Source organism: Solanum stenotomum, chromosome 10 (assembly GCF_019186545.1).
Source record: "Solanum stenotomum isolate F172 chromosome 10, ASM1918654v1, whole genome shotgun sequence".
Lineage (NCBI taxonomy): Eukaryota > Viridiplantae > Streptophyta > Magnoliopsida > Solanales > Solanaceae > Solanum > Solanum stenotomum.
Window position 1 is genome coordinate 27,925,541 of NC_064291.1, and position 72,089 is coordinate 27,997,629.

A 72,089-nucleotide genomic window follows, 5' to 3' on the forward strand; every position below is an offset into this window, starting at 1 on the left:
TGCGAATGTTGCATTATTCATCACACTATTTGTAAATAAGGATAGATGAATGATGAATGCTATGAATTATGACTTGATTGTATGATTGTGAGAATGTACATTGTGATTGTGACTTGTTGAATGGATCGGGTGTTGCGTTCTGACACACTAATTTGGATCGGTTGCCACATTCCGACATAAACCTTTCATTGGGTACCACATTCTGTTATGCTAACAATTTGGGTTTGGGTTCCATGAGAGGACTAATGACTTGTTGTAAATGTATATTGTTGACAATGTGATGATAATCGATATTGTACATGTTCAGTATTTGGATGTTTATAATGTTGTATTGACTTGATAATATTGCACTTATTGGGATAGCCGCGTGATCCTACCAGTACACTGTGGTTGTATACTGATAATGCACTTGCTCTTTCTTTTGTTGAGTACAGGGCATCTTCAGGCGGTTATTGACAGACTTCGCTCAGAAGATCAGTGATCGTTCGAATTCAAGGGTGAGCCAGTTCTTTCGGGCTACCATAAGTTCTCTTTTTTGTCTATGTCCACATTTCGACTTAGACTTTCTAGTTAGTTATTAGTGCATTAGTTGGGGTTGTAACCCTTCTTTTTTAGACTTTTGGTTCATTGTTAGAGTTTTGGTACATTGACTTTCAGGTTCTAGGTGTTACTTCCGCATTTGTTTAGTTGTTAGACTTTTGTTGGAGTTTATGGGAACTCCCTATTTTTCTTTTCTTAGCATTTAACTTGCTTCCGTAATTTAAATGTCTTAGTATTTTGATTAGAGTTAGTTAGTTAATTAGTATTAATGGTTCTCCCACCGGAGGGTTAGTGTTGGTGCCAATCACGATGGTCTAGGTCATGATAGATCACTAGCCACAGGGATGCAAAATAGGAGTGTCGAACCCTACATTAATGAAACAATGTAGGCAAGAGTATGTATTAGTACAAAGAGTATACCAACTATGATAGCAATGCATAAAAAGTATGAAATCATGCTAGAAAGGACTTTACATGGCATGCAATGACCAAGCTAAATCATAAGATAAAAGGGGTTAGAAAACATAAATCATAATCATGGTCAATGCAAGTTAAACATCTTTAAAACACTTGTGAGATACTTCTAGAAGTAACCTTAGTTCATTATTGAGAAGATTTACCTTTAACCGACATATAGACCATGTGAGCTATAACATGGAATTTGGTGTCTATCTCACACCGAAAAGAGATGTCCTTACTTCCACGATAAGAACCATGAACTTTTAGCTTAGGTGGATCCACTAGCTAATGTCTATCTAAGACAGCCTATGGTGGCATATAGTTATAGGATAGCGAGATTTCTACTAGTAACCTAGCATGTACTAGAGGGAGAGATTTCATCTCAATATTATCTTGGTGCTAAGTATAAATCCCACGGAATATTATTAATCTTAACTTATCTTATCATTAGAATAGCTCATTAATCTTGGTTCACATTAAGTGAGAAAACCCTTTCACATTCATGTTTGAGTAGCATGTGAGAAATCATTTCACAACACAACAACAACATTGATACTTCACTCTCAAATCATCCTTAAAACATTTTCATAAATCTCATAAAGAACATGCATATCTTCATAGTTCAAAAGCTTCATCCTATGATCAATTCTAGAAATCATGGATCATGCATGAGTTCATGTGAATTCAACTTAAAAACAAGAAATCATCTTAATTGATGCATAAAAAGACATAAAATAATCAATTAGATCATAATTGAAAAGAACCCATGAGATCGAGTAATAACCCCTAACTTCCATTAGAGATTGTATCTTGTAAAAATTGGAGGATTTAGGAACTCTATGAAAGAAAGGACTCCATAGGTGAATACTATCATACCTTGATACCAAAAACTTGTAATTAATGGTGAATATGGAAACTTGATCTTGAAACCCTAGCCTTCTTCGTCAAGCTTCTAGAGAGAGACATATTGGGGAAGAACTTGATCAACTTTTGGGATTTTAGGAGAATGAATTGAATTGAGGATTTAGGGGTTTAAAATCATTATATAGGGCATTGGTTAGAAGGCAAAACTATGTAGTATAGGGTTAAAACAATTAGGAAAAAGACCAAAAAGCCCTTAAATTAACTGTCGAGCCCTCACCGACGGATCATACCTATGATCTGTAGGTCGTACTACGGACCGTCCTGGTCGACCGTTGGTGGGGTTCAAAGACTACACTTTTGGACCCCCAACTACGGGACCCATGTACAGTCTATAAGTCCACTTACAGACCGTACATCCCAATCGTGGGTCCCAACCTTGACCTTCAAAATTTCATCAAGTCTGGGACTCACCAATGAGACCTACCTACAATTTGTACATAGAATGATGAACCGTCCTTGTGAACTGTAAAAGAGTACTGTGGCTTTGACATTTTAAAACATTTGGAATTTGCCACTGACGGTTCTCACCTACGGTCCGTGGTACGACCTACGAATTTTTGGTGGTTCTATCTGTACTGGCACAAGACTCTAGAAACTTGTAATTGACCTTCTTTTCAAATCTGAAGTGTTACAACAGGGTAAACAAATAAACAAAGTAATTAATAGAGAAAATAGATAAGACCAGACAAATTACTATAATTGCTCAAGCTCAAATGCTAAAGATTTATCTATTGTTAGAAGAGCAGGGTTCATGAGTCAGAGCTCACTTCATATCAACAGGATTGCAAGATTTCTTTTTCGCCTTAGCTTGAAAGCTCCTTTATTTATCTAGATTTTTTTAACTTTCAAAACTGAAAAATTCACCCAATATTCATTCGATCACCTCGAAAATCAAGTCACCTATCCCAACAAATCATAAATGATATGCATAATCTACGAGAAGAGGAGGAGTAAGGAAAACATGCGGAAAACTCAAAATGACTATACGCCGCAGATTTTTCTATAAGCTACAAGTTCAAGAATTTAAGCATACAAGTTCAAGAACAATTCAACATCAACACCACTAGATTCAAGAACAAGCTCGAAACCCTTGAATTCAAGTATAAGTCAAGATCAAGATCAAAGTTCATCAAAATTCAAGAACAAGCTCAAAAGCCCTTGAATCCAACAAGTTCATGATTCAAGATCAAGCTCAAGAGCCCTTGAATTTAAATCTGAAAAGACGAATTAGAAGAATCATAGAGATTGTAATGGTCATATTTGAAATCAATAAATACTATTGTTGCAATATTTTTCAGTCTTAATTATTATTTTTCTTGAGGTGAATTTTATTGTCTTCAGACATCATTAAAAAATAATTGAAATTAGTTATGAATTTCAGTTTCAATCAATTACTAAATGGCACATAGCTAGTATAATTTTTGATAACCTATTTGTTAAAAAAGATTAACTATGAATTTTATTGTTTCATTATAAAACTAGTCCTTCACCTCTTATATCCAATTCTTATTGTATAGACATTTACACCACATTAATTTAACTTACTATTCTTAAGATTGTGAAAAATATGCATTAACATATGTCTTTTAGTTTTTAACTAAAAATAGGGTGTGTGGATATTTTAATTAGAAGAAAAAAGAATATTATACTAGTAATATTAGGTCGGCGCCAAAGGGGGAGTTTGATGACTCCTCAATCATTTGTTCGGTAGGTGTCCTCCAAACCACCCGAAATAAGTATATCATCCCAACATTGACTTTCTGTTGCTTTTTTACACACAGAAATAATTGAAATATTCATAGATACAATTCATTCCTTTTTTTTTTATTTCAAATTCTGTTTTACATCCAATCAACGTATTATCCATTAACTTGTGAATTGGACAAGGAAATCTATAGAATAAGTCAATGTTGAGAGTCCCAATTCATTACAAAAACTCCAATAATTGCCTTGTTTGAACACGAATGTTCAAAGTTTTGTTTTTATTTTTCCTTTGATATAATCATATATGTTGGCAATGGATGGATGAAATTGTTTTGGTGTGGTGACATTTGCGAAGAGAAGATGAATTATTGAGAATTGTAGAGCTTTCTGGGATATTCAATTTAGAGGAAACCCAAAATGTCTATTCATCATCAGGGAAATGTTGATAGCAACAATGTTACAGGTATCCATCCCCTTTTCAAGGTGATCTGGTTTCATCATTACGCTATTTATAGTTAATATCCTTTTTGGGAAAGGGGCAAGCAATTTAGGAATAACCAAAATAATAATGATTATGACGATAAAAGTAATTGCAGAAAATGGGTGTAATGAATGATGCCTGAATCTTTTTGGCTAATCTGAAAGCTATATTATTGCATGATCCTCAGAGGTTTTTGTATATGGGCTTGTATCTAGCCTTGCAAGGGTTTTACTGAATTCATGCCTGTTTTCTATGTATTTTTTGTTGTAAATCTTAAGGAAAATACCTCTTGACAAACACTTGTACGAAATTTACCAAAGCTTGAGGTGTGTTAGACACTGTGCGTAAGGATATTATTTCATCTGGTATAGGTGTATTCCCACAAGCTCTTCTAGTATAAAATTAGGAGCCAGAAGATTCTTTAAAGATAAAACACAACACAGCAGAATGAATATGGGAGGAAATATTTCTCTTAGTGATTTATATCCTTTTTCTCCTCAAGTTGAAGAAGAAAACTAGATTTATAGAGAAAAAACACACAAAGCTAAAGCCTCCAACAGTAATAACAAAATCAGTGACATGAGGATTAATGGGTCATAAAGGATAGTAATTGGAATGTTTAAAGCCGAAAGTCAATGTCCTTAAAGGGCTTTCAATGGTAGAAAATGTAATAGAATTATGGATTATACATTCAACCACAATAAAAATACATTTAATACACATAAACAAGTTATGAAGGAAGGGACCTAGACAATATTATGAATACTTCTTTTTGAGATATTAGAACCATTTTTCCAACATTTATAAAGGTGCGGATAACATGTTTATGACAAGCATGCAGTTTTCTCTTATTTATGTTATTACAATAAATAAAGCTGAAACATCATCTACTTCTTCTATCTTCGCTATGGTTTTTCGATTTTTCCCTCATTTGTGATGCTTGATTCTCTGAACAAATTTCTTTAAAAAGAGTAATTTGTAACGAAGATTCACTTAGTATCTCAGATTTTTTTTGTTCCTGTGTTGAATTTGCTCAGTGATGATCAAGTGTCAATGAAAATGTTACTTTATACTATTTCTGCCGAATGCAGTAAAAAGTTTTAATAGTTTCTCTATTTTACATGTATATCTCATGTTTATTTGCTAGGTTCTTGCCTTTACGAACTTCTGCAAATGGAATCATCTGCAAATTGTAGCGGTCATCAACCAGAAAGACGAAACCGTTCTTCAAGTATGTAACATCTTATACTCAGCTTGAAATGAATGCCATGTAAATTAATCATATTCCTTTTTACTGGATAATTTTCTTTTTGTTTTTTGAGCACCATTTTTACTTGTTGAGCTGTCTAGGATTAGTCACTTTCACGTTTTCGACTATATCAATTTGACCACCATGGAGATATTGCTCCTTAATTTTCTTTTCAACGCTGTTGAGTTTTATCATATGTTGCATAGTTTAGTGCATACTTTCTCATTTTACATAATCAACCAAGCTTGATTTATAGCTTGCAAATGTTTCTAGTAATCTATTGTTATTTGTATTAGGTCCTCGACATAGACTACAGAGGCTGTTGAGTGAATCTGGCAATAGATTTTGTGCAGATTGTGGATCTCCAGATCCAAAATGGGTGTAAGTATCACAAGTACTAGGACATATAAGTTTTATATCACAAGTAAAAGAATATTATAAGGTTTATCAATCTCTTTAAAAACTTTTTTCGATCATATTGTATCGTAACCTTTATTGTCCCAAGGCATTAGAGTTATACACCATCCGTTGCTGAAGCCTTTTACTTATAGATATGAACTTTTCCTTTATGTTTGTACTTTCTGTATCTCAAATGTTTTTGGGAAAATTGTAAAAAATTTAATCTTTTGCATACCTAATGAGGTTTGACAAGATAGGAATATCAGTTGTTTTACATTATTAAGAAAATGCTTCCTTTGTTTCACCTCAGTATGTTGGATATCATAAAACCAAGTACCTAGCGGTTGGTATCACTTTCTTTCTTTTTGTTTCGAAAGAATCATACTTTGAAGATTTTCCTTTTATTTTGAATAATTGTAGCATAACCACCTGTTACATTCCTCTTTTCTATTCCTCGAGTCTTGAAAGTACTTGTTACATCTATCTCATTTCGCAATATGCAGATCAATAAATCTTGGAGTTTTTATATGTATCAAGTGCTCCGGAGTACATCGAAGCCTTGGAGTGCACATATCAAAGGTTGGTTAATCAAACTTTTCTGTTTGTCTTAAATTCCATACATACTTGTTATTGTAGTATGTACTAGAATAGTGTTTGATCTATTCTCTTTTTTCTCATTCCATTGGGAACAAAATAAAGTTTAAGTAGTAAACTCTATGGTCTGTCATGATTAACAGGTTCTGTCAGTGAAGCTCGATGAGTGGACAGATGACCAGGTTGATAGTATGATAGAGATGGGTGGAAATAGTGCAGCAAATATGAAGTATGAAGCTGCCATTCCTGATAGTTACAGGAAGCCCAGACCCGAGGCTTTGATAGAAGTGCGTACTGACTTTATCAGGTAACGTGTTTCAGTAACCATCAGATATAGGTATATGGCACAGCCTATTCTAAATCGAAAATCCACTCTCAGGAGAAAATATGAGCTGCAGCAATTTCTAAACTCTGATGAACAGATGATTTGCCCCTTCCCACCGTCATCGTCTTCACATTACAATTCTTTAAGCCTTACTTGTAGTTTGGCTCTGGATAAGAGGAATTATGAGAAACAATCGACTGGACATCGCATCCATGGCATAGGGCATGCATTTCGCAATAGCTGGAGACGGAAAGAATCTGAACATAGAAGCACCAAGAAAAGTAATTCAATGGTAATAATTTTTTATTCTGTAAAGAACAAAATCTTCTGCACTTATTTTAACAGAACCAGAGTGGATTATAATTTTACATTTAATGCAAATTGGTAAGGAACTTAATGCAAATTCTTGTATCATACTCAAGATATGCTTGATTTATCAGAAAATCAACTCTCAATTGAACCTTACTACTGCATATTTTACCTATAGGCAGGTATGGTTGAGTTCATAGGATTGATAAAAGTCAATGTGGTGAGAGGGACCAACCTAGCTGTCCGTGATGTTGTAACAAGTGATCCTTACGTAATTCTCTCCTTGGGAAGCCAGGTAAATGTTATTTCTTGTCTTAAGTTTTCTCATTAGTGCAGGCTAAATATTTGAAAGTATAATAGAAGCCTATTTGGATTGGCTTTTGGCTTATTTTTGTTATTTTAACAAGTAAATGTTAGAAGAATTTTTTAATTTAACCAAATACTACAAAACTGCTTAAACTATTCGAGGCTTATTTATGGTTCATTTGAAACTTCCCTCTCCTACCACATGTGGATAACAAATGGCATTAAAATCCTCATACTAAAACCAGCTCTGAACTTCTATTTGTTGCAGTCCGTCAAGACACGTGTTATAAAGAACAATCTTAACCCAGTCTGGAATGAAAAGCTAATGTTGTCAATTCCAGAAAATGTTCCTCCTTTGAAAATGGTATGCGTATTTTATTTTATTTTTTGTCTCTTTTTCTGTCATTTGATTAGCTATATAATGTGAAGATGGAAAATTATAAGGACATACAAGAAAATGTAACATAAAAGGAACTTTTTGTCCTAATAAATTTATCTTCATGTGTGAGAAAATTGTTCAGGCAAATCCTAATGAACTTAGGCATGGTTTCGCAGCTAGTCTACGACAAGGATACATTTACAACGGACGACTTCATGGGGGAAGCTGAGATTGATATCGAGCCCCTTGTTACTGCAGCAAAAGCATCTGAAAATTCAACACTTAGTGAATCAATGCCGCTTGGGAAATGGAAAGCTAGCAAAGACAACACTCTAGTTAAAGATGGCATGATTAGTCTAATAGATGGAAAAGTGAAACAAGAGATCAGTGTGAAGCTACAGAATGTTGAAAGGGGAGTACTTGAGATTGAGCTTGAATGTGTTCCTCTCACGCAATAGCAGGTGCAAGTAATGGAAACAAAGTATGAGGATCCTGTATCTTAGCCAAAGTTGGAGCTTCTGATTACATTTGAGTTGGTCAAGGGCTTCAAACATAGACCCCATAGGAGAAGAAAATGCAACATGCAGGGAAAGTATACTGAAATTAGTTACCATTGCCAGAATTTCTTGTCTGGATTAGTCGCAAAAAGTGAATTATGCTCGTTACACATGGCTGAAATGGTGAAGGGTCGACCAGTTGAATAGGCAAGTGTAGACTGCGGTAGAAATGCAAGGAAATCCAGAATCACACCATCATCCAACTTTTTCTGTTATATTAGACTTTTGATATTGCTAGGGCAAGAGAACATTCTAATGAACTGTATGTACCTGTTCTAAACAAAATAACCATTTGTCTGGCTTTGTTAATGCTCCTTAGATTACACCTAGTCATTTTCATTTTTTAATTGATGATAATACAACATTTCAATATCAGGACAATAACATTGATCACCTTAACACTTATCACTTAGTTGTGAACCTACAAAATAGACAGTTATTAAGAAAAAATATTACTTGAGGATAACTGATTCAACACTTTAAAGTTCAAAGGGCTTTTGCTTCCTTATGTCTTTGGTTGTAATGACCTGGCTGGTCATTTTTTTAAATTCAAAAAATTACTATTTTACCCCTTTCAATATTGGCCCAGAGTCATTTCTGAATGAGTTCTGAAATTGGTTTCGAATTTTGAGTTAAAGTTGTGAATTATGTAAGCTTTGGGTTTTGAAAGGCTAAAGTTGTTAAAAAGTGGTTTTTAGTGTCTTTTGAGGTTTCGAGTGTCGAAATGGAATTTCGTTGTTTCTATCAATTCTGGAATGTGGAAATTAGTCTAAGAGAGTTGTCAGTTTCAAATTCGGAGTCTTTTTGAGGATTTGAGGTCCTAAGTTGGAAATTGTTGAGACTTTAACATTTGGGTTGACTTTGAACAACATTCGGGGTTCGGACGCTCAGATTGGATTTTCGAGAGTTTCGTTGGATCCAGGGGATTATTTTAGGCCTAGAGGAGGTCTTGGTTGAATTTTTAGAGGTCCTAAACTTGATTTAGCATTAGGCATTATGATTAGTTTCTTGTGACTTACACGGGACTCGAGTCAAGGAGATCTCGAATTCATATTTTGATGGTTTCATTGTGTCTGAAACATCGAGTATAGTCAATTTTCATATATGGTTTGTGTGTACGGAGATTCCCAACGAATCCCTAGGGTCCATTTGGAGAATTTTTTGTTGGCTGATGTTTCTGGTTCTACAGGCATCACGTTCGTGAATCGCCTTCGCTTTAGCGAAGGATGGCTCGCAGAAGCGAGACTAGCGGTTTTAGCGGGGCTCACTTAAGAGAATCAGGGCTCCCTTTAGCGATGATCACTTAAGCGGAGCCTAATTCGCAAAAGCGAGACCCCCATTTTAAGCGGGGTTCGCTTAAGCGACATATGAGGGGATTTTTGGCCTGTCATTTTGAGTTTTGTAAAACCTTTGGAGGTGATTTTGAAGAAATTATTTGTGCTAAATCATTTGGGTAAGTCTTTGTAACCCTAGAACTTCAATTCCCTTTTATCATTTATGGATTGAATTAGATTGTGTGGCTTTGGACATTGTTCGGAAAGGGAAGGATCAAGTCTTGAATTGACTTTTGATTAAATTGAGACAAGTGATTTCTAAACCTTGTAAAACTAATAGAATCGTGTATTTCCCTTCATTGTGTGCATTGGTGAGTGATTAGAATGAAGTGATGGGTTCAGTTATACCACTTGATTGATCTTAATAAATAAAAAGGGGATTAATGAAAAAGGCAACATGTTGATATTTGTGCTCTGTGAAGTGCCTTGACGTGGATTCTAATTTGTTGATGGATGAAATGCTTTAATGACATCATTGTGAACTTGAATTGTTTGAGTTATTGTCTCTTTCTTATGGTGTGGAATTATTTAATTGCGTTGACTGTTTTGCATAGTGATGAGACATGTGATGATTATGTCGAAGGAAAATGGTTCTGACAAGTGATATGATATAAAGTCAAAGGAAAATGGTTCTGAATAGTGATATGATATAAAGCCGAAGGGAAATGATTCTAGCTAGTGATATCGTGCCGAAGGAAAAATTTTCCATAGGAAAATTTTCCGATTAGTGGTGTGATATAATAAAGCTGAAGGGAAATGATTTCGATTAGTGATATTGTGTCGAAGGAAAATGGTTCTAACAAGTGATACTATAAAAAGTTTATGGAAAATGGTTCTGGCTAGTGATATTGTGCCGATGGAAATGGTTTTGGTAAGCGTTTGACTATTGTGATTTGATGAACTTAATACTCGAAATTGATCAAATTAATACTTGTGATTGATCTACTTGATAATTGTGATTGATCTACTAGATACTTGTTGGTTGTTGAACTGGGATTGTTAAGCCTTGTGAGTTGTGTATTATTTAACTGTTAGGTTGGCCTAATTTCTATGCAAATTGTAGTTGAGGTGATTCGGTTGGGATGAAAGGAGTACTTGTATTCTACCTTAGTTTTGCCTTGTTTAATAGGTTGTTTGCTGAGTACCGTGTTGTTTGGCATTCACTCCTTGATTTTTTTCTTGTGTAGGTTCTGAGCCCAGATCCATGTGAACTTTCTCCTTTATCTATTTTCGAGGCTTTTCTAAGGATACGTTGAGAGGTAGATGCTTGTCATCCCGACGGACCCTCTTGTCTCTTCATTTTATGCTTTGATCTATTTGAGAAAGAAAGGCATTGAGACTTGTAGTTATCTTTCAACTAGTTCTCAAACACGTGCATTGCATGAGCATTCCACGCTTAATAGTATAAATATTTCAAAAGTTAAAGTATGTGAATTAAATTTTTTAGATGTCATATGAACATGTAAAGAAAACAACTACATTTTAATTTTTATAACTATTTTTTTTAACATTAATTTTATTTTATAAGGTAAATAATAGATGATGTTCTTGTTGTTGGTGTTGATATCCTTTGAGAGGGCGCAACGTCACGATAACTCACCAAAGAATAGTAATTCAGTTTTAAAATGAATGAAAGAATTTTAAAAGAGGATAAAGGGGTAAAAGGAAGTCGCCACCTAATTTTTAAGAAAACTAGGAACCAATCAATTAACTTAGTAAAAATGTCTACGAAACCAAAAGATTCTAGGTAAGGGGTTCAAATTATTCTGAAGGGAAGGTGTTAGACATCCTTCGAAATCCACAATTGTGGTTCCCGATTGAGTTCATTTTTTCAAATTGAGGAGGAGATAAGAACAATATACAAGTGATATACACAAGTAATAAAATGAAACAATAATATAAGAAACAGCTTAAGGTTTGCCTAACATCGATATATACAAAATAATGAATAAAGAGTATAATTCAAACTTAATTCGAATAGCTTCAATGTGAAGCAACTCTATGTACATGTAAAGACACTTAGTAAGAGTGTTAGTAATGAATAAAAATGAATAAATTAAATAATAACTTAAGAATACAAACTCATCTTATTAACATGAGAGGCCTTGAAAATAGACGGTAATTTCTTCATCGGCTATTTTAATAAACAAAATATATAAACTTGAACTAAATTTCCGTCTTCTAACATTGGGAGGCTCTAAAATCGACGAAAAGATTTTTTCATTGGCCAAACCTAACAAATAATCAATAATAACAGCCAAATCCTACAATATAATAACTTACATATAGAACAAAATCATATGAACAATAATCAAATACAAAACGATATAAAATTAATTGAAGCAAATTTCAAGCAATTATCAACAGAAAATATATGAACAGTAACCAATTATTGAACAAAACTATACCAAAACAAACACTAACTAAAATAATAACAATATTTAATGTGACTAGTGACAGAATAATTAAAGTAGTAGACAAGACAAAAAATACAACCAAAGAGAATCAAAAATAATAAAATTATAATAAAAAATAGCAAAATTATAAATAAAGCAACTAAGATAACAAGATCTAAAGAGAAATATACCAAACACCCAAATATCCACACAATAAAATAAAGAGTAACAACAATAAACAATAACAACTGTAACTATGGCAACACGAAATAAATAAAAAGAAACTAAGCAAATATCCAAATACAAATGTATGAATTAACAATAATATATGTATAAGTTAACACAAGATGCAACCCAACAGTAGCAAAATGTAAAGAAAAATCCGAGAAAATGATCAAAATGGTCCTTAATGTAAGGGTTTGATTCCATTTGTTCCTTAATATATGAACTTGATGGAAATGGTTTTTTATGTATCATAAATTGTGATCAATTTGGTTCTTAATCCTAAAATTAATATTATTATTTTTACCGTAAAAATACACGAAATATGTAAAAGATGCGCTCGTTCAAGACTTTCCTTCCCCTGTTTACAAAAATTCCAAAAGGGCACATGAATTTTTTTTAACCAAAAGGGCAAAATCGCTCCTGACGGAGCGATTTTCTTCTAAACAAAATTGACGCCATTACTCCTTTAAAAAACATAAAAATCACTACCGATCCAAAAAAAAAATTATTTTTTCTTTAAAATCGCTGCTGTGAAATTTTTTTTAACAACGCTGCCCCAGCAGCGTTTAAAAAATAGAAATAGTTGCTATAGTAGCCATTTTTTTAAAAAAAAATAATTTTTTTTATTAAAAATTTTCGAGGCGAGGACTGCTTAAAAAAATAATGAGAAATCGCTCCACGTGTAGTGATTTTAGTTTTTTTTTTTTTTTAAATAATCGCTATCAAAGTAGCGATTTCAGTAAGAATTTTTATTATTATTTTTCAATTGCTGCTAGCAATCAAAAATTATACAATAAAAAATTATAAAGTAACTCAATTGAGAAATTAGAGATTTTTCATTATTTTTTTAAGCAGTTCTCGCCTCGGGAATTTTTAATAAATTTTTTTTTAATCTTTTTTAAGAAAATGGCTAATATAGCAGCTATTTCTATTTTTTAAACGCTACTAAGGCAGCGTTGTTAAAAAAAATTCATAGCAGCAATTTTAAAGAAAAAAGAAAAAAAAATTGTATCGACAGCTATTTTTATGTTTTTTAAAGGACTAACAGCGTCAATTTTGTAAGAAGAAAATCGCTCCGTCAGGAACGATTTTGCCCTTTTGATTAAAAAAATATTTGATGTGCTCTTTTGGAATTTTTGAAAACAAGGGAAGGAAAAGTCTTGAACGAGCGCATCTTTTTATTTCGTGTATTTTGATAGCAAAAAAAAATATTAATTTTAAAATTAAGGACCAAATTGATCACAATTTATGATACATAAAGGATTATTTCATAAAGTTCATATATTAAGGATCAAATGGAATCAAAGCCCATACATTAAGGACCATTTTGATCATTTCCCCGGAAAAATCCTAAAGATCTGAATTATTTAATAATGAGAAAATAATAAGAAAAATGGGAAAAAGTGACTGACAGTCGGTTGTTTATGGTGTCACGGTGGTTTGGAGTTCGAAGCTCGCAGTGATGGCATCGTTGTTGTTAGCTGTTGCTCGCTGGAGAAAGGGGCTCGCTGGTGATGATTTCACTCATGTAGTTCGCGGGAGCTACTGGTTTGGATTGTACGAGCTCGGAGCTCGCTGTCCACCGGAGTTCGCGGTGGCTTCGTTCTTCGCCGGAATGGTTGTTTGTCTGAGCTGTTTGTGGCGTTTTGGTTGAGAAAAAGAAAACGGAGAAAGCTGATTTTAAATGGGGTTTAGGGTCTGGTGGAGGTCGGTTTTTGTTGGTGGTGTGATGGGTCACGAGCTGGTTGTTTTCCGGTGGGTTTTGGACTGTGGTTGGGTCTGGTTGTTGCTAGGAAAGGGGAGAACAAAGATGGGGTTTTGGTGGTGAACCGGTTGCTGTTTGCTGGTTGTCTGGTCGGAGAGGGAACGGAGGTTTTGGTTCTGTTCGTGAGCTGGTCAGACAAGAAAAGAAGGAAAAAAATGGGGGGTTTTTTGGTGGTGAACTCGCCGGAGTCCGGCAAAACTCCGGTGACTTGCCGGAAAGATAAGGAACAATAAAAGAATAAAAATGCTGTAAATTACAACCTTAAAAATCTAATTCACCACCTCTTAACTTAATGAACAAGCTATTCTTTAAATAGGAAATTGAAAATCATCAATGGTGCAATATCATTATCTTAAAATCGTGGGTCAAAATCATCTGTTAATAAAGTATCTGCGTATGAAATTTTATCCATATTAAAATAAATTTATGAATTGTACAAAATATCAAAATGAATATTAACAAATGTAACAGATAAAATGAATATGAAAAAATGTAACGAACGTAATCAATGACATGTAAAAAATACAAATTAATAGAAATAATGATATTTATAAAAAAAAAATGAACAAATATTTGAACGTATTCAACCGACTGTAACAAAATAATATAAACAGAATTAACCGATAAAAATCCTAATACTTTGAGAATAAGGATAATTACCAATAAATTTCATTAAAATGGCAAAACATGTATTTTGAACTATTTAAAAAATAAAATACTTAAAAAGTACTAACTTTAGAAATATCATACCAAAATTTGATGTCAACAGTTGGTTCTCATAAGTGAATTCTTAATTAAATGTGTACATAAATCAGTTCTCATATGTGAATTCTTAATTAAATGTGTACATAAATCAAAGATACTTATTTGAATTTCCATTTCCTTTTTTTCCATTGATAAATAAAAAATTAAACATAAAAAAATATATTCAATCTGTAAAATTATATCTATAATCACATGTTTATCTTACACTATTGTTCATATCTTTGTAAACGATTTTCAATTGATTCAACCATACCTGATTCATTCAAGCGTCAATAAAAACGATATGTTATCAGGTATATAGAGGTGGTATAAGAATGTGAATAATTATTTGGCAAAAAATTTAATGTCATAACTAAAGAATCAAATTGCAGTAACTGAATTTCTTATTAGTTTTGCATTTACTTAAATAAAATGACTTTTAATTAATTTTACTATTTATTTAGATAGTTAATTATATTGTAATTTTATGTTGGGGAAAAATGATAATCCAACATTGCACTTTAAAGATCCTCGTGTGTGGCACGTTCTTTCTATATTAACTTGATGGTACTTTCGTGACATATATATATATATACTAGTTTTTACGCACGTGCGTTGCACGTGAATATCAAACCATGTACCACACTATTTCTAAAAATAACATGAATATTATTTAAAAAAATAGTCACTCTTAAAATATTTTAGTTACACCTCTTAAATATACTTTCTCCTCCCTTCTCTATAGTGCATTACTTTGTTATTATTGTATTGTTGGTGTTTTTACTTTTAATATAATATAATATAAATAAATATTTTTTAAAAATATAGAAGATATACTAAATTTGTTTTTTTTAGTTGGAGTATTAGATTAATTTAACATTCACGTTAGGGAATGTTCTAATTTCACTGACCTTTGAGATGTCAACGGCGTAACTCAATCTTGAGGTTTTAGAAAAAGCAAAATAGAAAACATAAAAAAAACGTAGTTTAAAAATGTGAGGAAACCCCTCCATTTATAGTTAAAATGTGTAGTATTAGTATGTGCATATTATTCCTTATCATAAAAATATAGAAGATATACTAAATAGGGTGTTTTAAGAAGAAGAAGAATAATGATTTTTTTTAAAAAAAATATAGTTTAAAATTTTAAGAAAGCCCCTCTTTTTATAGATAACAAAGGGTAGTGTATGAAAAACTGTTTATTGTGCCTTATCAAAAATATGTCACAACCTTTTAGAAAACTCACAATCCTTCAGAAAGGTCACAACTCATCGGAAAAGTCATAGCTCTTCAGAAAAGTCACAACTCTTCAAAAATGTCACAACTCATCGCAAAAGTTATCTCTTCGAAAATGTCACAGCCCTTCACATCTTTGAAAATGTCACAACCCTTCAATGTGAAAATGTGTTGGTCTTTAATGTAATATAGTTTAATACGCATAAATAAATATAATACAATATAAAATATAGAAGATATACTACATTTGGTGTTTTAAGTTAGGTAGTATAGATAGATAAAAAAAGATAGATATAAATTGGTGTAATTTTATTTTGATATGAAATTTTAAAAAATAAAGAAGACTTTTAATTTAAGGATCATATGTAGAATATATAAAGTGTCTTTTAACTTTGTGGTCTTAAAGATGCACCCCTACCCCAAGAAAAAAGAACATTATATTCTACATTAAACTGAATAAAAATAAAAGTACACTAAATAAATTAGAAACGAAAGAGTACTTATTAAGTGTAGATTGGACTCTTCAAACAAGTTTTTGATCAAATACTTTTTCACCAACAGTTTGAGACTTTTCAGATTCTGAACACCAAGTTGTAATTTGTGCAACAGAAAATCATTGAACTTCTTGTCAAGTAGAAGTTGCTGCAAAAGTATATTTTATGCTATGAAATGAGTACATATTATTATGAAGATACTCTTCTTGTTAGAAGTTGATTTATTTCATTTTCCTTGTTACATCAATTTTTGTTGATCTATCTAATTTACCCAAAAAATAATAATTTTAATTGTATAATTGAACAACTCTCACAATCTTCCTTATTTTAAGAAGAATAGAAAACTTACAAATTTTGTAGTTTAAAAGTGTGAGAAACCCCCGCTATTTAAAGACAACAAGTATGAAAAGGTTCTTATCATGTCTTTTTAGATAAGCCACAACCCTTCAAAAAAATCACAAATTTTTGGAAATGTCATAACTCATCGAAAAAGTCACAACCCTTCGGAAATCACTGCCCATCAATGTGAAAAGGTATATATGTAGCATATACTAACTTTAGTGTTTTAAGTTGGGGGTATTATAGTAATTTAGCATTCAAGTTAGGGAGTTTATGCTTTTAAGGTATTATAGAAGATATATATATATATATATATATATATATATATATATATATATATAGAGAGAGAGAGAGAGATTGGCATATAATAAAAATATATATCTCATAAAAATTAGCAATTAAATAAAAAATGAAAATCAAACTAATACACCCTTCAACCCGGCGTCATTATAAATCATATGAATTTTTCTTCGACTAAATACATAAATATTAAAAAAAAAGTAAATAAGTAAAACGAAAGGAAAATGTTTATATAGTAATAATTATTTTGAAGCAAACTTCCTGACAATCTCAACCACTAAATAGCATAGTAAATAAAATCATTCTTATGTCTTGAACATCAACAAAACAACTTGTGAATTTTTTTTTGACTCACGAGAAGTGTAATAATTTTAAAAAATATATATTCATATGCATATATTTGCATTGCAAGAGAAAATGTTGGCAAAAATAAATGAATTTAGACTTCTCCCACGTTAGCTTCATATATTGGAACATTACATACTACAATATATATTAAGCAAAAAAAAAACAATTATTGTATCACCAAAAATTATTTCCCTCAAGTAATCAATGTTATGGAATATACCCTCTTAGGATAGAATGATTTACTTCATCAGAATAGCGGTACCTCAAATTCCACGGATCTTCAAACTTACTCGCAACAATAAATCACACGAAAAAAATTTAAATTGCAAGAAGAAGAAGATCATAAGAATATTAGAAATATTTTGTGGTTAAAAATGAGAGAAAATCCCTTTATTTACAGCCAACAAGGGATAGTATGATCATGTGCTTATTGTGCCTTATTTGAAAAGTCATAATCCGTTGGAAAAGCAACAATCCTTTGAAAAAGTCACAACTTATCGAATAAGTTACAACACTTTGAAAAGTCCCAACTCATCTGAAAGTCGCAATCCTTTGGAAAAATCACAACACATCAAAAAAATCAGAACCCTTTGAAAATATCACAACTCTGTTTTAGTTTTAGATTACTTTCTGTTGTTTATGGATCCAGGTCACTCTTGGGCCTGGGTCAGATTCGTTTTCAGTAATAAATGGGTTATGCCCAGTTTAAATTAAAGAAAAAAAATATATCACAACTCATCATAAAAGTCACAACCCTAGGAAAAACACAACTTATCAGAAAAGTCACAACCTTTGAAAAAAATATATGCTATTCAAACATATATAGATGGGTGTTTTAAGTTAGGGGCATTATAGTAATTTAACATTCAAGTTAGAGAGTTCATGTTTTTAAGATAGTATAGATAGATAGATATAGATTGTGTATTAATACATCAGTGGCTTGTACACGTGACAACTAGGTTTTGGAATTAATCTAGAATGACTAAGTTTTCCACTCTTATGCTATTGTTGTTTTACTTTCTGCATATTTATTTCGTATTGTTGGGTTTGAGGCTACACTTTTCATGGTGGGATAGACGAGTGCCATCATGTCCATTTTTGGATCGTGACATTAGCTAACATTTCTTGTTAGCGTAGAAGTTGCACTTCTAATTTAACAATTCTTTTATTTTGGTTAACTTAAAGGAAATATGAATTTGTTTTTAAAATGTCAACATTTGAACAATACTTTAACCTTTTTTCTATAACAACCCAGCTACGATTGCTTGCGAGTCAGTTGTAAAAACTTCATCATCTCTTTTCCAGGTTAAACTCTATAAATTAAATGTTAAGCAGAGTACTAATAAGCTTAACCAATTATATCAAGGTCTAAAATTTCAACTGGAGTTAAGTCTTTGTTATGGTACATGAAGTAGTTTATGTCAAACGACACTTAACCTTCTAGGCGACACGTCTTTTATGTTATAGCCTATAGGCAAGCAATCAATCCTAGTGTTTTATTTGACTGTATAAATTAGATATGGTGACTTCACGTTGTATATGTTACGCTTCACTATTAACATTAGTATTAGCTATAAATTATTGTCACAAAAATATTTTTTTATCACATTGAAGTTGTTGCTCCCAAATGCACACACAAGTGTACGTGTCGTACAAGTAATACAATGGCTCTAAAAGAACCAGATTATCGAACCGAAAAGACCTATGATTAGCTTATATTTAACTCAACTAAAGCCACAAATTAATGCAAATATATCTCAAAGATTTGATTTTGTATATAGAACTACAGTTTTGCGAATATAAGAATTAAAAGTAACTAACAAAGTTCGACTTCAATTTCGGTGTTTAACAATAATTGGGATAATTCCAGGGTTGCACTGTGACTAAGAATTTATGCTTCATATATCTTTTATGGATTTCAGATGATTATCAAATTATTGATTTACAAGGTTAATATTATGATCATGATCACCCGACCTCTAATTACTTACCCTAATTGACAGTTTAACTACATTGTTTAGTGAGGATAGATTGAATCAACTGGTGAGTATTAAAGCTATCATATTGTTTTGTAACCAAGCATGACACCTAGATATATATCTATCCTAGATGCAAATCAATTCAAGTGATATACAGGAAAAGATCATGCTCCTTGTATTCCACGTTCTATCCATCTATTTCTCTCCCGAGTTCAAAAGCAGACAATAAATTTATTCTAATGGTCATCAAGCATTATAATAGTAATATAAGAACAAAAGAATGATTTATATAATAACCAAAGTAATCCAATAAAATCAATGTTCAACAATCATCCATAGTTGCAGCCCAGAACAATATTAGCTACTCATTCTAATAAAAAACATCAATACAATTGTTTCCATGTAATTCAACAGCTAAAATAGAGTAGAAGAAAAGTAACCTAAGGTGTATTTTTATTCCTTGCTCTTTCAGTTGAAAAAGAAAACGGAACCCTACGAAAGAGGTCTAAGGTTCTATTTATAGGGTTTGGGAAAATAATCCCTTCTCCTTGATGGATTCGAAATTCCTGAGATTCTACAAATTCATCGGGCTCTGGTGGGTGGTGTGCCACCGGCGCACCACAAATTCGAAGGCTGGCGTCGGGTACCTGTAGTGCGCCAAGCTAGGGCTTCTATAGTTAAGGGCCTAGTATGACGCGCCAATGCACCCAACCCAGTTCTTCTTCATGTGTTCTTTCGCGTGCTCCTTGGAGTTGTGTCCATGCTTTCCTCCTATTCTCCCTCTCCCATGCGCCCAACAACAAAATAATTTTCAAAACCAAAATAAAGTATCACAAAAAGTCTAACAACCCAAAAACGAAAATTACAACTAATATTTATAGAAAATAAATCCTAAACCAAGTAGGACAAGGAATTTGGAAATTTTGATTTGGGCAGTGTCGTCGCGGATGGCCACCCACGACTCGTCACACAAACAACCGCTCGTGGGTGCCATTGTTGCTCATCAGTTGGCAAAAAATCATATGGATGCTAACAATGGTCACGACCTATGGCCCGTAGGTCTAAGCACGATCTGTCCTATTCACTCGTTGTTCATGTACTAGAACTCATCTTCTCTGAAGTCATCGATGACTCATCAACGACGGTCCGTCATCCGACTCACGACTCGTCAGTAGCCTCTGTGATTCCACACTTAGTCAAACTTCCTAGAACCTTCAATCCATGCCTCCACCTACGGCTCGTCAAATGAATGGTGGCTCGTAGGTGGGCTCGTCTGTTGCCAATTTCCTGCCTGCCTCTGGCACTTTCAAAACCAATTGCTCCAAACCTATTTCTTGAAAAATTTGATCAAAATACCATCACATCTACTAAAAAATGCCTAAGACTCATACAAAACTCCAAGTTTAATGCATCAAAAATATCGTAAACTCACGGTACATCATGAAGAATGATTTGTATAAATGATTTATGCTTATATTGACTTTATTTGAAGTGAATGAGGTCAAAAATTCTATTTTTAATTGTCATATTTCTTTGATATTGATCTTTGAAACCTAAATGGAATGTTTGTGAAAATTTTGGAATAAAATTTTGTAGTTGATCAAGTTACACGATTTTGTGTTCAGTTTAGTTGGAATACCAACTAGAGGGTGAACTAGTTTGGTTGCTCAAAAGGAAACTCTACTTATTCTTCTTGATTTCTATGATTTTGTGCTTATGAGAATCCATCTAGTTTTAGAAATTAATAGTGATATGCTTTCAAGTGATGATTCAATCAATTGTGTTACATTTGCTGCACCTATTGAGAGTATTAGTCATCGTAATTCACCATATTATTGTAATTTTGCTTATAATCAAGTATATATCATTTGCATTGAGCAATTGTTCTTTATTGTATATTATGATACTTAGCTATATTATGAGAGTGTTAATTAAAACAGAAATTTGAGTATATGATTCTTTATTGTTAGTGAGTGAGTGGATACAAATTTGTGTTTTCTTCTTTGTTTTGCAAGGTTCAAATCAATGATGAATACTTTAAAAGAGTGAATGATGTATGGTACGTGAGGCACCTACTACAATGAAGACTTCCAAATTAACATAAAGTACAGGAAGAATGGAAAGATGATTTCAAGACCCACCCGTTTGGTCCCAAATAAAACTTGGGAAAACTTGGAAAAAAAATTAGCCAGTGGTGTTTGACTACATAACTTGGCAAATATAATTGCCAAGAATCCCAAGTTCCCAAATACTAGGAAAAAAATAAGTTTTTGGGTCAAGTTCTGGTGTTTGGAAATTTGAAAAAATTCAAAAATTACCCCAAACTTTTATATTTTATAAAAAATACTCATAATATTTATCTACCATATCTATCTATTACTACAAATAAATAACTAGATTACTTTATCTATTAAACAACATGCTCACCAACCATATTAAACATCTTTATCTTAAATAACAAAGGAATGTGATATCATTTGCAGGACTACAGAAAAAGTGAAAGAGAGCCTAAGCATGACGAAGAGTTATATAATTATAGACATGTCTCTTTGCGTAATGTAATTGAAATAATATTTGGTGCATGGAAAAGTAGATTCAGAATACTACGACAAGACATGAACAGCTATAAATTAGACATGCAGCTGAAAATAGTAGTTGTTTGTCCCCTATTACATAATATTTTGCGTGAAAATCGAAGCAGTAATGAAATATTTCAATGAACATAAACGTGATGATATGGTTACTGATGAAGATGATGAACAATTTGTTGTGACGAAAAGATGAAAACGAAAATATAAAAATAAAGAACACCAAGTTTAACATGAAAAAATCCTTCAAACCGAAGGTAGCCATCACGGGATCGACAAGATCCGAATTGCTCATTAGTATTGTCTTTGAAAGACATTAGGACATAAGAGAGGCTTTTGAGAGAGAGATTTCAACAAGAGAGAAGAGAGAAGAAAAAGAGTTCATTCAACACAATTGATTCAGGGTAACAATATTGTTTCTTCTTCTCTATCATCTGACTTAGAAATGAAAGGTTGTAGGAAAGAGATTGTTCGTAGAATGTGGGAAGATTATATAAAGGAATAGTTTGTTACTACCTCCTCCGGAAAATTTTAAATTCTAATTTGAGTAACAAAATTGAGAAAAAAGAACAATTTATTTTTAGTGAATTATAATTATAACCGAATCAATGACAAGTTTGAATATACGATTAATGTATTGCTCTTGCATATATTGTTATTTTGTTGTTGTTGATTGTTATCAATTATGTTATAAAGGTTATTTTTTAAAGGAACATATTCAGTATAAAAAGATAATACAAATTTATGAGTATTTTTAATAGTTTTTCGAACTTATGAATATAAATCATATTTTTTTGAAATAGTCAAATATTCTTGGAAAAACTTGAGGTCAAACACATGATGTACTTTCACCAAAAACTTAGCCCAAATATTATTTGCCAAGAATTTCTGTTTTTGTTGTTTTCAGATGTTTGTACCCAAGCATTACAGTGTTTCTCTTAAAACTTGTTTAGTTTGACATCAACTTTCAATTTTTAGCACATGTTATTTGAGGAACTGTATTGATGTACACATTTGTTGTATATAATCTGATACAAAAATTGGGTAACATTTATGTATCAGATTCATTAATTCTTAAACACACAACAACATTTATGCTCATTACTTCTGGTAGGAGCTGATACTTCCACACTTTACTAATGCATTGTATCAGATTCATTAATTCATAAACAAACGACATCATTTATTCTCATTACTTCTGGTAGGAACTGATAATTTTTGGTCAATTTATTCAGCTGATACTTTTACACTTTACTAATTCAATGTATCAGATTCATTAATTCATAAACAAACGACAGTTTTTATTCGCATTACTTCTGGTAGGAGTTGATACATTGGCACTCATTTCATGCTGATAATTTTGGTCAATTTATTGTAATTAGTTGTTGGCTCATTCATTTATCCAGTCACATAGACAAATTAATTACTACTTATTTTGATTCATTTATCGACACTTCTTATTTCATTTTACATACTTATATTTTTAACACCATTATTATATAAGATACATCATTATTCAATTAACTTAAGATACATTATATAAAAATGTATCTAAAATATATTGACGGATACAATCCTCACAATCAGAATATAATGTACATAATTATCAAATAGGTAATGATACATTATTTAAACACGTATTTGAAACATAATCTGTTATAAAAATAAACACAAGGTAGAAAATCTTAACATTTCAAATTATTGTAACAAGATTTCACTGGCTAATAGTAAATTGAAATGTTTTATCAAGGTAAAAGTGAGAATGAAAAAAAATTGAAAACATGTAATCTTAAAATAATGTATCTGAAACATAACAGTAGCTCTAACAAAGAAGTCGGTCAATCTTCTTCGGGAAGAAAGTACAAATTCTTCGATTTTGACCTTCCTATCCACAACGGTTTGTGTTTGTGCTTATCTTTTCATCTAGATTTTTCTTCCTCCTTTTCCTTGGTTGTCCAGCCAACCTTTGTATCTTGGTGGCAAGACGATTTCTTCCAAAACAAACTCCAGTGCTGATCAATCCTCTTTATCCGGGATTGGAACCATCAGAACTTCATATGTGTTTGTCAATGCAGTTGACTTATAGTAATCTGAGCAGTAGGGATGTATATCTATAATATTTTTCTTCTTCAAAATAGCAAATGTGTGTGCACAAGGTATCTCGTCTAGCTGAAATCTCCCACAGTTACAGATTTTCCTCTCAAGGCAAATAATGTATCTTCGCCCACATTCATAAACTGAATAAATAAATTCAGTAGATTGCACAACCTGATAACATTAATTAAGACACAAATCGCATATCAATGAAGTCAATTTTATACTCACAACAGCCAAATAATAACCAATTCCAAATACATGATAGTTTATATATTGGTACATACCTTCATTTTTTAACATTTAAAAGCATTTTAGAATCAACAACTCTTCAAATCTCCTCCCTAATATTTCCTTTTTATAGGATGCTATTTCTCTATTTTTAGGGTTCTAAGAACCGAATAGAATTCTGACTTCTTCCAAAAAATCTATTATAGGTAGTTGTCGCGCCTCAACAAGCCAGCCATTGATACATTCTGTTATGTTAGAAGTCATCATTCTCCCCCTATTTACTTTTGCATGAACTCTTGACCACTTTTCATAACCAACATCCTCAAGATTCATCTTAACCCGATTGTCAATTTTAACGACTTTAGCCATCAATTTGTCAAAATCCTCTTTTCTATAAGCCTTGGCCATTGAATAGATCACATCACTTAGTATGTTTCTGCTTCTCTTGATGTTTGAACAAACATTTTTTCAAAGGTGCCATATGCATGCAAAATGAGGAACATTTGAAAAAACAGTACTGACACTCTTAATTATGCTTTCATTTCTATCTGATACAACACACATTTTTTCCCTCTCCCCAAATGCACTTTTAAACTGTTGGAAGAATCATGTCCATGAACAATCATTTTCACTGTCCACCACTCCATAAGCTAACGGTAATATGTCCTACTCATAAATAGCACACATGTTTGTTAATTTCTAGATACACAACTATCCATATATAAAGTATCAAATTCAAGTAATCATTGTTATGAGACAAAAAATTATAAATTCTAATATAGTAATCATACCTGCACCATCAAGCGTACTTGCTGATACAAAAGTTCTTTTGTAAGCTCCACCAAGATGTGCACAGTCAACAACAACTACTGGTCTACAGAAATCAAACTCCCTCATTAATGGCCTTAATGCTATGAACAGATACATGAACTGATTTTGCTCCGACTTATGCATTCGTATATAAGAATTTGGATACACAGTTTCCAACATATATATGTATTTAGGCAACTGTCTATATTCATTCGTAGGTTTACCCCTTATCATCTTTAATGCACGCTCCTTAGCACGCCATGCTTGCTGGTATGAAATATCAATCTCATACAGTTCTCTAATATCCTTAATAACATCATTTGGAATACAAATTATTTTATGATTGAGCAATTTAGGCGCTGTCACACCACTAATAAACCCAATTGTAACTTGAACCTTTGTTAATACCTTATCCCTTAACAGACATATATGCTCACTATTGAAGTACCTCACTTTGAATAAATCTGATTTCTTACTAACATATGCACTCAATCTCCAACAACAATCATCCGATAAACACAATAATACATAGCTGCATTTTTTCCAGATACATTAGTAAAATGCCTAACTGATACATTAAAACAATAGATTCTATGCACAAGGATACATTAGTGAAAAATTACTATACTGATACATTAACATAAGGTGAAATATATTTGATACTTTATAGTAATCTTACATTGACACAAAGATACAAACAACACATTAACCATGAAATATTCATCAAATCATACTTGTATCAAGTTGAATGCAACAATGTATCATCATTATTATACACATAAAGAAAATCAAACATCAAATAAAGTAGAGTCACATGTATCAGTTACTTTATATTAACAGTACTCTAACTCGCAGATATGATACATCAAAATATATACGTCACAAGTTTAATGTATCATACTTTTAGCCGGTAATATATCCTTAATATTTCACCAAAATACAATGATACATTAATGAAAACAATCATATATTGATGCATTAACATATATAAAAAAAGTTTAAATATTTCTGATACGTTATAATAATATTACAAAAACTCATAGATACAAAAATATATTAAATAGTAAATACACATCAAATCATAAGTGTATCAACTGTAATGCAATAATGTATCATGATTTTGCTACGCATACATAAATTTAAACATTCAAAAAATAGTAGTGTCACATATACCTAATTCTTTATAATAACAATACTGTAACTTACAGATCTGAAAACTCAAAATAACACGCCAAACATTTAATGAATCAACCTTATAGCAAACAAAGTATCATGATTGATTCACCAAAATTCAAATGCATGAATGAAAAATGAGTTGCGTACCTTTTGTTATCAGATCTTTTAACTTAAAAATTGAAGCCATGTTTTATTTTGTATTTTGCCACTACAGATACTAGAGTGATTTTATCGTTGTACAATTGATTTACTTTCACGTTTGTACTGTGTGTATCAAATATGTTATTCGTTACCTCCATCTATGGTATATAACACGAATCACCATTTTTTTATTATACCAAGTTGAGAGCACGTGTATCCTTTTCAGCACCTTCGACACAGACGATTGCACCAGTCGACACATCAAAACTTTCTATATCGTCAACATCCTTATCAGTTGTATCAATACAGAGGTGATACATACCGAATCCAACCTCGCGTTTCTTTACCTCTACGTACAGTTTTACTCCCATATCATTCCTTGTACTCATTGTAGAGGAGTTTCCTTCTACAATGTATCGAATTTCAATTTTTTTTCTTGACTCATCAATATTCAACTCAACCGCAATGGCTGAAACTAGATTCATGAAGGAAACATTTTCACCAACCACTATCCCATCACTCATGTATCTTTCATATTTAACCTCACTCTCCCATACTCTTGAATGCATCAACAAAATTGAGATATTCATTATGTATCTGATCAAACTCACAACAAAAAAAATGATTCTCACTTGAATATTTCTTCTTTGAAACAGGGAAGAAAACAAACATGATTTGAATTTTTGAATTCTGATTTGGTTTGTTATTTTGGGAATCATGTTTCTATCATTGACATTAAGGATGAAACTGATTTGCATGAATTAAGGTATTTTCCGTTTTTGTTATCCATTAAAGCGCAACAATAAAATATATGACGTTTATTTTTTAATGTATTCGTGCTATTTTTTAATGTATCCGAATTGTGTTACTTTTTCAGGGATCAATGTAATTACAAACTAAATAGGAATATATTGTAATTTCATATTAAAACTATGATTCCTAAATTTTATACATATACTTAAGTGGGTATATAAAAGAACAAAACCCAGTGCTAATTTCAAGCATAGAAGTGTATTTTGAGTATTTATGTCGACCCATTAGAATAACTACTCCTAGTATGAATAGACTCTTTGGAAAATTAGACAAAATGTTCATTTGTTTGAATAGCCCACTTAAAAAAATAAGTAGTGTTCTTTGTCATTCTTCTTCTGTATCTTCTTCTTCTCCTCCTTTTTTTAAGAAATAAAAAAAAATCGACATATTGCAAATGTGAATTATTTTGAGCGAATTATATCTCAAAAGACTTGAAACATTGAGAGAATTTTATATCTAAAATTAGGGAACGTTTAGAAGTGATTTTGAGTTAATCGAGATTGAATAGTCAATGTATACTTCATATATAGTTAAACTATATTCAGATTTTTGAGTGTATCATAATGTATAGAAAATGTATAGAAAATGTATAAGTAAGCTATATTGTATAGTCAATATATACTTTCTATGACTTTTGGCTATTTTATACATAAATAGTTATTGTAAACTAGTTACTTTATTGTATGTATTTGAAACTAACCCCTCCTCTTTAGGGTTCTTATTTCATCAGCTACCTTTGAAAGATAATATCGAACACACTTGTGATTTATAGGTTTATCCTTTTTCACCATATTGAACCTCTCTTGAACTATCTTACTGAGTTCGTTTCAATTTCAGAAAATACATCAAATTCCCCTTGAACTTGGCAGTAAAATTTACTTTAGCATTTTACCTTTACATAATACACTTCTCATTGTGAGATCGTCACTACTATATTTTTAGGATGATATTTAATTCATTTCATATTAGATTAGGAGGGTAAATAGACATTTGTGTAGTTAAAGTGCTAAAATAAGTTTTACTGTCAAGTTTAGGGAAGATTTGATGTATTTTCTCTTTCTATTTCTACCTTGTATTGTATCTCATATTTTAATGTTTAATTAAATTAGTTTCTAGATTCTCTTGATTGTTTCTTTTGAGTAATAAATTGATAGCATTTCAATTCTAAATTATTACTTGCTTTTCTCCTATACAAGATTTAAGATTATTGATTTCCTTCACAGCGGTCATAGTCCTAGAAGAAAAATTGCAAGTTGGCCAGGACATTTATATAAATGAAACGTTTTTTTAATTATTTGGAACACACATTTCGATATTATTATAATTGGACAAATTAGGCTGCAAGTTAAAACCTATGTAACAACATAACTATGTTAAATAATACAGAATAATATTAAGAGTGTTTGGCCTGTGTATGCAAATGATCACAAGTCAATCTATCTCCATGGCTGGAACATACAGAAAATCTTTGGGTAAGCACCAAACCTGCTTTACCCACCATCCAATAGCACCTTACAAAATCTTCCTAAATACACAACTGGACAATCACCCTTGCTGAGTAAGGTCTTTGTGACTGTACACAATTGATTTATCACCATCAACAATTTGTCCACTTCCCCTTGCAAGCCTATACAAAATTGCAGCATTGGGTAAATAACTCATGTCCAAAATGCAGAATAAAATTCAATATTTAATTCTTACGCCCAATCAAAATAAGTAAACAAGCTTAAGAAAATTTGAAGGAAGAAAACTCATTTCAGCATCAAATAGGTACTGGACTCTAGAACTTGGTATAGATTTTAAACAGCAAATAAACTCTTCCTTTTGCACATACAAGACACACAGTAAAACCATGGCAAACTCATGCCTCTGATCTTTTTTATTGTTTTCATTTCATGTTGGTGATGAAGTATTGATAATATGGCCCTTAATATATACGGGTTGGACAATTATTGTCCTTAGATGTATATCACTAAACAAAAATATACAAAAATTAGACATTTTTGGTGTTAAACCCTAAACTAATGGTAGAGATGACAAAGCTGTGGAAAATTTTCGCTACGTATTATGTCCACACCTAGTTTTAAATTGTGCATAGGAGTGTTTGACAAGTTGAGAAGGAGTATAATATCCAAATCTTCTGCTTGAAAAGCTATATGGATGTTCGAAAATTCAGAACAAAAGTTTGGAGCAGGTTCGAAATGATAATGGATAAAGACATCCAAATGTAACTTCAAAGGTGTACATCTCTTAATCTAGAAGAAATTCGGCCATGATATTATGAATGAAAGTTGTGCCCTTGAAGTCTAGTGCAAACACTTGTCATTTGAACACTCATACAAACGTGTACTGAAAGGTAAACGAGAAAGAAAAACTTCCGAGAGGGAAAATCAGGCAGTGCGACCACGAAATAAAGCATGCTCAGTGCTTTTGCCAACTGCTCAGACGTTATAAATGCATTATATCACTCCCTTATCATGATATTAATATCAATATCATGAATTTGAAAAGTTCAAAGGAAATTCCACCAATAACCTATGGGTAAGATTTTGAGATTTGAACTCTAAGGGGTCGTTTGGTATGTTGGGATTAGTTATAGTGGGATAAGTTATGTTGGGATTAGCTATGCTAGGAGTAGTTATAATTGCTTGTTTGGTTTTGTCATAACCAAACTTATATTCATGGCATAATTTCTAAGAATAAGTTGTTTGTTTACAAAAATACCATCCACCTTATTTAAATTTTTTTTACATTTTCTTTGCAAGATTTAGTTATTCATTCTTAAAAACAAATTTTCCATCTTATTTTAGCTTAAATATTTTTGTATGTGCATTTCCATGATTGTGACGTGTGTTTTTAAAATTAAGCTTTCATCTTATTTAACTTAAAAATAAAACTTCCATCTTATTTAGCTTAAAAATAAAATTTTCATCTTTTTTAGCTTAAAAATAAATTTTCATCTTATTTAGCTTAAAAATAAAACTTATATTTTAAGTTTATTAAAGTAAAAGAAACTTTATTATTGAAGTTCTCTACATTTTAAAGTTAGCTACAATTTAATTGATATATAAAAGATCATTTTTAAGAGAGTAATAAACTATTTAATTAAAAATATGCAATTTAGTAGTGGAGTATACATTTTAGGAGAAATAAAAATATAAATGAACATAAGAATTGGGCAAATAAATTCAACTTATAATATATTCATAAATAAAAATTGTACTTATAAAATGTAATTTTTTAATAGAAAAATATATTATCATAAAAATAACGAATAATTAAGATTGTGAATGTTATTATAAATGTTGTTAAGAATTATGTTAATATACATGAATGTAAAGTAGTGTATAAAAGAGAGTTTAAGGGGGATATTTTTGTTATTTTACATATTTTATCTCAGGATAAGTTATCGTAGGATTACTATTCCACCCCAGGGAGGGATAACTTATCCCAGGACTAATTGTTAATTATGTGATAAGTTATCCCAACCTTTGCAACCAAACAATGGATTGAAGTGCACTCAAAATTATCCTGGGATTAACTCCTCTTATCCACCACAGCCACACCAAGACCCCTAAAAACAATTCCAACTCGTGGGCTTAATATATTAGTGTTGTTATGCTATAAGGGGTCGTTTGGTAGGGAGTATTAGGAGAAATAGTCCATGTATTATGTATGGTATTGTTTAGTAGGCTTAAGTCATCGACCGCCCCTTAAAGTTGTCCACATAATTCACTTAGACACCTCAATTAAGACTTGTACCTATTGAACACCTAAATTGTTCAAAACATGTACCTATTAAACACAACGTTGATATGGCAAAAAATGTGTTTTGCACTTCCCTAAAGCGCGTGAAAAGATTCAAAATAGTGTCTTTTTGAAATTTTTTCTTCTTTTATTGACACTTGGCACTATAATTAACTTAAAAACATTTTTCTTCTTTCATTTACACTTTTTTCAAAAAAGAAAAGGACTCCACTCCCTACCTATCATCTTCTTCATACTTTAGTTTGCAAAATTTTCTTCATTTTAGCTCCAACATTGTTTTTCTTTCTTTTTTATAAAAATAAGAATATTATTTCTTCCAATTATGAAGATAAATGAAAATCAACTATGAAGATTCAAATTTGAAAGTTCGTATGATTTATTTCAAATCTCATAAAAATAAGGAACAAATATGAAGAAGAAGAAAGAAGATAAATGATTTTTACGTATAAAAAAAGTTTGCCAATATTTGTTTATCACAATATTCGAACAAAGATATTTACTCAAATTCATCTATAAACCCATTAAATTTATCAAAAATGATATTCAAAAATTTGAAAGAATTAATTTTTGAGCTATCAATTTCATTTTGTCTTCGATGTAGAAATGAATAACCGCCGGCAAAATTTTCTTTCTTCACTCTTAGTATGAAAATGTATATATATTTTTTAAAAGTTAATCTTCAAGTTATTTGAAAAGAATTAGGTTTTGTGATTTAAGAAAGAATGTGTTTTGGGAAGAAGATGAAGATGAAGATGAAAGGGGGTTGGGTAGGGGTGGGGTTGGGTAGAATAGGTTGACATTTTCATTTTTTTCTTTTTCTTTTAAAAAAAATTAGATATAAAAAGTGTTTGAAATAATTTTAAACAAAAATTTTTTTTATAATTTTCGGGACCCAGTGCAACATGTTATTTTTTAATTAGCCGTTTTGCCACGTCACCGCAAGTGTATCACACACTCTTCATATATTTTGTTGATTATCAAAAAATGACTTATAGGAACAATTTTTGAATTGGTAAAAGTGTTCAGTAGGTACTAGTCTTTGTTGAGGACAACTTTAAGGGACCACTGATGACTTAAGCCTAAAGGGAAGGTGTAAGGCATCCTTTAAGATCAGTTAAAAATTGTTAACCGGCCAAGTGTTCAATTGGAAGAATTTTAGTATTACTTAGTAAAAGTGTTCAATTATGCGAACAACTTTAAGGGGCCACTGATGACTTAAGCCTATTTAGTACTATGTTTGGTAAGAATTTAGACCTATGTATAATTAATCCATGAATTAGTTATACACCCTATATGGTATTAGAGGATGTATTACTAATACCTTCCATTTGGAGGTATTAGTAATACATAGGATTTAATACCATGGGATAAGTCTATATAAAGACAAAATTATCCCTCAAATCATTTTAATCATTTTCTTGATTTTATGTTTTATATTTGTACTAGTAAATTTATTTAAATAAATTAACTTACAAATTATTTAGAGAGGGTTGTTTGTTACTAAATAAATCCAATAGAAATCAATACAATATTTGAAATGTGAGTTGTTTAACATTAATTAAAAAGGAAAATATAACACCACATGATGTTTCTAGTGTGTGTGTATATATATATATATATATTTGTGTGGTTTTCTAATTATTTGTATTTTGAACAATTTATAAAATTGCATATATATTAAAACTATAACTTGCAATTTTTATGTGTAAATGTAGATAGTTTACTCAATTTTACTATTGTTTACATCTTTTCGATTTTATAAGTAGCTGGTTTATCTTTTTTAAATTCAAAAAATTGACATTTTGTGAGTGATCAATTTATTAAGATGACAAATATTTATCCTCAAATAATTTAAGTGAAAAAATAGCACACATGAGAACGAAAAAGTTCTTCTCCTAGCTAGTTAGAAGGTCGTAAAAAATAATATTGTCACTGCAATTATCTACCTCAATCCAATTACATAATAACACAAGAGTATAATTGGAAAGAAACTTTTTATAGAGTTTTAATCCAAACACAAGATGAGGTGGAAAACAATGAACAAAACACTTCATAAAAATAATCCCTACATTTACTAATCTCTGCACTACTAATTCCTGCATTACTAATTCCACTAATCCCTGTGTTATTAATCTTTGTACCAAACGACCCCTAAGAGTACTGAATGTACTTAACTAATGGTTGGATGGTGGAATGGTGAAAATCCATTTATGTACATTAAAAACAAGGAAGGTGAAGAGGGTCTTCGTGGTTGAGGTGATAGATTGGATAGTCATAAATGATCCCATTAGTTATTTATGAGCCATTGGAAGTATAAAATAGAATGAGTGAGTTAAGACTCCACGCTAGAACATGGCTTTGGGAAACGATGAATTAGGGCTTAGTCCAATTTTGATGCATTGAGCTTGTCAAGCGTAATTGAAATCTGTCAAACCCATATTATATGTTAGAATATGACTTGTTGACAGCTTGTGGGACAGAACTCAAATTTGAGCTCGGAGGCTGACGTAAGTTGAGGCTTAATCTTCTAAGACATACTCATTAAATGTTTTAAAAGCTTGAATTGTAATTTCAAATGTGGGAGTACTCCAACGAATGGGTGTAAGCTACACCATGAATCAGAATTATATGCATAAAGTAAGTTATTTTGTGAATAGAGGATTTTACTACGAATTTTCAAATGACTGAATTTTGGAAATGGCAAGAGAGCTTGTTAATGAAAGTGAAACATGTTTTCATCTTGGCAACTACCTGGGTTTTAATCTAGTATCCATGAATTGTATATAGAGATTTGAGAAGGTCAGGCCCTGTCCTGACACTTCCTACAGGTCCTAGATTATTATAGAGGCTTCATAGACCTGTGTTGATGTTGTCATGTATGTACAGATGTTATGACTCATGTTTCAGTTGGGTCTTATGTCAGTTGTATGTTTCAGGCCCAAAGACTTCTCTATGTATACATATGTTTCATGTTTATGTAAGTTTCTATGATTCATGACTAGTTGGTCCGTTCGGTCAAGTTAAGGCACCGAGTGCCAGTCTGGCGCACCAAGGCTTTAGGGTGTGACAAACTTACCATTAGAGCACTAGGTTCATGGTTTATGTATCCCACGAAGTCAATTAAATCGTGTTCAGTAGAGTCCTTTTTATTGGTTTGTTGTCGACCACATCTACAAGGGGGAGGCTACACAGACATTTAGGAAAACTTACCTTTCTTTCATACTCAAAATCATGCAATAGAACTATGCTTTCATGAATCATTCCACTCCGTACGATCGAGCTTAGGGTGGCAAGTGAATGTGAAGTTCCTAGAAAACCATGTACGTACTAGATGTTCAAGCAACGGATCGGAATCTCGAGGCTAGAGCGTTGACCTCAACCATTAAGAGAGATTGTGACAGTATCAGTTAGTAAGGTATGAGACTCGAGAAAGAAGATGGTAGCAAAATGAGGTACATGTTACCAAGGAGGAGGTAATTGTGGATTTGAGCTAATAGTCGAATGTGAACGATGTACTCAGAAAGGGGGCAAAAGAAAAGAAGAGCAGTAAGTGATGAGATGGCGGAATCATTATTGGCAGGATGTCGAAACATGTGAATAGATGTTACAGGGGTAGTAGTGCCATGATACTAAGAAACAGAGGCACCTGAATCTTGCCAAGTAGGAAAACAACCGGGAAAAGGAATGCAGACTGGATATGCACTGTGATCTTGCTGCACTAGGTCTAAAAGACTGGTTTGGTCAAGAAAAAAACCTAAGTGTGGGCAGTCAGTCACATGTGATCCTGTAATGAAGTAATACCAAGTTCATGATGCAGACAGACAAAAATATAATTAAGAAGTTGTAGCAAATGCAATAAAGCTGAAGGATATGTCCTATAGGAAAGAAATGGTATCTAGGTCAAGTTGAGAGAATTCATTTCGACTACATCATCTTCTTTACTTCCATTTTCTCTTTTATCATAAGAGATATATGAGTCGCCAAAGAGAATTGAGAAGAAACAGTTTTGTTGTTTCAAAAGGCAAACTCTCAAGAGTGGTAGCTTTCCAGGTAGGACTTAAAGCCAGAAAGAAGTAGAAGAGGAACTGAAGTAAAAAAACAGTTGATAGCACACATACCATTTAGTTGTTAGCAATCCTTCAACTCCAACTGGGCCACGAGCATGAATACGACCAGTACTAATGCCCACCTATTCACCCAAAAGCAAGCAAGATACAGATAAATATGAAACTACAATGCCAAAAGATAATTTGGAATCACTGACAGATTATATACCTCTGCACCAAGTCCAAAGCGGAATCCATCACTAAATCTTGTACTTGCATTGTGAAATACAGCAGCACTGAAAAGTGAAAATCAAATGTATTCCCCCCACAAAATGATTAACTACAATGAGCAAAACTTATTAATGGGAACTAATGAAATGCCAGAGGACTTACAGCCTGTTTGGATTGCCTTATTTTAAGTGTTTTTAAGCACTTTTGAAGTGTTTGGGTAAATTAAAAAGTGCTTATAAGCACTTGATTTTAAGCTAAAATGATAAAAATAAGCCAAAAGTCGTAAGTTAGAATTTCCAACTTATGGCTTTTGTCTTATAAGTCAAAATCGAAAAGCCAATCCAAACAGGTAGTTAGTCTATCAGACTGAAGAAACTATTCATGAGTTGAAAAACATAAGAATGATAAGATAAAGTAATCCAGTAAATATACCTGTCAACCTGACGTAAAAAAACTTCAGCAACTTCCTGATCTTCGGTAATGATGCTATCAGTGTGGGCACTGCAATGAGTTGGGTGTAACAAAATAAGGATTGCAAAAGTTTGCATGGAACTGGAGCTTCAATATGAAGTAATTTTAAAAAAAAAAATCATAATGCATCCTATTAAAAAAAAATTAGGCAAACATAACATGCCTTCCATGCTGATGTATATGATCTATCGCAGCATATACATCTTCAACAACTTCCACAGTGCAAGCTAGTGAACTATATTCGTGATGAAATGTACGTGCCTCTGGAATCTTGAGCAGGGAGCTTGCTTTGGGTCCACCATATAAAGAAACCCCTGGCAAAGAGGCAAGCATCAGATAACACGTCTTGAATCTAATTAAACTGTTCTTTCAAGGCCAAACAAGTTGAGGATAGTCAGCATCACTTTTCTCGTTAAAAGTAATGGTTGCAGATAGTCAGCATTTACCATATTTTAAAACTTAGGATAGAGCCGTTTTCAAATAGTGTTCAATCTATTATGTATTAATCGATATTCAATTGATTGGTTTGAGTTATCAGCAAATACTTCGTTTCTTCTTGTCCAAGTCACTTCTTTTTTTGTCCAGGTTGTTTGTGTGTGATTCCACGTGATCTTTTTGAAGATCATTTTGATGTTTTTGAGAGAAAGGACACAGATTTTTCCTTTGTTTTCCATATTTGATCCACATGCTCTTTCTCCTTGACTTGAGGAATAGTACACTTCTCAAAAAAAAAAAAAGATAATGCTTTAAAACTACAGCTCACAATTAGTGCCTTGTATGCAGCTAGTATTACATTGATTAGCTATCCACAAAGCATCTTGAACATGTTCATGAGTAATCCAAATATTATTAACCACTTCTAGCCTCAATGATGAAAAGTTCACAAGACCAGAAAGTCACATTGATAATTAGAAACTATAAATAGAAACACTAGTAACATTAGTAACTTCCATAATATCATAAAGCTATCTATAGGCTAATAAATGAATAATGATAACCATAAACCTGTTAAGTCTCGCAGCAATCATGAGATGGCAGAGGTTGCATATACAAGATGGACAGCTTAAGGGTATCCTAAGTACAAGCTTGGATGTAAAGACAAAGGGGGGGAAGGGGGTCATACTAGATGAGAACTACAAAGATGGATAACACGTCAGAGCATACAAGGGATGAAGTGTGAGGCGACCATGGAGCAATCAGAAAATATAAGCTAATCAGGTATGCAGTAACTCACGGATTTTGACAACTGAGATGGACTTTACATAATATTTGATTTACTTGATATGTATCATAAATCAAGTTTGAAACAACAAAGGAGATACAGAAGATTTGAATGAAATACTCAAGGAACAGAACATGTAACATATCTTTTTTAAACATAATGTAGATTGTGTATCCTGTTAATTATAGATGAGATATAATAACAAGAGTGTTTTTGTCGGTGATGCAACTCAAAGCTAAACTGAGATTAAGAAAGTGATCTCAATTTCTTACTCCCTACTCCCAAGTCAAGACCCCATAGTATTCATCTAAGTTGTGCGGACTCTTTTGGTACCGCAACCGTGTCGACACGACATGTGTGTGGGTGTGGGATTTTGTTATCACTCATTAGTCATCCAATAGTTACAGCATTAGTTATTTCTTTTTAGCTGTAGTTATTTCCTTTTAGTAGTAGTTATTCTCCTGTAATAGTGCAGTTTTTCATTCCAGTAATGTTAGGAAGTCATGTCCTAGTTTCTAGGGGTAGTTATCTTTTTAAGTGTTGTATTTAAACCATTTGTTTGTCTCAAGAAAGGTAAGCAGAAAAGTAATTTCAGTTTTTGAGTACTTTAACTCAAGAGATTGCAGGTTCTTTTAGTGAACTAGCACCATTGGTTGTAAGAAGAAAACTTTAGATTTTATCTTGCAGCGTCCCATAGACCATAACTAAATCCATAACAGGGGACCATAACAACTTGGTATCAAAGAGGGGAGTTATGAGAGACCAAATTCAACATCAACTAGCACAATTGGTGAATTTGTTCCACGAAGAACGTGCAGCCAATTTGGCCAGACAGGAAGCAATAAATGCTCGTTTGGATGCACTCGCAAAGGATTTGGAGAATTCTAAGGTTGATTCTGATTCAAATGAAAATACAAGTCAGAATCGCGGTTGGAAGGGAAAAAATAAAGTGGTAGGTTGGTCGGGATCAGAAGTAGGAGGAAGTTTCATCATTCCTCGACATACAAAGTTGGATTTCCCACGATTTAATGGCCAAGAGGACCCTTTGGGATGTTTGAACAGATGTGAACACTTCTTTCGACACCAACAAACTCCAGAAGAAGAAAAGGTTGGACTTGCTTCTTTTCATTTAGAAGGCAATGCACAACTTTGGTTTCTTCAACTAGAGATAGATATGCCTCAACCATCTTGGGATGAATTCAAACGTCAATGTAACCTTCACTTTGGGCCACCAATTAGAAGTCAGAAATTGGGAGAATTGGGTAAGTTATGACAGATCGGGTCTGTGACAAATTACCAAGAAAAGTTTGAGCAGTTAATTTCGCGGGCTGGTACACTCACTCAGTCGCAAAAAATTGAACTCTATATCCGTGATCTTACTGATTATATAGCAATTGAGGTTGAGTTGCATAATCCTCCAGATTTGGCTACGGCGATGAGTTTATCTCGACTTTATGAACGCAAGAAACAACCCGTTTGTTCGCAATCGTTAGATGCTTGCAAATCCAAGACAGCAGATTTCTCACCTCAACATGCCAGATTTGTGAAGAAACTGACCAAATCTGAAATGGAGGAAAGGCGACTTAAGGGACTTTGTTTCAATTGTGATGAACCATTCACCCGAGGTCATCAATGCAAGAAATTATTCTGGATTGACTTTTTAGACGAGGTCATCAATCCAAGACAGTAGATTTCTCACCGCACTTGGCGCTTGAGGACAAGCGCGATTTGAAGGAGGAGAGTAATGTTATCACTCATTAGTCATCCAATAGTTACAGCATTAGTTATTTCTTTTTAGCTGTAGTTATTTCCTTTTAGTAGTAGTTATTCTCCTGTAATAGTGCAGTTTTTCATTCCAGTAATGTTAGGAAGTCATGTCCTAGTTTCTAGGGGTAGTTATCTTTTTAAGTGTTGTATTTAAACTATTTGTTTGTCTCAGAAAAGGTAAGCAGAAAAGTAATTTCAGTTTTTGAGTACTTTAACTCAAGAGATTGCAGGTTCTCTCTTAATGAACCAGCACCATAGGTCGTAAGAAGAAAACTTTAGATTTTATCTTGCAGCGTCCCATAACTAGATCCATAACAGGGACCATAACAGATTTGGTCAATCGATTTTGGGTATTATAACCAAAATTGATAAAGACATTCGAGAGAGATGCAATGATTTCTGAAATCAAAACAAAAGCTGGGGTGAAATCATAATTTAGGCATATAGTTTTTTATTGTTAAAAGATATTTGTATGAAAAAGTCATCAACCAGAAGATGCTTTAAAGATATTTATAGGTCAACGTTACTGCTGAATGCGCAATGAACTCAAGAAGTCTATCATGACCACTAAATCATTTGCAATAGCCATGTAACACCATAAAAACTGTAAGGAAGTGCGTTTGTACTTAATAATAATTACAAATTCAAACTTGCTCTCAAAATTTATGCATTCCTTTCCTTCCAAATAGTCCACCATAATTTAGGCATATCTAATTTAGATAGTTGAATTATTTTTAGCCAAACCCGCGTATCCGTATACATTACAGGATCCGTTCCCCCAGATCTTAAAATTACATCTATGATTGTCAAATTAAGGAATGAACAGATGCAATAATCATGTTCAGTTTCTTTTGACAGTAGATTATGAAGGATCCATCTCTAGATCCACTCATTTCGGACACCAGCACCCAAATCTCAGAAACTTAAGTATTCATGTAGAAGCTCAATTATTGAAGGAGTTTGCAAAAAAAAAATACCTTTTGTTTGAAGTTCCACACTCAGATCATTAAGACCTCCATTTTGTGCCAAATCCTTATGCACAAGAAGTGTTTCCTATAAGGGAAAGCAATGAAAAAAAATTCACAAAAACAGAAGAAAACAATAAACTACTGAAGTTAAATACTGGACACTGCTTTACAAAAAGGTATAAGAAACTACCATCGCATTACAGGCTGCAGGATAATCGGTTTTTGCATCCACAATAATGCGCTTTGCCATATCCATGTCAGCAGACTTGTCAACATAAACATGGCAAATTCCATCTGGAAGCAAACAAAGTGACTTTCTCATCATCGGAACAGAATCCTTGATATCAAAGCAGAGAAAGCATGTACACGTAATTAACATTCAAGTAACACATAATTACCAGCATGGCCTAGAACAGGAATTTTTGTTGATGCCTTGATTTGAGAAACAAGTTTATTGCTACCTCTTGGGATGACAAGATCAATCACATCATCATGCTGCAATACAGGAAAAAAACAAAGAACCAAAATCATGTGTAATGTAGGTCATGATTTCTTGAAAACGAAACAGAGATATAATATAAGTTTCCTAAGAAATTTGGCAGGCACCTTAAGCAATTCAGGGATCTCTTCTCTAGAAGTCACTAGTCCAATAAGCCTTTCACCTACACTTACAGGAATGGCTGAGGTAATCACCTGACACACACAAAAGAAAAAAAAAGAAAAAAAAGGGGAGAAGGTGACAAAGTTGTCATGAAATGAAGAGAATGTGAACCTCCAGTATAGAGGGTATGAGAACATAATACTATCAGTTAAACCTTGTGTAAGATGGCGTTTGATCTTTTGGCCTCCTTTCCTCCTTTCAACAAGAGTCCATTCCCACTTCGGACTGCTAGAGAAGCTATCTAGTCATGCAAAAAAAATTGCAACGAGTTTGTGAACGGTAAAAGTATAATCCAAGGATGGGCACTTCAAGCATGCAGAGAATTCCATAAGTTTACATATAGTGACATGTCGGTCATCATTATCCCCACTACTAGTAACAAAAACGTGTTGAATAACTACTAAAAAGTGAACCCTACTAATTCATATTGGGAAGGGGGGAAAGTAAAAGGCATGCAGCAGAGTCTCTGTTAGTGGGAAACATCAACTTTGCCAGCATTGCATACCTGTACAAGTGCATCGGGTCGTGACTCAAAAATAATCAATAGAACACCTAACGGAGCTGATGATTTCTCCAAGATGAATCCATCAACAACCTGAACGATGACAACATTCCAGAGATCAAATCAACATCCCATTCTGAAATTAAAGGCTAATAATTGAACACTGATCAATGAAAGTTGTAAGTTACAAATCCACATCTCGATTTCTCCCAATCTTCCAGCAAGTCTGCCCGTTCATTACATGACTCAAGAAACTAAACAACCACAAAAATATCTTTGGGTATACCATTCAGTGTAATTGTCACTGGACATAGTGATAGTATAATACCCACTAAAATCGTCTGATAGTGCAGAAGGTTTTCTATAAAGAGGTACTTCAAAAGATTCCTTCACAATCTGTTTGTTCCTCGTGTCAGTAAAAACTACCTGTGCCACTTATATTTGATCTGATTTACTCACCTCCGTTCTTTTTAAAGTGCGACCAAGGGGCTCATCCATCTTAGCAAGCACACGAACTGAGTTTGCAAGACTAGAAATCTATGAAAAAGGAGTATCAATTTCAGCAAGAGTATTAAAAAGGTACATGATCACTCAGACTAAGTTGCATAAGTGAGCAAGCTCTTACTTTTCCTGGCTTTAAAGCCAGCCGAGATATCAAAGACTTCTCATATCCGGCCTGTTGAGCAGCAACCACATCAGCTTCATTCTCAGTGAGGATTGCCTTTTCATTTGCTTCCAGTGCATCAGCTATATCCTGCAATATTTTACTCCTTTCTTGGGAAGACAGTACCTGGAGGTGAACAAAAAATATATAGTCACATCCATTGCAGCATACAAAATGTTATAGCCAGATGCCCCTCTAAATATACCTGAAGCCGTCTGGAACATTCCCTTGCAGCAACTGCCATCGCACGAGCATCAATCTCTCCAATTGAGGCCCATTTATTGGCATCACAATGAAAGAGGGTGCCGATACGTTCCCCATGCAGCACTTTAATGATGTTATCTGTCGCAAAGCCACTTTATTCCCATGAAAGTGCACAGTCAGAGAGAGAGAGAGAATCAGTAGCAAGTTTAGGTAAAGTGAGCAAGAAACAATGAAAAATGAGTAATTTATTGCATTCCTTTTCAACCTAACCATTTACTGCCACCATCTTGTCCTGCTAACACCCCTTTTCTTTTTAAATAACAGTGGTGTGTTGGACCATCTTGCATGCACCTTGTGACTATTTAACTGAGTACTTACATCATCCCACCAATACATACTTAGGGTAAGGTAACTGTGTCCAGCTGGCCTCTGCGGGATTTCAGATCGTGGTCTCCTATGATTTTTAATCCAGTTTCATCAACTGAGTCACACCTTGGAAAGCTCTTCATTGAATAGTTATCCTCGCTAGCTAAGCTCCGTAATAGACATTTTCAACGGCAACTTCATTAAGACTGTTGTAGAATAATAGAATAATCTCTTTGAGAAGTTCATGCAACTTAAACTGTTGTAGTTGCTTAGCTTAAATTCGATTATAACATTTGGTTTCGATTAACTTCCTTTTAGCATGTTTCCAGAATTTATTTGCATTCATAAATGAGATAAACCTGAAAGACTTTTAACAACTCAACTATTTCTAACAAAGTTTTCAGGTTGCCTTCTGACAAAAATGAGAGTTCAAGCAAACAGATTTTAAGGAGCTAAATTGCAGATTTAAAGACAAGCCCTTTGTTCCAATTGCTAAAATTTTGGCCACTTTGGCCTTGAAAGAATTTGGGCTCAATATAAATTTTCTGCAGAATTTTTAAGGTGCTGATTAGGCCTAAAACGCTTTCTAGGCACTCAATGCAGGGGCAGATCTATGTAGAAGGGTGGGGATGCCATGCCAGCGGAGGCCTAGGTTGAAATTATGTTTATATGTATAGGAAATCATATATTTATTAGGCGTGCCACCTAGAGAAATGTGAAGAGGAGCCAGTGGCAAAGTTAAGTTTTACATCTTAACAGAGTTCAATTCCCATTTACCACACTTCCTAATCTTTTTTTATAGTATTCCAAGTTTAAGGAAAAGATTATTACCCGTGGAACCATAACACCTTTGACACCTAGATTAAAGTGGACCCCGCTCTCAGGCCTCAGCCCCTCTCATCTTTTTTCCTTTCTTTTAAATTTTCCCACTCTCCTATTTTCTGTTGTGGATCCTATTATTTGTAAATTATTTTTTCAAAAAATTGTATCTCTCTAGTCTGTATTTGTCTGTGTATTACAAAACCTCTTTTTTCTCCAATCTCTTTTTCATTTTTTGGTTTACAGTAACACCTGACCTCACATATAAACATGTGCCACAAAATACAATGACCTCACATCATTAAGGTAGTGTGAGATATGAAATAATCTTTTTTGGAATTATGACTTAATTGTAAAAAATTTAAACTTAATTCTTTATTGTCCTTTTAAATTGATTGATTTCTTTTCTTTTTCCTTTTTATCAAGCATAAAATATTTTGGATTTGATTGAAGTTTGAAAATGTGACAGATCCTCCCAGAACTCTCTCATTTCTTGATTGTTCCGACAATTATTTTTTACAAATCTTTTTCGTACTTTTTTTTTGAAAAAAAAAAAAACTACTTCATTTTAGCCTCAACTGTTTACTTATTGGAGCTTCTTCCTAAGCCGATCTTGATTCCTATTTCATACTAACTGATTATTACTATGTATTAATTCCTCCTTGTGACACTCAAACGTAATGTCTAATCAATATGCTTGCTTAAACTTATTAACAACTTATGTAAGCACACAAATAAGATGCCTCCTAAACTAATAAATGATTGTTTAATTTATCACAAAAAGCGTGATATATTCATGAATATAAGTAATTATGCATCATAGAGTGTTTCCAAAATATGACATCATCGAGTACATTTATAAATAAATTATATGTATTAATGATATTAGTAATATTGTTGAAATTTTTTGTTGTACACCAAGTTGTAATTATTTCATTTTTTCATTTTATCGAGTTGCCTATATAAATCGAAAAGACGAATAACCCAAACTGAAGCCCAACAACATACTTAGTGTAATCTCAGAAAGTGGGGTCCGGGGAGGATAGAGTGTAAGCAAACCTTACCCCTACCTTGGAGTTAGAGAGATTGTTCATGATAGACCCTCAGCTCAAGGGAAACACAGTCCAAAGAAGAACGGGAAAAGAAAAAATGGAAATGAAGAAGTCATGGAAAAATACTACTGACAACATGGAAAATCATCCAGAACAGTAATCACATAAAATATTTACCCTATTTGGATTGTGTAAATAGCAACATGTCTATGTTCCAAACAATGTGACACCCAAAACCTCCAAATCATGAATCCGCCTATGACTCAATGAAAAAATGGCCATGTCTGGCCAAATTTTTAAAATCTGATTTATTAACAAGTTCAACCCAAGGGATCTTTATGGATACGCAATGTATGTCAAAACAAATTTGGGGTTTGGCCCAAGTCAACTGATTTCAAAAGGACATATTTCTCAAATCACTCTTAGCCCATTTCAGATCTCAAAGGAAAAGTATTCAAACAGACTTTAAGGCCCAAATGTTGGCAAGTTATTTGCCAAAGACCAAACACGGTATATGTTTTGCAAATTATTTATAGGATACAAATTTATTTTATTACCTTCTACTAATTTCTCTTGGTATCTTCAATTACTACATGTATGTATTGTATATATATACCTCTTAAGTTTATAAAACTAAATTACTTTGTAGCCCTTAGTTTTAGCGTATGTGCGTTGCACGTGTATCGCGTCAACAAACAAAAAATATGTACAAAAAGATATATTTTTATAAAATAATTGTTGAAGTTAAAAGAAAAACAGATATTTATTTAACAACATCATATCCATTGTAATGTATGTCTTTATGGATGTTATTTGATTTTCAAATCAATCCCCCACAAAGTGGGATTTGGGGAGGTAGAATGTATGCAGACATTACCTCTGCCTTAGGGTAGAAAAGCAAATATTTATTTAAATAATAAAAAATGAATATTATTTCATTAACACGGTAACTAAAATATGTTTTTAATTACTGCAGCAGTTTTTAGCAAAATAAGTTGTTTAGTTTAAGATGACTTGAATTTTAGTTAAATTGTTTGAGTAGTTGCGATATTTTAGGTTGTTTTAAATTTCAACACTATGCAGATTATGTGTTCTATATTGGCTATTTTAAGCCCCTCAATGCTTAATAAAATTATTGAAAATCATTTCAATCCCATTTTTAACCCCTTTGTGTTGCCCCATCTTTTAAAACAAAAACAACAAAAGTATTTCTAGTTATCATGTATGAAGTGAATAGATAACTTTCTACCAAACTTTAATTTATGAAGAAATGATTTCCATTTCCCAAGAGAATAAAAAAATCTTTTTTAAAATTAAATGGGAGAACAAAATATTTAGGTCTTAGTTTGTCAAGATCTAAGATAATTATTTTATGTAAAACAATAAAATTAAGCTATTTTTCATAAAAGTTAGTCATAAGGAAAGAATTTATGCCTTCAAACCTCTATATAAAAATCACCCTATACAATAATATTTCACTGTAGTCATAAATTTTATTTGTAAACTATTCTTTTTTATGTTATGCTATATTATATGTTCTCTATAACAGCAATCTGCTATATCAATCAAAAAATATTCGGGCAAACGATATTGTTATAGAGAGATTTAACTATATAAAATAATCTTAATTGATTTTAAAATTCTAAATGTTAGAACTTTCTACAAAATTCAAATGAAAAAGGATAACATGAAAAGTTTTAGTTGATTGCAAAGTTCTAAACATCAAGAAATCAGTTAAATAATAATTTGTCCAAGGTGAAATCTATTTTTAAAAGGTAAAAGTCAATAAACATCTACTCTGGGGTACAAAATTAAAAATTCCACATAAATTTTATAAAAATATGGCTGAATATTATAATAAAAATTTTAAAATATAAGTTCCTGAAAACAAAGAATGTTAAATCATATTAACCTAACTCAATAATAGAAGGAACCCCTGTCATATAAAAGTACTTGAATGTCTTACTGTAATATTAAAATAAGTGCATGTATTAGCTTTAGTAGCCTAAATAGGCTTCTACTCACATTACTCGCTAAAGTACTTTTAGTTAGTGTATGATCTTCACACTTCTTAATTTGAGGAAATAAGTTTTATCACGATAATTCAATGATCTATTCTGATAAACGATAATTCAATGGTTTATATATAAATAATTCAATGATTTATTTTGATAAACGATAATTCAATGGTTTATAAATAATTCAATGATTTATAAATAAAACAAATTTTAAAAAATGATTTTTTTTTAGTATTATAAGGTTTGAAAATAAAGACATTAATCCCATAGCTCCTAAAAAATGGTTAACGACAACATACATGTTATGAGATATGTTGTTTTATTTTTCTTCAGCTATAATTTGCCAAGAGTAAGTGACTAAAATTTTGTTCTTTAGATGTACTCTAAAAACTTGACCTTTTCCAAGTGTCCTCAATGACTTGATCATGTGTACATTGACATGAAATATTGTAAATGATACAACCTAAGGACATTTTGATAAATTATACATTGTTAATTTATGTGTCAAAGTTTTCTTTCCTTCTTAAATTCATACTTATTTAATTAAATCTAAATAAATGAAATAACTAAGAATTTACTTTATTTTTTCTCCTTTTGTTTCTTCTTATGTGTCTTTCGTAAGTTAATTTCTTCTTGTGGCAGCCGGTATCCATCTTTTTTTTCTTTTTCAATTTATATTAGTGTTCAATCTAAAAATAAAATAAAATATAATAAAATAGAACTATTTATGGATCAGATTGGCAGATAGAATTCTATGTTGCGCATTAATTAATATTTCTTATATACTCCCTCCGTTTACTTTTACTTGTCCACTTTGGACTTTGCCTACCCCCTATAAAACAATATTTGATATGAGTATTTTACCATTATACCCATATTAATTGATGTTTAGTATTAGACCTTGGAAAATGATTTAGGAAATAAGTAATTAATGGTAAGGAAAAACATGGAAACAAAGAATTGTATTTCTTGATATGTTAAAAGTGACAAGTGAAACTGAAAATCTATTTTTGAAATAGTGGACAAGTAAAAGTAAACGGAGGGGGTAGTAAGTGATTACCAAAAGCTACTTACCATAGTGATGATTGGTTATAGCTCACAAAAATCTTCTTTTTCTTTTTATATATATACTAACCAAACATTAACTATAAATTGGGTATATTTATAGCTCTTTGCGTCCGGAGATTTGGCCCGATTCTCTCTTTACCTTCATTTCTGTCTTACTAGCTTTTTGGCATCTGATGTACTAGACTAGGCATTTTACCTTGTAATAGAAAGCTCTTGTGCATGTGACTCTGAGTCTGGGATGATTACTGTTCATTGATTTAATTATGAAAGATTCAGAGATTTAGATTATTGTGTTGTTATTTAAAATTACTTCCGCATTTACTTTATGTTTTCTGTCTCGACAAAGGATTGACTTACCTACCAAGAGAGTTAGGATAGGTGCCCTCACGACCCAAATTTTTGGGTTGTGACACTAGTACTTTCGTCCACGATGTCAGGAGGGAATTTTTTTACATGTTTTGGCCTAAAGTTTGCCAAGCTTTGAGGAACATTGAAAAAAGCTATGTAAAACTGGATTATCTTTTTTAGAGGTTTGGCTGCCGAGAAAGTACCACATGAATCGAGGTGATTTCGAGGGCAAAAAGAGAAATGGGAGACGATTTGCCCCTATGGCCTTCTCAGTCGCCCTTCTATCTTTTCAAAGAGACGAGGGGATACATCAACATCATGCAAATGATCCTTGACATGTTCGCAGAAAATGAGAAGGTAACGCATGTCCCAATGCTCCTAGCAGAGAAACATTCGCAACTTTCTTTGGTATAACTTCTTTGAAGACTACAACCTATAGCTACAAATATGGGTCGCAGATCATTTCTTCAAAAGAGAACCAATCACTGACTACTTTGCAGGAATCTGCATTATGTTCTGGCGCCACAAGTAGAGGATGAGGCACTAGGACACACCATTTGGACACAAAGAATGTTGTTGTGGCACCATTAGAGGACAGCTAAGACAGTGAGGTGCATGTGGCAAGAATCAAAGAGTTCCAAGAAGAGTGGTTAGGCTTGATCACGGTAGACATGGGACAAAATGAGTAATATACTGGTTGAAGGAAATCTCATTGTGTGGCCAAGCCTGGAAGGAGTCCTAGACATGGAGATGTTAAAATGGAGACAAAGGTCATGCGGCCAAATACAGCCACATATGTTTCTCACTACTTCCATGTACCGACATGTAGTCCTAGGTTTAGTCAATGAGATAATACCTCAACTAGTTAAGGAGGACCACATGGAAGAAAACCCAGAGGAGGAACCAAAGTAAAACCCAAAGAGGAGTACAACTCAAAATGAGGAGAGATAGAGGAAGACCCAGAGGAGGAACTACTGGAGTATGACCCAGAAGAATACTATCCGGAGAACATCCGGGGAGATCGAGATTACGATGATTGTCCAACCTGACTTTAGGATTTTCACCCACTTTTGTTCTTGCATTCCCTAACAATGACTTGTTGCCCACTTCTTTGTTGTTTATTGCAAGGGTATGCCTCGTGGCAACTATCTTTGTACTTTCGTCGGAGCCATTTAAGGCCTTGTTAAGCCTTATTTCTTTTGTTGTAACATAAGGCCACTCCCTATTAATGAAAGCTTAAATTTGTTTTAAATCTGAATTGTGTTGAAACTTGGATCAATCTATTATCACTATCTAAAGCTTAGGCCTACCTCTGGCAAAACAAAGTCATGTGCATATTAGGATGCGCTTTGTTCAACATTATTGTTTGTGTGTCAATTCGATGCTTTATTTAACAAAATATGCCTACTTTATTCTTTCTAAAAGCTTTTAGACTAACTTTTACCTTTTGTTTTCTTTTCAATTGGTTTACCTTTCGTATTTCTCCCCCACCAGAGGTTTGAAGTGTGATGATCATCAAACGGGATGAATCACACAACAATTTAAGATCCAAAAGAAGAATGAATAGCTCCGATGATATTGACCCAACAACGAATATTCTAACATAGACAGAAGTGTTAGCATGATTGGACAGATTCTAAATATTTGTACATACTTATGTTATAACTCTAAATATTTGTGTAATGATGATGGAGATAGCATAGATTAATGTAGCATATTTTCAGAGATATTACAATTAGGAATAGCATATATTTAGGGATATATAGCAGATTTTTAGGCATGTAAATCAGAATTCTTTCTATTTAATGGAAGAACTCTCATTTGAGAGGATTCATTTAGCAAAACTGACATGGTATTAGAGCCTTTTTCAGTGCTTTGATTTTTAGTGTCTTTCATCTGTGGTTCCTTTCAGAATTTTTTTTTGGAAGTTTTGGTTCTGCTTACTGCTTTTTAGTCAACAGTTAGTCCTAAGTATCTTGGAATTTTGGGCATCTAGGATTCTTAGTCTTGGTCATTCTGGTTATTTTGAATCATTGCATTTCTATCTTCCTTATCTTGACTAATATGGCATCATATCAGTTTGAGTCCTTCCATGTTCGTTTCACAGGAAAAAATTACTTTGCCTGAGAATTTCAATTCCAACTATTTGTCACCGGAAAAGAATTATGGGGACATATAGATGGAAGCGATCCTACTCCTACCGATCCTACAAAGCTTGGTCAATGGAAGGTTAAAGATGCTCGGGTGATGACATGGATTTTAGGGTCAATTGACCCTCTTATTGTTCTTAATCTCAGGTCATACAAGACAGCAAAGGCCATGTGGGATTATTTACAAAAGGTTTACAACCAAAACCATAGCGCAAGGCTCTTTCAGTTGGAGCATGAAATTGATATGTATTCTCAAGGAGGTCTCTCTGTTCAAGATTATTTCTCTGGATTTCAGAACTTATGGGCTGAATTTACCAACATCATTTATGCTAAAATACCTTCTGAATCACTCTCCATCATTCAAGGAGTTCATGAACAAAGCAAGCGAGATCAATTTTTTATGAAATTACGATCTGATTTTGAATGTGTTCGCTCCAACTTGATGAACTGTGATCCATCTCCCTCGTTGGATGTCTGTTTTAGGGAATTACTTCGTGAAGAGCAGCATCCCTTCACACAAAATGCTTTTCATCAAGGAAATGTTGTCATTGTTGCATTTGCAACTCAAGGGAAAGGAAAGGGCATGGATATGGCTAGAACTCAATGCTACAGTTGCAAGAAATATGGTCATATTGCTAGCAATTGTGGCAAGAAGTTATGTAATTCCTGTAAACAACAAGGAAACATTATCAAACAGTGTTCCACATGTCCTCAAAACCGTAGGGTAAATGCTTTTCAAGTTGGGACAAATGGTTCCACTACAGATAACTCGTCTTCAGTAGGACAAGTTCTTACTCCTGAAATGGTACAACAAATGATCTCGCCAGCATTTTCAGCTTTGGGGCTGCAAGGTAATGAGGTAATATCTAAATTTTGGCTTGTTGATTCTGGCGCTTCCAATCATATGACCAACTCAACTAATATACTCAAAAACATCCGTGAGTATAATGGTCCAACACAAATTCAGGTTGCCAATGGTAGTAATTTACCCATTACTAAGGTTGGGGATAGTACTGAAACTTTCAAGAATGTTTTTATATCACCAAAGCTCTCCACTAGTCTTATTTCAGTTGGCCAATTGGTAGATAACAATTGTGATGTGAATTTTTCTCGTAATGGTTGCCTTGTGCAGGATCAGGTGTCGGGGACGATAATCGCGAAGGGGCTTAAAGTTGGAAGATTGTTTCCTATACACTTCTCTATTCATCGTGTTCTAGGTTTTGCTTCTACCACTACTAAGAATGAGGTTTGGCATAAACGTCTAGGACATCCAAATTCTATTGTGTTGTCTCATTTGTCCAATTCTGGTTTATTGGGAAATAAAAATCAATTTTCAGCTGCTTCCTTTGATTGTTCTACTTGTAAATTAGGCAAAAGTAAAACTCTTCATTTTTCTAATTTTGGTAGTCGTCCTGCAAAGTGTTTTGATGTCATTCATAGTGATGTTTGGGGCATTTCACCAGTTATTTCTCATACTTATTTCAAGTATTTTGTGACATTTATAGATGACTATAGTCGGTTTACATGGGTGCATTTTCTTCGATCTAAATCTGAAGTGTTTTTCATATTCAAGAAATTTTTGGCTTACGTTGAGACTCAATTTTCCACATGCATCAAAATATTAAGATCTAATTCTAGTGGAGAATATATGTCTCATGAATTCAATAATTTCTTGCTTGAGAAAGGAATTGTATCACAACGCTCTTGCCCATATACGCCACAGCAAAATGGGGTTGCTGAGTAACAAAATGGGGTTGTTGAGCGTAAAAATCGTCATCTTTTAGATGTCACTCGTACTTTATTGATTGAGTCCTCTGTTCCATCTAAATATTGGGTTGAAGCTTTGTCTTCTGCTATCTATTTGATTAATAGACTTCCATCTAAAGTGTTAAATCTTGAGTCTCCATATTATCGTCTTTTTCACAAGCATCCTAGCTATCATAGTTTTCATACGTTTGGTTGTGTTTGTTTTGTGCACCTGCCTCCTTCTCAACGCAATAAACTCTTTGTTCAGTCTATTAAATGTGCTTTTATGGGCTATAGTACTTCGCAGAAAGGTTTTATTTGTTATGATCCAAGTTCTAACAAATTTCATGTTTCTAGAAATGCTATTTTCTTTGAGAATCAGTATTTCTTTCCTACTCATGTTGAGTCATCTTCCGTCTCTCTTCTTCCTACTTTTGAGGATTTGTCATTGTCTTCTAAGCGGTTCAAACCAGGATTTGTATTGTCTTCTAAGCGGTTCAAACCAGGATTTGTGTATGAACGACGTCGGCCAACTTTACCCCATCCCGAAATAGATCCGCCACCTGAGACTGCTCCACAACCAAAATCTGAGATTTCTTCAAGGTCTGCTCCTCTTGAGTCTCCTCAGCGATCTACTAGAGTGTCTCAAACTCCTAAACGATATGGTTTTTCTTCTACTTTATCCACCATCTCAATTCCAATAGGTTACTCACAAGCCTCCAAGCTTGAATGTTGGCAAAAGGCAATGAAGGAGGAACTTTTGGCTCTTAAAGAAAATAACACATGGGACGTTGTTCCTTGTCCTCCAAATGTCCGTCCAATTGGATGTAAATGGGTTTATTCAATTAAACTTCATTCTGATGGAACTCTTGATCGGTACAAAGCTCGATTGGTGGTCCTTGGCAACAAACATGAGTATGGTGTAGACTATGAAGAGACTTTTGCACCTGTAGCAAAAATGACTACGGTGCGAACTATTATTGCCATTGTTGCATCACAAAATTGGCCTCTTCATCAAATGGATGTCAAGAATGTTTTTCTTCATGGTGATCTCAAAGAAGATATCTATATGAAACCCCCACCTGGTTTGTTCTCATCACCTACATCAGATGTATGCAAGTTGAAGCGGTCTTTATGTGGATTAAAACAAGCTCCAAGAGCTTGGTTTGACAAGTTTCGGTCTACTTTGCTTCAATTCTCTTTTGAGCAGAGCAAATATGATTCGTCTTTGTTTCTTCGAAAAACATCTGCAGGTTGTGTTCTTCTTTTGGTGTAATGACATTATTATCACAGGAACTGATTCTTCACTAATCACTAACCTCCATCAGCAACTTAAGGATTCTCTTCATATGAAATATCTTGGTACTCTTATATACTTTTTGGGGTTAGAAGTTCATTATAATTCTTTAAGCGTGTTCTTGAACCAACACAAATATACTCAGGACTTGATTGCTTTGGCTGGTCTTCAAGAATCTTCCTCTATAAATACTCCATTGGAATTGAATATAAAGTACTGTCGTGCGGAAGGAGATTTCTTCCTGATCCAACTTTGTATCGGCGATTAGTTGGGAGCCTAAATTATCTTACTATTACTCGGCCTGATATCTCTTTTGCAGTTCAACAAGTGAGTCAATTTATGCAGGCTCCACCCATCTACATTTGGTAGATGTCCGTTGCATCATTCGATATCTCTTGGGAACATCTACTCGTGGATTATTCTTTCCTAGTGGTTCTGAGATTCAGCTTAATGCATTTAGTGATTCTGATTGGGCTGGATGTCCTGATACTCATCGCTCTATCACGGGTTGGTGCATGTTTCTTGGAGATTCCTTGATATCTTGGAAGAGCAAGAAGCAAGACCGTGTATCAAAATTTTCCACTGAGTCTGAATATCGAGCAATGTCTACTGCTTGCTCTGAGATTGTTTGGCTTCGTAGGTTACTTGCAGAAATTGGATTTCCTCAATCTAATCCCACTCCTCTCCATGCTGACAACACAAGTGCTATTCAAATTGCTACTAATCCAGTTTATCACGAAAGGACCAAGCACATTGAAGTGGACTGTCATTATATCAGAGAAGCTTCTCTCTAGATAAGAGAGTCATTACTCTTCCACATGTATCTAGTGATCTTCAAATAGCTGATGTGTTTACAAAGTCTATGGCACCACAACGTCATCAGTTTCTGGTAGGCAAATTGACGTTTTTTTATCCACCGGCATCAATTTGAGGGGGGATGTTAGCATGATTGGACATATTCTAAATATATGTACATATCTATGTTATAACTCTAAATATTTGTGTAATGATGATAGGAGATAGCATAGATTAATGTAGCATATTTTCAGAGATATTACAATTAGGAATAGCATATATTTAGGGATATATAGCAGATTTTTAGGCATGTAAATCAGAATTCTTTCTATTTAATGGAAGAACTCTCATTTGAGGGGATTTATTCAGCAAAACTGATAAGCAGTTCTCAATAGTTCGAAGGGAAGAACCAATACGCGGAACGACAAACAAACCGCTCACCTAAAGCAACTTCAGGAGATATTGAAAGGAGAACTACACCAAGTGAGGGACTTGATAACCTCACCCATGAACACTTCACAAACTTTCCCTACATTGCATCATTGGAATTTGCAATTCCCGAACATTTCCCGTCAACACACCCATATGCAACTATCCCCATAAACACCTCCTAACACTACCAACCCTCTACCTCAAATTATCCCCCCCCCCCCCCCTACTTTCTTAACAATACCTTAACAAACTCCACCAACTGGATCGGATAAGGTCCTCCAAAATTGGACCATTAGCTCGCCTCCGGTTCATCAAGCGTCTTTGGTAGTGTGGAGTTGTAATTTGTTTTGAAAAAAATAATATATATATATATATATATATTGCATGAATCATGGAGGCATTATTTATGCATGTGCCTTTTTGTGAACTACCTCTATTTAGAAGCACTTATGCTAAAATGAATGAAGCAGCATCCTTACTTTTCAATTATTATGCAAATTTCACTTTATTCACTATTCTATTTCTTTTACTATGCCTACTTCTCTTTATTCAACACTCAAATTAGTAAATATATTTGTCCTATGATTATGAGTAGTAATGAAATTGTTGAACCGAATATGGGCAATGAGCAAGACTACGAAGAGTATGATGAAAATATGATGCCTAAACACTTACCCCAAGAACGGGAACAACTTGAAAGTCAAAAAGAAAAAAAAAATTGGAAGAAACAAAAATGATCAACCTGGGGACAAGAAGTCGGTGAAAGAAATCAGAATAAGTATCTATTTGGAAGTTGAGCAAAGACAGGGGTTGGTGAACTTGCTCAAACAGTACATGAATATATTCGCCTAGACTTACAACGATATGCCTATTTGAGAACCAACATTGTCTCACATAGACTGTTGATTGATCCTACTTCCCCACCGATCAAACAAAAGCCAAGGAAGTTCAAAGCGGACTTGAGCATGAAAATCAAGGAAGAAGGTACCAAACAGATAGAGACCAATGTCGTCAAAGTTACCAATTATGAACTACCTTTCATGGTTGGCCAACATTATATTGGTACCAAAGAAGAATGAAAAGATCAGGATGTGTTGACTACAAGGATCTCAACCAAGCTAGAACCAAAGATGATTTCTCTCTCCCAAGCATCCATATACTCATTAACAACAGTTTCAAACATGAGACGCAATCATTTGTTGATTGTTTTTTTGGGTACCATTAGATCCTGATGAATGAGGATGATGCCGAAAAAAAGAAACATTCACTACACCATGGGGAGTCTACTGCTAAATGCCCTTTGGTCTAAAGAATGTCAGCAACCTACATGAAGGTCGTGACCACTCTTTTTTCATGGCATGATCCATAAGGAGATAGAGATCTATGTGGATGATGTTATTATCAAGGCACGAGGGGGATCAAAGCATCTGATAGACCTACAAAAGTTCTTTGAAAGGCTGTAAAAATACAACCTAAAGTTTAATCCAACAAAGTGCACATTCAAAAAAAAAATTGAGTGCGCATTTGGTATGCCTGCTGAAAAATAGTTGGGATCCATTGTAAGCTCCAAAAATCAAGGCAATTCAAGACTTGCCTCCCCTAAAGAGTAAGAAAGAGGTGATGAGTTTTCTCAGAGAACTCAACTATAATAGTCGATTCATAGCACAGCCGACGGCAATTTGTGAGCCCTTATTTAAGTTGTTGAAGAAGGAGGCAGTTACAGAGTGGACAGAAGAATGTCATAAAGCCTTTGGCAGAATAAAATATACTTGTCCAAGCAACTCGTCGTGGTACCACCAGAGCCCATCAGTGTTGTTGTACCTATCAGTCTTTTACAGTGTGTTTGGATATGCATTGGGACAACATGATGAGATGGAAAAAAAAGAGGAACAAGTTATCTTCTATCTGAGCAAGTAAGTTCACACTATATGAAGAAAGGTACATGATGTGAGGCCAAAAAGACATAAATATAGCCATCATTTGGCTCACATTTAGTACTTTTATTGGACTGGATGATGCAAATTGGATATAAAGCAGACACGAACAATTGATGCTCAATTGATGAGAACGTTTCATGGTTAACTTTACCAAAATCGAATAACCAAGGCGATCAATGAGAAGATAAGGCGTAGACAATTCTCTCTGAGGGGCAAATTGGTATTGAAACAGATACTCCCTAATCAAGATGAAGCAAAATGGAAGTTTGCACCAAATTGGCCTCACATGGTTCATAGGGTAATTTTAGGAGCACTGGATCTGGCAGAAATGGATGGCCAAACAAGCACAAAGCCGATCAACTCAGATGCAATCAAGAAGTACTACATTTGAAGCCAATTCCCAAATAGGTTATCTCTTTTGACTGTAATGTTGCATCTTTCTATGTAATGAACTAAGTTTTGACTGACATCCCATAGATAAAAAGGGAAGTGTTTGTTGAATGTTCATACTTCTGAAAGTTACCAGTTTCAAGAAAAAATAAATGTTAATACTTCTCAAAATGCATTCTACACAACACGTGATTTGCAATGCAGAACTCAGTTTACCTAATATTCTTTCTTGTTTTTGCTTCTTTTTTATCTTATTTTTTACTTTTTCTTCTATCTTGTGTGCCTATTTGTGCTTTCAGCAGATCAATATCATGTTTTATCATAGTACAATGACATGTTTTTCACTTTCAACTCCAGTAAAATACTTCAGATTCTTCTGTCTCCCCTACTGTAAGCTATAAAATCAACTTGAATGCAGACTCAATGACAGAATTTTCCCTTTCAGCTCCAGTCAGATACCTCACATTTACTTGTGCATCCTCAACTGAGCTATAGATTCAACTTTGATTCAGACTCTTTTGCTGCACACCAACCCTAAATGCTTCTCTTTGGACAGTTACATTGTTTTATTGACAAGAAAAGGGTAAAGCACATAGACAAGAAGCATCACAAAAATTTATCAACTCGTTTAAGAAGACATCACTTAAATATTTTAAATGAACATGTGTACAACTGATGTACATAAAAATTAAAATTTAGAATTGCGTAAATACTAGTATTGTACCTGGTTATGACAACAGGAATGCCAGCATAAGCAGCATACATAGCAGCTTTTACTTTGGCAGTCATGCCTCCTCTTCCCACCCTGGACTTGTCTCCAAAAGTAATTACTCTCTCATGTGTCTCCTTAATATATGTGTGAATCAACTTTGAATCTGGATCACGGGGAGGACCACTGTAAAGACCCTCTACATCACTCAACAGAACTAGAAGATCAGCTTTTAATTCCAAAGCTAGAAGAGCTGCCAGACTGTCATTATCCCAAAATATTCCAGAAGAGTCCTACAAGGAGTGTTCATTATTACAATAGAACTATGAGCTGAAAGAATGATTTTAACTTAAAATAGTGGATCTAGAAAACTTGCTGTAACTCGAAATCATATTACAGCTTAAGACAACACCAGGATTCAACCAAACCAAACCTCATCAAAGCAAAGATGAAATTTGGCGCCAAAGTGGCAGGAACCAATTTTAAATGACGTACATAGCCACATGCACTATCTCAATCCATTCCCCTCCAAATCCCAGGAATCAACACTGAGAATAATTACAGAGAACTTATGAAGAGAAGCTTAAATCAGATAGTATACACGTATATGTCATATATATAAATACATATAATCTCATTATGCTTTGTAACAAATCATAATGAAGTTAATATATGAAAGAGATGCACGAACATTAGTAACAAAGCATAGTGAAGTTAATATTTGAAAGAGATGGTTGAACATTAGTTAGGGGACTTTTACGCCCAACGCATGGATTGATCTAGACACATGTATGCAACTGGTCAGGCTCTACAGAAAGAAACATTGTGATCTATCTACTAATGGAGGAACTCTCATAAAAAGGAGCAAGAGGACAGCAACTACATAGTAAAAGAGAGACACACCTCATAAGGAGCTCTCCGCGTACTGATAGCGTCATTCTCATTGAATATAGGTATAACTTTTAGAGAAAGCAATGAATTTACTGTGTCATTGAGTTGTCTCCTAAAATCTGGATCTCTAAAGTCATTATCAGTTACCAGAAGCTGAGCTGATGTCACATCCAACTGTATAAAGATGGCACAAAGAATAAAAAGTCAGCTGACAATATTTACTGCCAAGGATGGTTTTGTGTATGATAAGCAGATAATGAGTTAGACCAAACAAAAAAGTTCCAAAAACTGTGTGTCAACCTGACTGAACAAAGAATCATACAGAGCCATGAGGCCATTCTGGCCCACAGCAGCACAAGCCTTGCCATCAAGCTCAGTTTGTGGCTTTTGAAGATCAAGAAAACTGCAAATATGATGACTTGCAAGTTAGTAGTAATTTGCAAGTACTGGAATTCAAATCCTATCATTTGGATCTTGTCACCAAGGATAATAGATAGAGTTTATTCCCCTTTTCAGTAATACACGATACACCAAATCAAAAAGTAATCTTATTGATTCTTGTTCAGTTAATGTCTTATTCATAAAGATGCACTTGTATAATTCATTACTTCATTATTAAGAGCATTAGTACAACTTACATAGATATGAAAAACGAAATGAGTTACTGCCTGAGAACCAAATTCGATGACACTCTTTCCATTTAGAAATCCCAAAATGACTGACACTATAATATCTCTATACAAATTGCAAGAACTCAAATTCATTAAACTATTCCATACATAAAGTAAAATGGAATTGTATTGAAGCTCTACTTCTTTGGTGTAAACTACTTTGTATAGAAGATGTAGATTTGATAGGAAGCTTGTAATTGCTCTCTTTTGGAGGTGGCCAGCATACCCTTAATGCTGATGAATACAATTTACCAATTTCAAAAAAAAATAAAAAATCATTAAACTATTCAAAGTTTAAACACTAATGTGGTGTTTTTCTATCAAACCAGCTTTCTTATTACTTTAATATTTTCTTCTACCCTCACTAATATAATGTGTTAAACTAGTACCTTAACTCATGCATAATTCAATATCAACTGCAGCATGAAGTTTAGTTCCTAGTAATAAGTCAACTTATATTTAGCCGGAACTTGTTGATTAACAATTCTAATTGTAACCTATTTACAAGTAAATATATTTTTTGACAACAGGGACATAGTAGAAACCTGCTATTGAGCAACTTCCTATATCTAAGCCGCTGACGACCAACACCTACAGCACCTGAAGTCACCAAAATAACTTCATACCCTTGTGAATTAAGCTCCTGAAGCTGTATGCAGCAAATCCACTAAGCTTTAGAACAATGCAATTGATACTAGCAAACAGTCTAACTACCAAAACAAATTTTAAAAATCCACCTGCTCACATAGCGCTCCTAATCTTCCAAGTGCTAATCTTCCATCAGCTCGAGTCACAACTGCAGTCCCAACCTTTAAAAATGAAATTTTGTCAGCGAAAAGCCTAAAAAAAAGGAGCAAACAAAGCAATACACATTGTACAAGTAACTATCCATCTATATATACATTAAGCACGGCCTGAAACTACGTCAAATTATAGTCATTGTATTTAGGTTGTTCAAGTGAGTAAATAAGTCAAATCCTTCTAGGGTAAACGATTATTTCCAATCTGAAAAAAAAAAGGGGGGGCAACGATTAAGCAATAAGGAAAAGAAATTGGAGGATAAAGTTGAGACCTTGACAATCACTCGTTTCACGTTCTTCACAAATGCTCGAGTGGAATCAACTGTCTCCATTTTTAGGGAAGACAAACGAAGGAGAGAAATGTAGGAGCAGAAATATGCAGTCAACTTCCTTCACCCACTTTTCTAGTCTAATATATCCGACTTTGAATTTGGATTGTGGAGATGCTCACCACGTTTTACTGACTATTAGGGGTCGATTGGTACAAAGATTAATAATGCAGGGAATAGTAACGCAATCATTAGTAATGCATGGATTAATAGTGTAGGAATTAGTAAAGCAAAGTTTATTTTTATCAAGTATTTGATTCATTGTTTTCCATCTCATTTTGTGTTTGGATTAAAACTCTATAAAAAAAGTTTTTTTCCATTATATCCTTGAATTTTTATGCAATTGGGTCAAAGTAGATAATTACCTGACAATATTATTTTTTATGATCTTCTAACTAGCTATGAGAAAAACAATTTTGTTGTCATGTTTGCTATTTTTTCACTTGAATTATTTGAGGATAAATAATTGTCATCCTAATAAATTGATCACCCACAAAATGTCAATTTTCAATTTTTATTTTTTAAAAAAAATAAATCATCTACTTTAAAATAAAAAAGACGATGAATAATGGTAAAATTGAATAAACCATCTACATTTACATATAAAAATTGCAAGTTGTAGTTTTAATATGTATGTAATTTTTTAAATTATTCAAAATACAATTAATTAAAAAATCATACAAATATATATATATATATATATATATATATATATACATATATATATATTCAATTAAGATCACAAACGTCATGTATTGATATATTTTTCTTTTTAATTAGTAAATGTTAAATAACTCTCGTTTCAAATTTGTATTAGATTTATTTAGTAACAAACAACTCTCTCAAAATAATTTGTAAGTTAATTTATTTAAATAAATTTACTAGTTAAAATATAAAACATAAAATCATGAAAATAATTTGAGGGATGTTTTCGTTTTTACATAGCCTTATCCCATGGTATTATATCTATGTATTACTAATACCTCCAAATGGAAGGTATTAGTAATGCATCCTATAATACCATGTAGGATGTGGATTAGTTATACATAGGCCCAAATTCTTACCAAAGACAGCACTAAATAATACCATACATAATACATGGATTAATTCTTCTAATGCGGCCTACCAAACGACCCCTTATTGTCCAAGTGAGTCCTTTGACTTCACTTGTTTTCTATTTTATTTTATTTTTAGGTAAAAGTGTCCAAATCACATCTAATTTTTTATTTTTATTTTAGTTTCATATCTAAATTATTAAGAGTCTGAATATCATATCTTAATTATGACTTATTAGTTTGAGAAATATATTTGTGTAATATACTCTCTCTTTTATTTGTAAAAATCTTGCCACTTGTCATTCCACATGAATAAAATATTTCACCTTAACAAAAATTAAACAAACTATTATATTAGTTAAAAACTAAAGATTAAATTATTACTATTCCCGAAAAATTAATTTTTTTATAAAATAAAATTTAAATGTTTTTCTCACCCCACCCCATCTAACCCTCCGCTCCTAATTTAATTTTACTTTTTTTCATTTGTCCCCATCTAACTCTCCGCTCCTAATTTATTTTAAATTTTATTTTTAAAAAAAAAATTTGGGGAATATTAATACTTTAATCTTTAGTTTTATAACTAATATTAATGGTTTGTTTAATTTTTGTTAAGGCGAAATATTTTATCCATGTGGAATGTCAAGTGAAAAGATTTTTGTAAATAAAAGAGAGCATTACACAAATGTGTTTCTCAAACTAATAAGTGGTAGTTTAGATATGATACTTACACTCTCAATAGTTTATGTATGAAATTTTTTTAAAAAAATGGATAGTTTAAGTGTGTGTTTTACTCTTATCTCTTTTTTTTATCTACCACTTTTGTTTGGCATCTCCTTGTTTTCTTTGGTTCACTTTTACTTGTCCGTCAATTTAAAAATATATTTTTTCTTTTATGAACAAGAAAGTAAAAATAAATGGAGGGGATATTTATCAATTTTTAACACATTAAGGGGTCGTTTGGTGTGAAGGATAACATCAAATTGCCATGAGATTAAACTCTAGTGCCACTTAATTTGTTGTTTAGTTGGCAAGTCTGAGATAACTCCACGAGATTAATAATTAGTACCGGAATAAGTTATCCCTCTCCTTGGGTGCTACAAAAAAATGTTCAATTTATGGGGGTTATTTTGTCAATTTATGGCGGTTTAGGGATCCCACAAATTAAATTGTGGCGGCTTATAAAAGCGCTTCAATTACCGTTACCATGAGCATATTTGTAGCGGTTTTATTAAACCTCCACGACGTCCCCCGCAAAATGACTTTTAAATTTGTGGAGGTTTTTTAGTGTTAGTTTGTGACGGTTTAGAACCTTTACAATATGATCTCAATATTTTAAAAATTAGATTTGCGTGGGTTTAAAAATGTCATAACATGAGATTAATAATTACATAATTTGATCCGTGGAGTTCTACAAAATTATTATTTTTATTTTAATAATTAATGTGCAATTTGATATACATCAAGCCTTCAAAATAATAAATAATCTTACTAAATAACACATTTATAGCAAATCAAATTTCATTAAACAGGTCTATATTAATAAGTTCCACAAATTCAAATTCATGTCAAATAAAAGTAATATAAACTTGTGTATAATAACTTCAACATTACAATTCTAAATACTTTAAAATCCACATCAAATAAACATTAAAAAAGCATCTATAGCATTTGCTTGGTGATTTAAGTTGTTTTCATCCAATCTTTTTATCCAAAGTGAAATAAGTTCAATCTCTGCATCAGGCTGAAACAATGAAAACAATATACATAATTAGATAAATATATAGTAATACATATCTTTCTACTTCTTGATTAAAAAAATTAAAATTCAGTTCATTTTAAAAGCAAATTCATATAAAGCTTTGGTTTGACAAAAAGTTATAAGATATGAAAGAAATTTACTTTAGTATTCTATCATACACACTAATAATGTGAATAATAACGACTTCATGATTATTCCTACATAAGAACAAACTAGATTAATGTTTTCCAAAATCATATATCGATGTTCATTCTATATAACACGTTGGTTCTATCATTTCTCACTTCTTTTAATTTATATGTCAGACTTCCTCCTTGGCCTTATTTTTTCCTTTTATTTACCAAAAATAAATTAACTTCAACTATTTACTGTATTGAATAAGAATACATGATTGTAAAATTATATTGATATCAATCTCAATTTAAGATGCAAAATTCTTCTTTAATTTGTAATAGTCAAATCCAATGAAGAATAAAATGATTATACGAACCTTAACTAAACAAAAATAAAATTGAGACTTACCAGAAATCAATCAAAGATTGGGTACAAATGACTTTACGATGTGGTGAGAATTTAAATAACTCCTGAAACAGGTAAAAGCATCGAAGCATTAAATTAAACAACTTGTAAAATATGAGATACCTAGACATTAACTAAATAATATATTAATATTAATTTTAAATTCTAATATAAATCATCAAACTTATATAACAGAGAATTACCTTTATATTCAAATAATTATTTGCACTCTATTTCACTTTGCAGAGCCTACAAAAAAATTAGCAAAATCACAAAAAAAAAAAAAAATTGAACCAAAAAATGAAGAGAGAAGAGGGGAGGGGTTACGGATAGAAAATGGGTTAAGGGAAAAAAGAAATGGAATTTTTGTGTGTGTGTGTTTGTCTTACGTGGGAAGGGTCATGGGTGGGAATGGGTGGAAAAGAGGAGTGGTTATTTGAGAGATTTTAGGGGGAAATTATGATTTTTTTTAAAAATATTTTGGAGGGAGAGATACATATATTTTAATTGGATTGTGTCCAAATAAAAGATAAAATAATATTTTTAGTGCATAAAACAAACTTTTTAAATTTTTAATTTTTATTGATTATATTAGTAATAACTATTAATTAAATGTTTCACTTTAAAAAATCAACAAGTATTATAAAAGCTCAAATACATTTAAAATACAAACAAAATTAAATATAAATGAATAGGATTATTGATTTGGCATCCGAGTTTATATATATATATATATATATATATATATATATATAAAATTTCTAAAAGCAATGAATTAAATAAATTTTTGGGGATCGATAATCGCCACAAAAAATATTAAATTGTGGCAATTTTCTAACCTCCTTAATAAAACCATCACAAAAAGGATTTATATTGTAGGAGTTACATTAAAATGTCACAAAATGAACTATTAGTGGGATTTCTAAAAATTTCCACAAATTATCCGCCACAAATTGAGCTTTTTTTTTGTAGTGTGGTATAGTAAATGACAAAGGTGTTCCTTTAAATCATTATTATGCATCACTCTTCACATTCATGAAATGTATTTTTGTAAATAAATAACTTGTTCTTAACATTTATGGAATGCATGTTATTTTGAACACAACAAATCAAACACTCAATAAGAAGTGATCTCCGTATAATTTATCATGTCATAACTAATCCCAACATAACTTCTCTCATCATAATTAATGTCATCATAACTTGTATTCAAACCAAACGACTCCAAAGAAATTACTACATCCGTACACTTTTGTTTATGCATTATTCTACAAATAAATTTTCACTTTTGTTTGTTACTCTTAATATATCAAAAGAAGAAAATTATTTTCTTTCATATTTTACCTTAAGTATTAATTACTTACTGAGCAATTATGCATAATGTCAATCTATAAACTTTACTTAGTGTCTGTTTGAAAAGACACTTGGTAATTGATGTGTCGTGGATATACGACACTTTTAATGCTTAAAATTTAAGTTTTTTGTAAGTTCTCTAGCGCGTTTTAGTAGAATTGATGTTTTTTTTTGTAGGAAAACAGGATTCAATAACTAAGTACAAAACTAGGAGTTGTTCAATGGGATTTTGAAATTCAGGAGTGCATTCTACAAGCCTAACTATGCATTCACTGCCATTTATGAGAGGACTCCATGACTCGTAGAAGGATCTACAACCCATAAATGAGTCTGTGAAAGTTGTCGAATCCAGTCTTTCCTAGTTTGTTTTGGATATGATTTTGATGTCTACAAATATTTTTCCTAGATTTTCTTTTACAAGGTTATGTTTGTTTTGGTTCAGGAGATGGAAGTAAACAATTCTTTTGCTTTTATTCTTAAATTTTGGAGCACTACAACACTTTGATTTTGGGTTTTTTTTTTTTTACTTTGAACTAGTAAACTTACCCGCGCTTCGCGTGGTATATTAGTAAAATTTGAAAAATGATCTTTTATAAATTAATTTGAAACTAATGAAAGAATTTGTTTTGCTTAGACCCATAACTTTTTTTTACCTATTAACAAACGATACAAAAAAATAAAATGAATCTTCAAAATAAGTTAGAAACACCATAAAAATTTATCAGAAGAAAAGATAATTATCTGTTTGAATTAGGTTTTCCCCATAAAAAAACATCGGACTATGATCCTATTTAGGGATATTTATTTATTTATTTGAAGACATGTTATACGTAACACCCCTAATTATTAAAATCGATATTCGCATTTCGATACACCATTCCTTAATTATTTCAGTATGTTTTATTCTCATTTTAGGAACTCGAAATTTTGTAATATTTGCAAATTTGTGTAACATAAATTGTGACAGTAATAAGTAATTTAAGGGATTGTATTGGGGTATTTACGTAATATATTAATTAGGATTACTTATAACTTGAAAGGGAGGTGAGATATATATGTATACATTTTGGGCAGCCAACCTTTTTACTTTTGGCAGCCAACCATTTTATTTTTGTGGCTAAATTTCTCTATTGAATTATAATTTATATATATTAATCCCTTTTAAATGTGCAAGTATTATATTAGTTTTCATGTTAAGTAGTAGCATCATTCCGAGAAGGTTGCTACAAGTATTGATATCAGAGCCTGAGTTTGTGGTTCTAGGAATTTTGTTGTGAATTGCTTGTATACTCGTTTCGCTTTTGAGAAGATTCTTGTTATATTATTTGTTCACTTACATGGTTTATAATATTTTTATTGCATGTAGAGTGCACATGCATAAAGTACATGTCCCTAATGCAATGTGATCTTCCCTTTTGAAGGAAATAAGTTATGGCCTCTTCTTCTAATAGACCATGATAAACACCTTCGGATTGTTTTGCAAATTTTAAAGGAGAAAGAACTTTAAGCTAAACTTTCCAAGTGTGAATTTTGTCTTAATGAAGTGGCTTTTCTGGGACATGTTGTATCAACCGAAGGTGTAAAGATTGATCCTAGTAAAATTTAGGCCATTGTTGAACGGAGACCTCCCAAAATTTCGAGTGAGGTAAGAAGTTTCTTGGGCTTAGCAGGGTACTATAAAAGATTTGTGAAAGGCTTCTCCATTATCGCTTCACCTTTGAATAAACTCTTGAAGAAGGAAGTAAAGTTTACTTGGGATAACAAATGCCAAGAGAGTTTTGAAACTCGCAAATCCTTGTTAACACAAGCTCCTATACTTACTCTACCAATTGAGGGGAAATAGTATATAATATATAGTGATGCTTCTCATCGAGGTCTGTGATGTGTTTTGATGCAAGAAGGGAAAGTTATTTCTTATGCCTCTCGAAAATTAAAACCACATGAATTGAATTATCCTACTCATAATCTTGAACTTGCTGCTATAGTGTTTGCTTTAAAAATATGGCGGCATTATTTGTATGGAGAAAAATATCATCTATTCACTTATCACAAGAGCTTAAAGTACTTGGGTACACAGAAGGAGCTGAACCTAAGACAACGTAGATGGCTTGAACTCATCAAGGATTATGACTGCACGATTAACTATCATCCATGTAAAGCCAATGTGATGGCTGATGCCTTAAGTCAAAAAATCCTTCGCAAGCTTAACTTTGAGTCTGTTGCCCTTACGTCATGAGTTAAGATACATGAATGTTTGTTTTGCAATTGATTCAAATGGTTCAGTTATTGCTAATTTGCAAGTCAAACCAATATTACTTGAACAGGTGAAAGAAGCGCAAAGGTTAGATGATAGACTCATAAAATTGACTAGAGAAGTTCAAAATGGGGAAAAGATTGATTTTGTATTAATGGAGGATGGTACCTTGTTTTATCAAAATAGGTTATGTGTCCCTTCCCTGATGAAAAATTGAGAAGAGAAATCATGATGCAATATGGGTGATAGTGGATAGGCTAACAAAGAGTGCTTACTTTTTAGCAATCAAGATGGATTACTCACTTGAGTGTTTAGTTGAATTGTACATTAATGAGATTGTAAGACTACACGAGATCCCTATGTCTATTGCATCTGATCGAGACCCAAGGTTTACATCTAGATTTGGGGTATCTTGCAAAAACCATGGGTACTAAGTTGAAATTTAGCATTTCGTTCCATCTTCAAACAAATGGTCCATCGAAAAGAGTGGTACACATTTTGGAGGATATGCTTCAAGCTTGCATTATGGAGTTTGAGGGTAGTTGGGATAAACACTTGGCTTTGATAGAATTTGCTTATAATAATAGCTACCAATCGAGTATTGGAATGCCTCCCTATGAAGCCTTATAAAGAAGAAAATGTCGGACTTCACTTTGTTGGAGTGAAGTTGGTGAAAGAAAGCTTATTGGCCTGAAATTGTGCAATAAATGGAAGACAAGGTAAAAATGATCAAGGATCGTCTAAAGATTTCTTCGAATAGACAAAATTTGTATGTTGATCTTAGAAGGCGTGACATTGAGTATAAAGTTGGAGATAAAGTATTCTTAAAGGTGCTTCTATGGAAAAAGATTATGAGATTTGATAAGAAGGAAAAACTTAGTCCCCGATTTATTGGACCTTATGAGATACTTGATAGAGTGGGACCAGTTGCATATAAATTAGCTTTGCCACCTGAGTTAGACAAGATTCATAATGTCTTCCATGTTTTATGCTCAGAAGATATCGTTTTGATTCATCTCATGTTCTTCCAGTTGAATCTATTGAGGTTAATCCTGACTTGACGTATAAAGAAGAACCTATCCTAATTCAAGCTCGTGAAGTAAAGCAACTTAGAAACAAGAGAATCCCCTTAGTAAAAGTACATTGGAGAAACCATTCTAGAAAAGAAGCTACCTGGGAGTGAGAAGAAGACACGAGGACCTAATATCCACACTTGTTTCGGGACTAGTGTAAGGTAAATTTTGAGACGAAATTTCTTTGAGGGGGAGAGAGTTGTAACACCCCTAAATATTAAAATCGATATTCGTATTTAGATACACCATTCCTTAATTATTTCAGTATGTTTTATTCTCATTTTATGAACTCGAAATTTTGTAATATTTGTAAATTTGTCCAACATAAATTGTGACAGTAATTTAAGGGATTGTATTGGGGGTATTTACGTAATATACTAATTAGAATTACCTATAGCTTGAAAGGGAGGTGAAGTATATATATACATTTTGGGTAGCCAACCTTTCTACTTTTGGGCAGCCAACTTTTCTTTCAGCTATATCTATTAAGTGATAAACATTACTTTTATAACATATATTTTCACACCTCCTCTATAAGAATTCGTGTTCCTTAACTCTAAGAAACCTGGAGAACTTTCTCTAGCCATATTACTCACAAAATCACAAGAAAACCTTAGTCTTTTAGTTGGAAGTCGAGACACATCCTACCAAAGGTGAGTAATCGATATCTGTTTTTGAGCTAAGTAGTGTTTAGTAAATTTAGAATATCTCGTTCTATAAAACTTCTTTTTCAGTGAGTAAATATGATTTGGAAAGATAATACATATACCTACAACTCTTGTGTTTATGTAAAAATCTAATTTTGTTGTTATCGATTCGAAATATGGGACGCAACATAGGATAAGTTATGTCCAGATTTATGATTTAGAAATCTTGTATGTTCAACTGTTAGTGTTTTGATTATATATTTTTGTACAAAACGTATTTTGTGATGATTCTTGATTATTCACAACCTTAAGAGATATAACTACATCTTTCATGAAGGATATAAAGTCCAGTTTTTCCATTTTCCTCTTCAAAACTAAGTTGCGACTTGAGGTACCAGGTTGGACAAATTCACTGTTTTGGTAGCATAGTTGTATTTGTACATGTCAGGCTTACTTGTGATGATGATCCTATTTTACGTCAACATTATTGAGCTAATAGAAGTTATTTAATTGTATTTTTAAGGTTATATATACTCGTGTACAAGTTGAGGACCTTGATACGTTAGTCGGTCTACGGTTTTAACTCTTGAAGTTTTGTTGGACTGTTTCTATGCTAAAGCCTGAGGTTTGTGTATAAACTTGTACTTGTACTCTTGTTACCTGCTTGTATATTTGAAGGGTTATCTCGATACCTTGGTTATTTCTTGTCACGTTGTATTGTCGTATTGGTATTCTCTGTGACTTTCAAGACACTTGTGTAACTCGCCCATTCGTATGGATTGATTGATCACCTGGCATTTTTGTTGGAAGTTTGTCCTTATTGTGGATTTGACTTTGTCACTATTGGCATGCCTATTGATTCAAATCATTTGTCATCTTGACTCTGGATTTTTGGTTCGTCTTAAGTATGGAAGTTGTCCATTTTAAGTATGAACTAGGAAGCCATTTTTAATATGGTTCTTGATTCTCTTGATTATTGGGCTTTGACCCTTCTTGATATAGGGTTTCAGTCCTTCTTGATACTTGATTATGCTGGGTGTGAGGTATGATGCATATATTGGGCGAGCCTTGGTATTGAATCTCTTGGGAAATGGTGTTATGAGCGTTCTTGACACTTGGATCTTTAAATATAGAACTTGATATATTGTTTACTTGATTTATTTATTATGTTTCAATTGTGTTGCCCATGACTTTTGAAAGGTAACTTGGTGAATCTAGTGGCTCCATGCATATAATTTTTACACCACTAAGCTTTATGCTTAGCGATTGTTATTTCTATCGTAGGGAACGTTCGAGGGGATACTTGAAGCTGGCCATTGGAGATGGAGTTTTTGAGAGATTTATGGAAGATCATATTTGCATATAGGCATCTATAGTTTGCATAAATCTTGGGACTTGTACATGATCTATATGTTGTATATTTACATGAAATTTTGAAGGCTAATTTGATCATGTCACCATGGATTGTAAAATAAGTATGACTACATGTTTTAATGTTTTGGGATGTGTAAATCCAAGCCTTGTAATGTATTAAACTTGCAATTTATTTTGAAGGTTTGTATGAAGCATGAACCAATCAAACTTCAGTACCCCGAAGTTGGTAATGATTTACAGCGTGTCTGATAGTAGTATAGATAATACATGAAAATCTCTTAGCGAATATTTTAAAATTATTTCGAAAGATTCTTCCGCCATAAATTGGGATTCTTGTCTTGTTTAAATTTGAGATCAACTAAATTTCTAAATGACAAGCCTTTATACCTTTCACTTGTTATTTTGGGGCTAAATTCCTCTATTGAATTATAATATATATATCTTAGATTAATTCCTTTTAAATGTGCAAGTATTATATTAGCTTTCTTGTTAAGTAGTAGCATCCTTCCGAGAGGGTTGCTACATTCTATATTTAAATTTGATTAAAACTAATTTATTTCAAGTGATAAGTTTAATTAAATAGTGCAATTATTCTTATACATGACAAGTATCAAATTAAACTATTTTTTGTTCTAATTAACTTTCAAGAACAAAACAAACTAAATTAAGATACAATGTAAATTTCAAGTCCTTAACATATAGTTAATTTTAAAAAGTTTAATGTTAAGATAAAATATATAGTTGAACACGATAACTCTAAACTTCTATATGATAAAAATAAATAAAGTTGTTATAAAATGACTTTTCTTTCGCCAAACTTATATATTTAGAGAGATGAATGAATGATGCATTAAATACATTATTCTATTGAATCATAAAAATTATGCTTATCTTTTGGAATAATTCTTTATTTTATTTGAGAACCAACATATGATCATGAAAAATTTAAATCCTAGTTGAAGTTTTATTTCAAATTTGGAATTGTGTTATTCATCCCACTTATCACTTTTGAAGTTGTATTTAACTACATTCAAATATCAATATTATTTCAAATATTTTTTGCAGTAAGTATAACAAAACACATCTCAATTTTTCTAAATACCAAATAACAAAAAACAATTGAAATCTATGTTCGAACACCTACTTAAAATATGAAAAAGTTATTTTAAGAATGTCGAAATTGTGAATCGACTTTGCATATTTAATATCACATCTGAAATAAAGAATTTTGTAAGAATGATATTTTGCATCTTCTTTACTCGTTATGTTCTTCCTTTTTCCTTATTTGATATCACATCAATTGCATATTGAAGCTCATTTTAAAAACTTTGTAACCTATGAAAAATCACCATTACATACAATTCAAAGTCAATATTAAAAAATAAATAAAGTTAGTGATAGCAGAATGAGACGATCGAAAAGAAAAAAATATTAACAAAAAATGTGACAACATATAATATAGCTTTATTATGGAAAACATAACGGTTGTTTTCCTATTTATACATATAAAAATTGAGCAATGAATGAAAACACTTATTATTATTTTTTAAATGATAGAGTGATTTTATTTTTTATACAAATAATTTAAGAAACATATAAGAGAAATTGTTTTTGATAAAAACATATAAATATCTATGTTGGACTAAGGAATGATCTAAAAATTATAAGGAAAAAGGCAAAATCAAATTCTGTGAATTTTTTTTTAATTCTTATATAGTTATAATATAATTTTTAGAAATAAAAAATAAAATAAACGAAAAAGTACAAAAAGGGAAAATAAGTAATTTAAGGAAATAATATAAACAACATTAATAATGATATTAAGGGAAGGAAGTAAAAGAAATCAATAGCATTGATGATGATAAGAATTAAATATGGTCATCTTTCAAATTTTATAAGATTTTAAGTTTTTTCAAATTAGAAAAAACGCTAAAAAAAAAATTAAAAAAAATTCGAGGCACAATTTTTTTGAGAAGAGTAATCTTAATTTTGAGCAATTATTTTAATAAAAATGTTAGAAAAGATATTTAAAAATTAATAAAAATAAATAAATATGAGATTTTTTTTATAAAACATATAATTATCAATGTTGGACTAAGAAATGATCTAAAATTTATAAGAAAATTGTCAAAATCAAATTCGTTAAAAAAAACATTGCAATTCTTATGTAGTTATAATAATTAGATTCTAGGAATAAACAAATAAAGTAAAAGAAAAATAACAAAGAAAGGAAAATAAGTAATTTAAGGAAATAATATAAACAACATTAATAATGAAATTAATGGAAGGAAGTAAAGGAAATTAATAGCATTGATGATGATAAGAATTAAATGTGGTCATCTTTGATATTTTATAAAATTTTCAGTTTTTTAAAATTAGAAAAAACTCCAAAAATAAAATAAAATTAGAGGCATAATTTTTTTGGGAAGAGTAATTTTAATTTTGAGCAATTATTTAAATAAAAATTGTTTAACATTAATAAAAATAAATA

The 72,089-nt window shown here is 32.4% G+C and overlaps 2 protein-coding genes and 1 pseudogene across 2 annotated transcripts; 2 read left to right on the forward strand and 1 right to left on the reverse strand.

The window, feature by feature from the left end:
- LOC125842866 (uncharacterized) overlaps window positions 1-481 on the forward strand; it is a 7,616-nt pseudogene extending 7,135 nt beyond the window's left edge.
- A 3,219-nt stretch (window positions 482-3,700) lies between these two features.
- LOC125842630 (probable ADP-ribosylation factor GTPase-activating protein AGD11) lies at window positions 3,701-8,540 on the forward strand. Its single transcript, XM_049521951.1, has 9 exons — window positions 3,701-4,090; window positions 5,256-5,339; window positions 5,654-5,738; window positions 6,260-6,335; window positions 6,494-6,657; window positions 6,730-6,967; window positions 7,163-7,279; window positions 7,559-7,654; window positions 7,846-8,540. The coding sequence occupies exons 1-9, from the start codon at window positions 4,045-4,047 to the stop codon at window positions 8,125-8,127; spliced, it is 1,188 nt and encodes a 395-aa protein (XP_049377908.1). The 5' UTR covers window positions 3,701-4,044; the 3' UTR covers window positions 8,128-8,540.
- A 19,973-nt stretch (window positions 8,541-28,513) lies between these two features.
- On the reverse strand, window positions 28,514-59,660 carry LOC125841314 (delta-1-pyrroline-5-carboxylate synthase). Its single transcript, XM_049520423.1, has 20 exons — window positions 59,505-59,660; window positions 59,170-59,241; window positions 58,978-59,081; window positions 58,062-58,164; window positions 57,774-57,935; window positions 56,886-57,163; window positions 41,745-41,895; window positions 41,501-41,665; window positions 41,335-41,412; window positions 40,879-40,968; window positions 40,528-40,614; window positions 40,319-40,405; window positions 40,111-40,207; window positions 39,903-40,006; window positions 39,722-39,797; window positions 35,919-36,069; window positions 35,717-35,785; window positions 35,283-35,349; window positions 35,126-35,196; window positions 28,514-28,866 (listed from the first exon to the last, which is right to left on the reverse strand). Exons 1-20 carry the CDS (start codon window positions 59,562-59,564, stop codon window positions 28,785-28,787), a joined length of 2,154 nt encoding a protein of 717 aa, XP_049376380.1. The 5' UTR covers window positions 59,565-59,660; the 3' UTR covers window positions 28,514-28,784.
- Window positions 59,661-72,089: the final 12,429 nt, after the last annotated feature.

What these genes read in the sequence shown, in the direction of transcription:
- LOC125842630 (XM_049521951.1), top strand. Translation starts at nt 4,045, where the DNA reads ATGTCTATTCATCATCAGGGAAATGTTGATAGCAACAATGTTACAG. An exon ending in CCAAGAAAAGTAATTCAATG is followed by an intron (nt 6,968 to 7,162) that starts GTAATAATTTTT and finishes TTTTACCTATAG; the next exon opens with GCAGGTATGGTTGAGTTCAT. An exon ending in TTCTCTCCTTGGGAAGCCAG is followed by an intron (nt 7,280 to 7,558) that starts GTAAATGTTATT and finishes TATTTGTTGCAG; the next exon opens with TCCGTCAAGACACGTGTTAT.
- LOC125841314 (XM_049520423.1), bottom strand. Translation starts at nt 59,564, where the DNA reads ATGGAGACAGTTGATTCCACTCGAGCATTTGTGAAGAACGTGAAACGA. An exon ending in AATGTTCCAGACGGCTTCAG is followed by an intron (nt 41,666 to 41,744) that starts GTATATTTAGAG and finishes GTTCACCTCCAG; the next exon opens with GTACTGTCTTCCCAAGAAAG. An exon ending in AGATCCCTGAATTGCTTAAG is followed by an intron (nt 40,208 to 40,318) that starts GTGCCTGCCAAA and finishes CCTGTATTGCAG; the next exon opens with CATGATGATGTGATTGATCT.